The 72,089-nt window shown below is 37.0% G+C and overlaps 4 protein-coding genes across 5 annotated transcripts in view; 1 reads left to right on the top strand and 3 right to left on the bottom strand.

Moving 5' to 3' along the window:
- LOC142173667 (putative mitochondrial protein AtMg00240) overlaps positions 1-394 on the bottom strand; it is a 1,029-nt gene extending 635 nt beyond the window's left edge. Inside the window, exon 1 of the mRNA XM_075239282.1 lies at positions 53-394. Coding sequence (XP_075095383.1) covers positions 53-394 — 342 coding nt within the window. The remainder of the gene's footprint in view (positions 1-52) is intronic.
- Positions 395-17,009: 16,615 nt separating this feature from the next.
- Positions 17,010-35,934, bottom strand: LOC107807875 (DNA gyrase subunit A, chloroplastic/mitochondrial-like). 2 transcript variants are annotated; one of them, XM_016632327.2, is made up of 27 exons: positions 35,307-35,934; positions 34,285-34,354; positions 34,099-34,164; positions 33,688-33,789; positions 33,059-33,103; positions 32,871-32,969; positions 32,665-32,751; positions 32,000-32,070; positions 30,436-30,544; positions 30,279-30,341; positions 26,857-26,922; positions 26,624-26,712; positions 25,485-25,533; positions 25,108-25,194; positions 23,913-24,006; positions 23,664-23,734; positions 23,482-23,571; positions 22,736-22,861; positions 22,482-22,639; positions 22,104-22,185; positions 21,864-22,028; positions 21,683-21,784; positions 20,930-21,066; positions 19,952-20,072; positions 19,756-19,807; positions 19,555-19,654; positions 17,010-17,466 (listed from the first exon to the last, which is right to left on the bottom strand). In XM_016632327.2, the coding sequence occupies exons 1-27, from the start codon at positions 35,738-35,740 to the stop codon at positions 17,355-17,357; spliced, it is 2,847 nt and encodes a 948-aa protein (XP_016487813.1). In that variant the 5' UTR covers positions 35,741-35,934; the 3' UTR covers positions 17,010-17,354. The 2 variants fall into 2 exon arrangements, 1 of the variants encoding a protein (XP_016487813.1); XR_012702897.1 differs by lacking the exons at positions 17,010-17,466; positions 19,555-19,654; positions 19,756-19,807 and having other exon boundaries at positions 20,831-21,066.
- Positions 35,935-36,922: 988 nt separating this feature from the next.
- LOC107807877 (uncharacterized) lies at positions 36,923-45,507 on the top strand. Its single transcript, XM_016632330.2, has 8 exons — positions 36,923-37,403; positions 38,429-38,605; positions 38,693-38,791; positions 39,944-40,054; positions 40,638-40,769; positions 41,037-41,174; positions 43,469-43,678; positions 44,866-45,507. Exons 1-8 carry the CDS (start codon positions 37,017-37,019, stop codon positions 45,268-45,270), a joined length of 1,659 nt encoding a protein of 552 aa, XP_016487816.1. The 5' UTR covers positions 36,923-37,016; the 3' UTR covers positions 45,271-45,507.
- Positions 45,508-46,163: 656 nt separating this feature from the next.
- LOC107807876 (proline--tRNA ligase, chloroplastic/mitochondrial) lies at positions 46,164-53,267 on the bottom strand. The gene is made up of 11 exons (XM_016632328.2): positions 52,850-53,267; positions 51,405-51,461; positions 50,490-50,600; positions 49,304-49,390; positions 49,098-49,211; positions 48,803-49,009; positions 48,550-48,687; positions 48,045-48,206; positions 47,486-47,685; positions 46,738-46,821; positions 46,164-46,640 (listed from the first exon to the last, which is right to left on the bottom strand). Exons 1-11 carry the CDS (start codon positions 53,180-53,182, stop codon positions 46,499-46,501), a joined length of 1,635 nt encoding a protein of 544 aa, XP_016487814.1. The 5' UTR covers positions 53,183-53,267; the 3' UTR covers positions 46,164-46,498.
- Between the last annotated feature and the right edge of the window lie 18,822 nt (positions 53,268-72,089).

The following is a 72,089-nucleotide window of genomic DNA, read 5'->3' as shown; positions in this document are numbered from 1 at the left end:
CCAAAATCAGAAAGGAGCCGGCAAACCCAAGTTATCTTAGTAGTAGCCTTACTCGTGGACCTATATTCAGCTTCAGCAGAGGACAAGGACACCACAAATTGTTTCTTTGATTTCCAACCCACAAGACTGCCTCCCCCCGCAATATGCAAAACCCACCAACAGATTTCCTACTATCTAGGCAAGCACCCCAATCACTATCATAGTAAACACTAAGAGAGAGATCAGAAGAGTTGTTATAGAAGATACCAAAATCAGGAGTACTCTTAAGGTACCTGAGTAACCGCAATGCAGCTTGCATGTGAGGAATGCAAGGCTTCTGCATAAACTGGCTCAAATGCTGTACTGCAAAATAAATGTCAGGCCTGGTAGGGGTTAAGAAATTTAGGTTGCCCATTAGGCACCTCTAAGTCTCAGGATTAGGCAAGGGATCACCACTGCCTGCCTTCAATTTCTCATGCATTTCAAGAGGAGACACCACAGAAGAGTAGGCAGAAGAGTGGAACTCTGAAAGCAGGTCATGGACAAATCTTTTCTGATGAAGTAACACAACACTCTCAGAATACAAGACTTCAATACCCAAGAAATAATTAAGTTGGCCTAGGTCTTTAATCTTGAATTGATCAAGAAAAGCTTTTACAACAATAATTTCACACAAATCAGTCCCAGTGATGATAATATCATCAACATACACTACTAAAATCACCAAAGCATCACCAGAACCTCTAGTAAACATGGAGTAATCATTTAAAGAATGCACATACCCTCTAGAGGACAGAGGTTGAGACAACTTGGCATACCATTGCCTTGAAGCTTGCCTTATACCATATAAAAAATTCTTTAGTTTGCAAACCAGAGAAGTAGAGGAACAAAGAGATGGAACAACTTGTGTAGGAGAAGAAACCGAAAGACCATGTGAAATTTTCAAAAACACTTCCTCATCTAAATCCCCATGTAAGAAATCATTATTAACATCTAGCTGAAATAAAGGCCAATTTTGTTTCACAGCTACAACAACTAATGTTTTCACATTAGACATTTTAACAACAAGTGAAAATGTTTCATGAAAATCTATACCCTCAACTTGTGTGTCACCCCTAACCACAAGTCTAGCTTTATATCTTTCTATACTCCCATTAGCTTTGTACGTAATTTTGTATACTCATTTGCAATAAGTTCCATTTGCCTCCAATTTCTCAAACTCTTTTCTCATAGCTTCCTGCCACTCAGGGACAACTGTTGCCTGAGAATAAGTATTGGGCTCAAAAGACATAAGGTTCACTAAAAGTAGACATAACAGGTGAATTTGCAGACCTGGACCAATAGGATGGGAGTGTGCAGACATAATTCTGCAGGTAAGTAGGAGGATTATGAGGTCTAGAGGATCTCCTTAAAGAAGGAAAGTCAGATTCAGGGTTAGAGGAAGAAGGAAAATCAAGAGAAGGAGAGGAACTAGGAGAAGAAAGGGAAACGTTCCCAGGCACTGTAGGAGCAAGAGAGGTGTCAGGAAAAGAATTATGTACTTCAGGATGTACATGAGAGAATTAGTCATGAGATGAAATGGAAGTTTGCTTAGCAGTGTGGTCAAAACAGGCAGAAAATGAAAAATTGGTCATAGTAGGAGAAATAGAATCAGACTTAATAAAGGGGAATAGATGTTCATGAAATACAACATCTCTGGAGACAAAATATGTTTTATTATGTAAGTTATACAACTTATAGGCTTTCTTTATAAAGGGATAAATTAAGAACACACAAGGAATAACTCTAGGTTGCAGCTTACCTCTATGAGGCTTTGGAATAGTAGAGTAGCACAAGTAACCAAAGGCTCTAAGATTGGAGTAAGTTGGGAATTTGTTATGTAAAATTTCATAGGGGCTTTTATCCTTTAAGACACTAGAAGGGAATCTATTGATCAAATATGTTGCAGTTAGTATACAATCTCCCCAGAATCTAAGAGGGAAGCCAGATTGGAAAAGAAGAGCTCTTGCAGTTTCCAGAAGGTGTCTGTGTTTCTTTTCCACAACCACATTATGTTGTGGAGTATGAGGACATGTTTTCTGATGCAAAATTCCTTTTTTAGAAAAGAATTTGGACCCATAATGTTGGATCCTAATTCTAGGGCATTGTTACTCCTTACAAATTGAAATTTTAATTGAAATTGGGTGTCAGTCATTGCAATGAAGGCTTTTAGTAGGTCAAAGGCATTAATTTTGGCTCCCATCAGATGGGTCCAAGTGGCTCTTGAAAAGTCATCAACAATGGTTATAAAATATCTGGAGCCAGTATATGTAAGTGAATGATATGGTCCCCAGGTATCAATATGTATTAATTGAAAAGGTTTTGTGGTTTGTATACTACTATCAGAAAAAAGTAATCTAGTCTGTCTGGCTAATGGTCATATTGGACAAGAAAAAGATTGCTTAGAAGATAACTGTGACCCAAGTTTAGAAATATGTTTCATTCTAGAAAAAGGAATATGCCCAAATCTATAATGCCAAACCACATCTATTTTATTGATGTCATTCAAATTTACATCAGTAGTTACATTTCTTTTATTGATGGCATTGTATTTTTCCTGGTGGAAACAAATAGGTCCTTATTTCTTAATGCCTAACATTTTAATTTCAGGAAGCCTATCAAAAACATTTGGAGGAATGGTATCAAAGTCAACCCGATTCCGAGGATGGTAGCTTTGTAACAACCCGGTCGGTTGTTTTGATAGTTAGAGCCCCAAACTCCTATTAACTGCTTTTTTCATATCTATTTCTGCTATTGTGACTTACCGGAATGATTGGTTTTGAGTTTCAGAGTATTTTGGGACACTTAGTCCCTAAATGAGAGCTTAAGTCTTAGAATTTGGACCGTAGTCGGAACTGTGTGAAGACGGATCCAGAATAGAATTACGTCGACTCTGTTAGCTCCGTTGAGTTATTTTAAGCTTAGGAGCGCGCCCGGAATATGTTTTGGAGGTCTGTAGTAGATTTAGGCTTGAATTGGCGAAAGTTAGATTTTCAGCGATTTCAGCCGATAGTGGAAATTTTTGCTATCGAGCTCGGAATGGATTTCCGAAAGTGGATGTAGGTTCATATTGTCATTTGTGACCTATGTGTAAAATTTGAGGTAATTCAGACTAGATTTGACGTGGTTCGACGTCGTTTGTAGAATTTAGAAAATTCTAAGTTCTTAGGCTTGAATCCGTGCTTAATTCATGATTTTTAGTATTGTTTAATGTGGTTTGAAGACTCGACTAAGTTCGTATGGTATTATAGGATTGGTTGGTAGGTTTGGTTGAGGTCCCGGGGGCCTCGGGTGTGTTTCGGATACTTAACGGAATGAAATTGGACTTAGGAAAAATCTAGTGCTTTTGCTGGTTCTGCTGTAATCGCACCTGCGCAAGGCTGCCCGCAGGTGCGAGCAAATTGGCGCAGAAGCGGGAAAATGGAGGATTGCCAGGGGTCGCAGGTGCGAGGTGATTTCCGTATCTGCGATGCCCGCAGATGCATTAGGGCTCTTCGTAGGTGCGCAAGGTCCGCAGAAGCGGAAGGGAATTCCGCAGGCGCGCACGCGCAGATGCGACCCTTTCATCGCAGGTGCGGAGGCAGAGGGGGGAAAGTGATTTGCGCAGATGCGCACATTTTTGCCGCACAAGCACACCCGCTGGTGCGAGCCCAGGCTCCGCAAGTGCGGAAATACCTGGGCAGTGGTTAAAACCAAAGGGCTTCGTGATTTTTGTCATTTTTGGACTTTACAAATCGGTTTAGGCGATGTTTGAGAGCATTTTCGAGAGATTTCTTGAGGTAAGTCCATTGTGCTTATTTTTTATCAATAATCTTTCTTCCCCATGTATTTTTTCATATAGTTAGTGTGTATTTAAGGTGAAAATTAGGAATTGGAGGCTAGGAATTTGGAAGTTTGACCTTTTTAATGAGTATTAATCTATTTTTATTCTTAATTGAGTTATTCCAATATGTGTAGCTATCATGTTTAGTCTAATACAACATGTCTACGTGTCTTAATTATTTATGTGAATTATGTGCAGCATGCTAAGTGAATTTTCTGCTTCTTCCCTGATTGGTACTTAGTCTAAATTGTAAGAATTTCGTGATGTAGTTGTATTTCTATCATTCACGCTGCATATTTACTTTGGAACTACGGAACGGTATTCCGGGAGATCCTCTTGTCTTGCATATTTACTTTGGGACTACGGAATGGTATTCCGGGAGATCCCCCTGCACATTTACTTTGGGACTACGGAACGGTATTCCGGGAGATCCCCCTGCTCATTTACGTTTGGGACTACGAGACGGTATCTCGAGAGATCCCCTGCTGTATTTCTGTGTACTAAGTTGTTACCTTCTATGATTCCATTGTTGTTAAATTTTAGTCTTTATTTTATTGAGGTATTATACTCTATATTATTTTATTATATATTTATCAGTAGGGCCCTGACCTGACCTCGTCACTACTCGACCGAGGTTAGGCTTGGCACTTACTGGGTACCGATTGTGGTGCTCATGCTACTCTCTGCACATATTTTTCGTATGCAGATCCAGGTGTACCTTATCAGCCGCACTATCAGTGACCCGGGATAGCTTTGGAGATTTTAAGGTATATCTGCCGCGTCCGCAGACCTCGGAGTCCCCTTCTACTCTTTCTCATATCCATTATCTTCTGTATTTTTCCTTGTTAGATTCTGAGGTATATAGGCACTAGATTTTTCCTTTTGTAGTTTGTGATTCACGATGTTCCGGGCTTTAGGATTTGTTGTGTATTTTTGAATAATTGGTTAAATTCATATTTTTATTTTATTATTCCGCAAAATGTTAGGCTTACCTAGTTGTAGAGACTAGGTGCCGTCACGACATCACACGGAGGAAATATTGGGTCGTGACAAGCTCAACCCAAGTGTCACTCAATGATGTAGCTTCAATATGGACGCAGGTGGTTGGTGGTGCAAAGAAAGGTAGAACCTACGGTCTTGGATCACAATATTCCGTAGGTCATCCTATGACATTGTTGTCTGGTGATACGAGTTATTCGCAGGATCATGAAGAGGTAGAAGCATTACGAAAAGAAGTTGAAGAGTTGAAGGAGGAACTGAAAGAAGATCGTGCAAATTTTAACAAATTGTAGAGTCTAGTTGAGAAACTTATGAGCATGCGTCAAGTTGAACCTTTGAATGACGAACATGGCGGGGATAATGAGTTTTAGTTTATCGTGGTTGTGATGTTTGAGACATTATTATTTGTTATGGTTGGATGTTTAGACATGGTAAATGTTTAGACTTGACTATGATTTAAGATTTGATTGAATGGTGCTTGGATGTTTAACTTGTGTTTAGGTGTTTTAGTTACAAATGTTTACGTTTTCTTTAATTGTTTGCATTTTATGTATTTGATTAGTTGAAATGGTGGATTAATTGGTAGGAATGGTGGATTGATTCTTTAGTTGCTGTAATTTTGAATTGACAAAGGTGTTGTTGTTTTAAAACAGTCGAAATTTGTCAAAATATTCGCAATTTTCCGACTGAATTCCGACTAAGGTCGTTGCAAAATGCTTTAAAATTTTCCAGAATTATAACATTTTGCGACCGCAGTGGTGGGAAAACTAACTAAATAAGAATGTTAAAATAGTTTTGCGACCGCAGTAGTGGAAAATATAAATAAATAAATAATATTAAATAAGAATTGTGACTGCATCAGTGGGAAAGCTTACTTTTTGATATTTACGACCACTATGGTGGGAAAGATTATATAAAATTATAATTATTTTTAAGTTTTGCAACCAACGTAGTGAGAACTGTAATATATAATTAAAATTTAATTTAAATACTTTGCGACCGCGTCAGTCGGACAGTTGACAACATTTGTTAGTCGTTTTCTATTTTCTCTTTCTGACCGATGTAGTCGCAAATTATGGACAGATTTGGTCGCAAACTATTTCAGACCAGCTATTTTGCGACCGCATTATTTAGGTCTGAATGTGGTCGGAAATTAGCATTTTCTGACCGCATTCCGACCGTATTCACAGTCAGAAAATAGCTATTTTCTAGTAGTGATAATATCATTTTTATCATATTTTATTTTTTCACCTAGTGCCATTAATTTAAGTTCTAAGAAAATTACAATTTAAGTAATTTTAAAGTATAAAAATAAAGTACTATAGTTCTTTTCTAAATTTGTTATTAAATCTACCACTATTTTTATGATTGTATTTTAATATTACATCCATTAAATTCTTATTAAATTTTACTATCTCTTTTATTTTCTATTCTGCATATAGATTTTTTATTCTTGATTTGTAATCATTGACAAAATGTTTTTGACATTGTAATTTAAAATTTACGTAAGAATCTTTTTGTCATAACATCTCTCTCTATATATATATATACACACACACAAACACACATTAATCGCTATTAATATAGTTACGGTCATATATATATATATATATATATATATATATATATATATATATATATATATATATATATATATATATATATATATATATATATATATATATATATATATATATATATATATATATATATATATATATATATATATATATATATATATATATATATATATATATATATATATATATATATATATACACACTACACACACTATAATAATTTGCTTGCAGTATTTAAGCAGTTTCATAACATTAAGTGCACTTTGCTTGCCCTCATATCGATGCACATTCTGTCTTTTGATGAACATGATGATTGCGTTCTTGGATTATTTATAGAACTGGAATGGAGTAGTTGTGTTACTTCCCTTGATATTCCTGGATTGTTTATAGAACTGGAACGGAGTTGTTGTGTTACTTCCCTTGATATTATATATTTTTAAAGGCTAATTGGAATTTGAAAACCATTGAGCTTTTTAACTTTTGAATAAGTGAAAATTAGTTGAACTTGAATGGATAATTGAAAATAGAGGGGTTATCTACATATTAGAGGGAAAGTGAAGATCTAATTATTGGCAAAAGGTTTTGATTACTAGCTAAATATAAGCGACAATATAATAATTAATGGCATGATTAACTATATGACAAAGTATGTCAGGAGGTTTGACTGAGGATCCATTAATGAAATCCAATTTATTCCTAACAGACAAAGCTACAAGAATAGTTCGTTTTCAACTCCCATACTCAGTGGCATCAAAAGGTACAGAAACTAGTGAAAACCCCAATACGTCAGACGAATGCACATAGAAAGGGGTAACAGGGGTGGGTATAGTCGTCCTCAAGAAACACAAAATGAGAGGTTGTAGGACGAGCAGTAGGCAACACAGATAGGGAACTATCGTCACTTGGCATTTTTATACACAATCAACAAAAAAAATTACACATGCAGTCTAAAGAATAAAAGATAACTAGGGTTACCAATTTCCATCGCAACCGGAAGGAACAACAGCCTTCTATAGAAGAGTAAAAGACGAAGTCGCGTACAAACCCTAGCTGAAGCGTACTGGTGCAGAAATCCCCAAACCCTAGGTTGATGAAGACTTCTCTGAAATAATGAATCATTTCGGTCGATCAACAACACGAACGAAATCCACTAGAAAACACGCTAATTCCGACGCCATCACCGGAGAAATTCATCGAAAAATGGTAAAGAAAATAGAGTACAGCGGAACAACAAAACTCCAGTGAAAATACTCGAGAGTAACATCGGTCGAGAGGTAATCACCCGATCTAACCAGATTTGGGCTCTGATACCATGATAAAATGGACCTTGGGTCTAACTCAACCCAAAAGCTAACTTATGAGGTGAGGATTGCCCGAGACCATATAAGGAGACTAAGGACCCCAAATCTCACCGATGTGGGATAACTCAACACCCCCTTCACGCCCAGGCCTGCAAACTGGAGCATGGACAAGATAAATGGGGGCCCAACATTGGTAACAATAATTGGGATGAGCCTGCCTCTGATACCATGATAATGTTTGGATTCAAAGCAGAATGATGAAATTCTATCTAGGTTTAGAGAGATTCGTAGAGAGAGAAAAGGAAGCTTCTAGCTTATGTTAGAAAAATGTGTCCTGATATTTTGTCTCAATATATTTCTTAACTGACCAACGAAGTGGGCCAGTCTACTATATAACAAAATTAACTGGGCTAGTTAAAGGAGTCCATAAATACAAACGAGAGCTTCTGGGCCCAATATAAAAGAAGAAGAAAAGAAAAAGAAAGGAGCCAAATCTAAGTAACATCATCATTATATGTCTTAACACTCCCACAACTCAACTTTCTTCTTCATCTCTTTTTCATCAAACTCTTTCCCAAGAACTTGTTGTTGGGATTTCAAGATCACATTGGCGTAGCGTTTCTTCAACATCGTAGCCCGCAATTCTTTGTTAGTTTTTTTCAACTCCTTAACATCAATTATATCGTAAGTGGTATCCGAGATCTTCCTCTTCTTGCAGCAAGCAAGTTTCTCCCTGACTTGGTCAAATACTTTTGAACCCTAGAGAGAACGTATAACTATTGACGCAGAAGAAGTAAAAGCCCTAAGCTCTACATTGGACGAAAGAAATTATAGGTAATGATGAATACATAACGACACTAACTAGGGGCATTATATATACATAGGCAAATTAACCTTTTCCTGTGTTATATGGGAAAATGTTTTTCATTATGTAAGTTTCCCATGCTAACACAATTAGTTACTTTTGGGGCAAATGTTAAAACTTATAATGCAAAATTTATTTCCTCATGCCTGAATAATATCATTTTTACCATATTTTATTTTTTCACCTAGTGCCATTAATTTAAGTTCTAAGTAAATTACAATTTAAGTAATTTTAAAGTATAAAAATAAAGTACTATAGTTCTTTTCTAAATTTGTTATTAAATCTACCACTATTTTTATGATTGTATTTTAATATTACATCCATTAAATTCTTATTAAATTTTACTATCTCTTTTATTTTCTATTCTGCATATAGATTTTTTATTCTTGATTTGTAATCATTGACAAAATGTTTTTGACATTGTAATTTAAAATTTACGTAAGAATCTTTTTGTCATAACATCTCTCTATATATATACACACACAAAAACACATTAATCGCTATTAATATAGTTACGGTCATACAACTATTCTATTAAATATATTAAAATCACGCGGAAAATGTGCAATACTCAGAGCTAATATATTTTAGGAAATCTACTTTAATATATATATATATATATATATATATATATATATATATATATATATATATATACACACACACTATAATAATTTGCTTGCAGTATTTAAGCAGTTTCATAACATTAAGTGCACTTTGCTTGCCCTCATATCGATGCACATTCTGTCTTTTGATGAACATGATGATTGCGTTCTTGGATTATTTATAGAACTGGAATGGAGTAGTTGTGTTACTTCCCTTGATATTAAATTTTTTTAAAGGCTAATTGGAATTTGAAAACCATTGAGCTTTTTATCTTTTGAATAAGTGAAAATTAGTTGAACTTGGATGGATAATTGAATTGAATAGAGGGGATATCTACATATTAGAGGGGAAGTGAAGATCTAATTATTGGCAAAAGGTTTTGATTACTAGCTAAATATAAGCGACAATATGACAAGTAATGGCATGATAATTAACTATATGACAAAGTAAATTAAGTGAAGCATCTGAATATTGGATGTCTTGAAAAAGGTGTGTTGAACATGCCTTAATCTTGAAACCATAACGTAAGGTCTCTCATTTGTTTCGGAAAACAAGGTAAAAAGTAGTTTGGCCTCAATTTTTCTCAAGTTTGGAGTTGTGCTTGCTTGACAGTTGACAGTATCTGCAATAGTTTATTTTCAGAAATTTGAATTTCTTTTTTTCAATTAAAGGAACACAATTTCTTCAGCGTGTACTATTGAAAGAAAGTTGTCAAAACTAAAAATATAGTCTTCTTTGTAGCACCAATGATCATCAAGAATTCTCCCTGATATATTGCCAAATACTTTTGGCTGAGAATTACAAAGAATTGCCATATCCAAAACCCTAGAGAGATTGACGATGGATGCGCAAGAAGTAGTAAACCCTAAACTTTGGAAGGCGATGAGTATGTAAAAAACTAACTGGAGAGAATAATGAAGAATTTATACTACATAAAGTTTATAATCTCATCTTACATGGGAAAATGGAAGTTTCATAAACTAGCAAAGTTACTTTCGGACCAAGTATTGAAACTCACCAAAATGTAATTTGTTTCCTCGTAGTTGAAATTCATTTTCCGATATTTTATTTGTTTCACCTAGCTGTAGTTAAGTTATTTGTTATTCTAAATTGTAATTAGGTAAATTCAAAGTATAAACAAAGCAGACCATAAATGTACTAATTTTATGATTTTATTTTAATATTTCGTGCATTAAACAATAGTTAAATTTTACTATCTATTTTATATATACTCTATCGTGCTCAAAAAAAAACAATTATTCTTGATTTTTAGCCCACTCTTTTAATTGCTCTGGGTAAGTTTTTTGTTGCTGCCATATTTTATTTGAAAACATAGTAGTTTTAAAATATAATAAACTAGCAATAATTTATATTTTGCAGAACCCTTAATTGTCTCAACAAGTTTTGTTCACGCCTTAATTGTCTCAACAGGTTTTGTTAGTGGCCTAAGATTTAGCTAAGTATTTTTCAACTTTCCGCCAAAAAAAAGCGGCAAACTGGTTTTTGTTATAAAATAAAGACTGTAAAGTAAAGACAAGTATAGAGAGAAACTGATATATTATTCAAACTTCAAACTTCTGTACATAATGAACTGAATTCTCCTCTATTTATAGAAGAAAGGAAGCTGCTGTGTAAGCTGCTACTGCAAGCTGCTGTGTAAGCTGCTTGTAAGCTGCTGTGTAAGCTGCTTGTAAGCTGCTGCTCTAAACTGTTGTGCCAGATATAGATAATCTTCTATCATGGGTAATATTTATCCATAACGGAGTACTGAAAGGATAAGTTTCTTCAGCAGGCTTATTTCCAATAGAGTACTAAATATATAAATGTATTTATGGCGGAGTCTCATATGGATAAACTTCTTCAGGAAGCTTATTTATAACGGAGTACTAAATGGACATCCATAATATAATATATTCATAATACTCCCCCTTGGATGTTCATTAAAAGATAATGTGCCTCGTTAAAACCTTACTAGGAAAAATCCCGTGGGAAAAAAATCCTAGTGAAGGAAAAAGAGTACACATATTTAGTAATACGCATTACTAGCTGCCTCATTAAAAACCTTATAAGGAAAACCCTGTGGGAAAAAACCTTAATAAGGAAAGAAAAAAAAAAGAGTACATCGCGTATTTTACTCCCCCTGATGAAAACCTTGTTTTAAATATTTAAGTCTCCGCATTCCAGTCACGTATACCATCATCTCAAAAGTTGAAGTTGGTAAAGATTTGGTGAATAAATCTGCCGGATTGTCACTTGAACGGATTTGTTGCACATCAATGTCACCATTTTTCTGAAGATCGTGTATGTAGAATAATTTTGGTAAAATGTGCTTCGTTCTATCTCCTTTTATAAATTCTCCCTTCAGTTGGGCTATGCATGCAGCATTGTCTTCGTATAAAATTGTGGGTCTTTTCTCACATTCCAAACCACATTTTTCTCGAATAAAATGAATTATTGATCTCAACCATACGCATTCCATACTTGCTTCATGAATAGCTATTATTTCAGCATGATTTGAAGAAGTAGCAACAATAGATTGTTTTGTGGAGCGCCATGATATGATAGTACCTCCACATGTAAACACGTACCTTGTTTGAGATCTAGCTTTATGGGGATCAGATAAATAACCTGCATCTACATAACCAACAAGATCTGCACTATCTTTGTTAGCATAAAACAAACCCATATCAAGAGTTCCCTTTAAATATCGCAATATATGCTGAATCCCATTCCAATGTCTCCGTGTAGGAGAAGAGCTATATCTTGCTAGTAAATTAACAGAAAATGCTATGCCAGGCCTTGTAGCATTAGCAAGATACATAAGTGCTCCAATTGCACTGAGATAGGGTGTTTCAGGACCCAGAAGTTCCTCATCCTCTTCTGGAGGTCGGAACGGGTCCTTATTCACTTCAAGTGATCGAACAACTATTGGTGTACTCAATGGGTGCGCTTTGTCCATGTAAAAGCGTTTTAAGACCCTTCTGTATGGGCAGATTGATGCATAAAGATCCCATTTGCTAAATATTCAATTTGCAGTCCAAGACAAAGTTTTGTCTTTCCAAGATCTTTCATCTCAAATTCTTTTTTAAGATATTCAATTGGCTTTTGGAGCTCTTCTGGAGTTCCAACAAGATTTATGTCATCAACATAAATAGCAAGTATAACAAATTCTAATGCCATTTTCTTTATAAAAATACATGGACAAATGACATCATTTATGTAACCCTCTTTCAATAAATATTCACTGAGACGATTATACCACATGCGCCCAGATTGTTTTAAACCGTACAAAGATCTTTGTAATCTGATTGAGTACATTTTCCGAGATTTTGAATATGCTTCAGGCATTTTAAATCCTTCAGGGATTTTCATGTAAAATTCCATTATCAAGTGACCCGTACAGATAAGCTATAACCACATCCATCATATGTATTTCTTGCCTTTCACGTAAGGCTAAACTGATGAGATATCAAAATGTTATGGCATCCATAACGGGTGAATATGTTTTTTCATAATCGACTCCAGGTCGTTGTGAGAATCCTTGTGCGACAAGGCGAGCCTTGTATCTTTCAACTTCATTTTGCTCATTCCTTTTTCGCACAAAAATCCATTTATGACCGACTGGTTTTATACTAGCAGGTGTTTAGACTACTGGTCCAAAGACCTCTCTTTTAGCAAGTGCGTTCAATTCTGATTGAATTGCCCCTTGCCATTTTGGCCAATCAGATCTTTGTTGACATTCTTCGACAGATCGGGGTTCAAAATCCTCACTATCTTGCATAATGTTAAGTGCAACATTATATGCAAAAATATTATCCACCACTATTTCAGATCGATTTAAATTAATCCCATCACCAGTAGAACTTATTAAAAGTTCTTCGCTCACTTGAGTCTCGGGTTTATTGATTTCTTCAGGAATCTCATAACTAATCAGATCTTGGGTCTCTTCAGGAGATCCCTTCATAATATCATTTTGATCATTTGTCGATTTTCTTTTTCTAGGATTTCGATCCTTAGAACCCATAGGCCTACCACGCTTCAGGCGTGCTTTAGGTTCACTAGCTCTCATGCTAATAGATGGTCCTGCTGGGACATCAATTCGAATAGGCACATTCTCTGCAGGGATATGTGACTTAGTTATCCTTTTCAAATCAGTAAATGCGTCTGGCATTTGATTTGCTATATTCTGTAAATGGATGATCTTCTGGACCTCCTGATTACATATAGGGGTACGTGGATCAAAGTGAGATAATGATAAAACTTTTCACATAATTTCTCTTTTGATTTCCTTTTTCTCTCCCCCTAATTGTGGAAAATTTGTTTCATCAAATCGACAATCTGCAAATCGAGCAGTAAATAAATCTCCCATCAATGGTTCAAGATAGTGAATAATAGAGGGTGATTCAAACCCAATATATATTCCTAACCTTCTTTGGAGGCCCATCTTACTGCGTTGCGGTGGTGCTACTGGCACATATACAGCACATCCAAAAATTTGTAGATGGGCAATATTTAGTTCATGACCAAAAACTAATTGTGACGGAGAATATTTATTATAATGTGTTGGTCTGAGACGGATAAGTGATGCTGCGTGCAAGATAGCATGGCCCCAAACAGTAGTGGGCAATTTTGTTTTCATAAGTAGTGGTCTTGCTATCAATTACAGTCGTTTAATAAATGACTCTGCAAGGCCATTTTGAGTATGAACATAAGTTACCGGATGTTCAACTTTTATCCCAACTGATAGACAATAATCATCAAAAGCTTGAGATGAGAATTCTCCAGCATTATCAAGGCGAATAGCCTTTATAGGATAATCTGGGAATTGTGCCCTTAATCGAATTATTTGGGCTATTAACTTTGCAAATGCCAGGTTGCGAGATGATAATAGGCACACATGAGACTATCTTGAAGATGCATCTATTAGGACCATAAAATATCTAAACAACCCACTTGGTGGGTGAATAGGTCCACATATATCCCCATGTATACGTTCTAAGAAGGTAGGGGACTCAATGTCAACCTTCATTGGTGATGGTCTAGTGATCATTTTGCCTTGATAACAAGCATCACATGAAAATTCATTATTTGTAAGAATCTTCAGGTTCTTTAATGGATGCCCACTCGAATTTTCAGTAATTCGTCTCATCACTATTGATCCAGGATGGCCGAAACGGCCATGCCAAAGCACAAAAGTATTTGAATCAGTAAACTTCTGGTTTACGATAGAGTGTGCTTCAACTGTACTAATCTTTGAATAATATAAGCCAGAAGATAAAGTTGGTAACTTTTCGACAATGCATTTCTAGCCAAAAATATTCTTTGTAATACAAAGATATTTCACATTCATTTCATCTATTGTCTCAATATGATACCCATTTCGGCGGATATCTATAAAACTCAACAAGTTTCTTCGGGACTTGGAGGAGTACAATGCATTGTCGATAATAAGTTTTGTTCCCTTAGACAGAAATACAATAGCTCTTCCTCAGCCTTCTATCAAACTTATATTACCAGAAATTGTAGAAATATTTACTTTTTTCTTATGCAAATAAGAAAAGTATTTCTGATCTTTGAATATGGCATGAGTTGTACCACTATCAACTACACAAATATCTTCATGATTGGTCTTTGATCCAAACATAATTTGAGGATTATCCATATTCTTCAAAATGACATAAACAAACTAAATATGATAGTAAACATTATAACTTTTATTTATGTACAACAATTACATAACTATACTATCTACTACAAATAACAAAAATTAAAATATTTACATCTCTACAGATTCACTATCGATCACATGACTTGTTTCTCCTTCTAGGAGTGCAAAGTAATCAGCTACATCCAAATGCATGAAGTCTAAATTATCTTCAGAAATAAAATTTGCTTCAACATTTTTCTCTGTCTTCTTCAGGGAAGCTTGATATAGCTCAACCAGGTGCTTTGGAGTACGGCATGTACGTGACCAGTGCTCTTTTTCTCCACATCTATAGCATGCATTTTCTGGCTTTGCTGCTTGCATCGCTTCATGCTTTTGTTCCTTCCTTTTCCACTGCTGGTGGTGAGGAGGATTCTTTGGTGCATTATTATTACCACGATTAGAGTTTCCTCCCAGACTACGGCCATGACCACGACTGGGGCCACGTCCTCTTCCACGTTTAGCTTGGTAGAAGTTCGTCTCATTCACTTCAGGGAATGGACAAGAACCAGTAGGTCGGCTTTCATGGTTTTTCATTAATAGCCCATTATGTTGCTCGGCTACAAGAAGATGTGAGATAAGTTCAGAATACTTTTTGAATCCCATCTCTCGATATTGCTGCTGCAGGAGCATATTCGAGGCATGAAAAGTGGTGAAAGTTTTCTCCAACATATCATGATCAGTAATATTATCACCACATAGTTTCAATTGGGAAATAATTCTGAACATAGCAGAATTATACTCACTGATAGATTTAAAATCTTGTAACCTTAGATGAGTCCAATCATAACGTGCCTGTGGAAGAACGACCATCTTCAGGTGGTCATATCTATCTTTCAAATTACTCCATAGTATGACTGGATCTTTAACAGTAAGATATTCCATTTTCAGGCCCTCATCAAGGTGATGGCACAGGAATATCATTGCTTTGGCACGGTCTTGGTTTGATGCCTGATTTTTATCTTTGATAGTGTCTGCCAGACCCATCGCATCAAGATGAATTTCGGCATCAAGCACCCAAGACATGTAGCTTTTGCCCGATATATCCAGGGCTACAAACTCAAGTTTAGAAAGATTTGACATTATTTAGAAAAAGAAAGTTCGTACCTCTGATACTTTCAAAGTATTTTCTCGAGATGGCAGAGTCTCGTGCTGATAACGTGTTATAAAATAAAGACTGTAAAGTAAAGACAAGTATAGAAAGAAACTGATATATTATTCAAACTTCAAATTTCTGTACATAATGAACTGAATTCTCCTCTATTTATAAAAAAAAGGAAGCTGCTGTGTAAGCTGCTACTGCAAGCTGCTGTGTAAGCTGCTTGTAAACTGCTGCTGCAAGCTGCTGTGTAAGCTGCTACTGCAAGCTGTTGTGTAAGTTATTGTGCCAGATATAGATAATCTTCTATCACGGGTAATATTTATCCATAACGGAGTACTGAAAGGATAAGCTTCTTCAGGAGGCTTATTTCCAATAGAGTACTAAATAGATAAATGTATTTATGGCGGAGTCTCATATGGATAAACTTCTTCAGGAAGCTTATTTACAACGGAGTACTAAATGAACATCCATAATATAATATATTCATAACAATTTTGCAGTTGTAAAGTTCTTGGCATATTACCTATTGGCTGATTCTGCAGTGTTGTATGCCACTCTAGCAATTTAGGAATTAATCAGTGTCTTGAATTTCAGTTTCAGTTTTTCAGTTCAGTTTAATGGCTATATGTACACTTGCAACTTTAGAGTTAATTGGAATTTGGAAACAAAGATCGAGCTTTTAATGTTTATTTAAGGCAAAACTAGTTGGATAGATAATTAAATATGTAAATTGATTAGAGGGGATATCTACATATTAGAGCGGAAGTGAATATTTAATACCCCAATCAAAGACCAAACAGTGTTTTGGACATGCCTGGCACTTGAAACTATGACTTTTAGTTTTGGCGTATCGCAAAGTCAATCAAACGCTTCGAAAAACACCGAAATTTGTCGTCAAGACTTAAAACATAAATTCTAAGCCTGCAGTATTACTAAATGGCCGTAATATGTTTAAGGGAAAATTTCTGAAATGTCCATCTGTTGATAACTAAGAACATGACGCACTCTATATGCAAAATTGTCTTCTGTATACTCAACAAAATTTCAGAATCTTACAATCGTTTCAGTAACCATTTCATGATGATCTAAACTACCTAAATGTTTAGCTCTCCGTATCTGCGATGTTATATCTTTGCAGTGAGTAGACTAGAACAAGTGGCACATAAGATTAGATCCTCCCTATCGGGTAAAAAAATGATAGATCTCCCAGCAACTGTCAAAGAGGGATATTTAAGCAAGTATAGAATTTGTATTTACAAGATTCATCGTCAGCTGTACAAAATGCTATCCATCCTACAGCTACTGATGCTGGAAATAACCTGCGCTCTATTTTGGCAAAATTGCAAGGACGGGACACTATGCTGCTACTGCTGTTGCATCTTCAATTTCAGGATCTGCATCCGCTGCTGATATCAATGAGGCCGACTGGATCTTTCCAGCATGCTCAAGACGCATCAAAATTACTCCTCTGGAGAGTGGGAAAAGTAAGAATATATTAAAGACCAAGTAACAGCTGAGCTATTGATCAGAATCCAAATGTACTTCAGTGTATGTGTCTTTTTCCGTAATATAGTCATTTTATTTCTGTTGAAAAAAGCTGTTCGACAGAATACAGTCGCGCCGGAAATTACGTGCAACTCAGAGCTGTTTAAGGAGATATACTTTAATTCCACTTATGAAAAACGTATAATGCTTCCCTAGTCCCTCTATGCGGCATCTTGTTTCTCTTCCACTAGATATAAGGGCAAAACAGAAAAACCACAGTACCACAGAGCTAATTTCGAGTTGCTTGTGACTAAAGCAGTTTAGCTGATGAAATACCCAAATCTCCAGTTATCTATATATATATATATATATATATATATATCATTATTTCTTAGACAAAAGTATTGTTTACTATGTGAGTACATGAATCAAGCTCTATTAAAAGATATGTCTTTTGAGTTGATTCCTTGGTTGGATTTCTTCCCTCCCCGTTGTACAAAGTATCCCGCGTTTATGCAAGGTCCGGGGAAGAGCCGCACCCCATGGTGTGTGAGGTAGACATCCTACCCTAATGCAAACATCAGTGGCTGCTTCCATGGCTCGAACCTTGTGACCTATAGGTCACACGGAGACAATTTTACCATTGCTCCAAGGCTCTACTTCAGGATTTCTTCCCTCCTCATCTCTTCATATTTCTCATGTCTTTCTTCTACTTATCTCCTTTTCCTTTTTGATAAGGTTTCCATCTTCCTATTCCCGCTGCAGCAATTGTTACTACTATTATCAGTGAACTGTAAAGCTGAGAAATTTGCTGTTCTTTTTCCCTTTCGTAGATAGAATTCCTGAGGATCTTCTGATTCTTTTTCTCTCGTTTTCCTTCTTTCCTGAGGATTTTTACTTAACTCAACTGCTCACTGATATGCAACGACCAAGTCTTTACTATTTTCTGGGCAACATCTTGCAAATTTCTTTAGCTTCTAATCAACCAAAAGGTTCGACTTGACAACTTTTTTTTTTTTGTTGAGAAAAGAGTTCTCCACTGCCATTGACACCATCAAATGCTCCATCACAAGTTCTCCACTGCCATTGACACCATCAAATGCTCCATCACAATCTTCATCTAAAAGTCATAAACCTAAGCCCGTTAAACCCGGTAGTTACCAATAGTCTAAAACTTTACTCACCATTCATGTTCCTGATATTTCACTGACGGATATGCTCCAAAACCTTATTCATTATTTATGTCCTTGGTATTTTAGTGATAAGTATGCATTTTTGTAATTTTTCTCATCCTATTGCAAACGTATATATTCATAATGCATCAAAGCCCAGTTGGTAAATGGTAACCGGAACCGATTTCCACAGGATCTTGGGACGGTAAACCACAAAACCCCTAATTCTCAATCACTGCTTTGTGGATGAATACGAACAGGTTTATTTGTCAAAACGAAAAATGACCACAGCTCAATATATCTTTTTGTTTGTCTTCTCATTTTTCAAATTTTCAACTTCTTTCGAGCCCAAAATGGTGAAAGGGTGAGATTCAGTGGGCCGTTCCCTCCTGAAGTTCTTTAAGATATTATTAGCTATTCTCCCTTTTCCCCTAAAGTAGCCTCCTTTAGCATTTTCTAGTTGCCTGATTTACTTCAGTTTCTCTACCCCCCCCCCCCCCCCCGCGCGGTTACCTAGTCATTTGAGTAGCTTCTTAGTTTCCATCATTAGTGCTCCCTATGCGCAAACCTTTTTTAACCTTTTTCTCATGAACTTTTCTGGAGTCTTTTGTTGGCTGAGGTTAAATCAGCCAACAAAGGTAATCACTTACCCAAGCTTCTAACCTACTTAATTTTCAGCTTTGCCAGAGCTCGAGAAGGTGTCAAACTGTAATCAAACTATATCCCTATGTAAGAACAACAAGACTCCTGGCAATAACGACAAATAGATCTTTTATCCAATAGGTTCCAATAAAAAAGGTAATCACCATTCCAAGAATGCAGAAATTGGTATTAATTGAAAACCGAACCTATTTCACTACAGACCAAAGAAGAAAAAATGTTACAAGGCAATGAAATACCTCGCATATCGGGACTGTATAGAGATGTCCCGAACTTTTATGCGATTCACAGTTCCACTCTGGCTCACAAGAACAACTTGCTCATCACTCTCACCATCTTCTGCTTAAAGCATTTCAATTATGAATTGTTACCAGAATATTCGAAGTCCATGCCAGTAGTTAAAACATAACCATGCAGAAGAAAAAGTATTATGGTACTACCTAAAGAGAATCCAACTACGAATACTGCTGCCAGGCGATCTTCAGATGAAAACTGAATAAATGCATCAGAAGTATTAGTTGATGAAAGCTGGATAAAGATAATAAGAGCTAATATGCCTCTTCTTTGAAAGGAGGATGGACAGCGATGAGGATTTTAATATTTGTTTATACTTTGGCTTATAGAATGATGGTGTACCTTGTAACCAATTAAACCAACTCTATTCAAAGGTGATGTGCGGAATCTGCTAACTGGAACTCGCTTCCCATAACCACTTTCCGACACAAACAGCAGCCACGGGCCATTAATGCTTCTACTTCTGGAACACGGAATATCAGAGATAAGGAGATAGAGTTACAAACAAATCAAAAAAGTAACAGAAAAATAAGGCATGCTTTAAAAAATCATTTAAGCAAGACATATTGGTATAAGAATAATCATTTTTGGGGAGCCGATGGTGTTCAAATAAGCCGCCTTAGGGGGCAAAATCATTAACAATAAGGGTCTCTCAAGCTAGCGTAAAGTTTACAAAGTGCTGCAATTTAAGTTAGAGACATACGAAAAGCATAGGAAAGTACCCGTCGGTGCTTTAAGCGCAAGGCACAAGTAAAGCGTGAGCTTTAGAAAACAAAGGCACTAATGATGAAAAGCAAATAAATATACGTATAATGCAAAAAAATACTTATAAACACACAACAATTACTGGGGAAAATAATTTTAAAAACTATATTTAAGTGAATTTTATGATGTAAAAACCAGGTCAATCAAGCTAAATACAACTTCAAATATCTGATTCAAATGTGAAGGTGTAGTTTTAATTTCTAGTGACTAGTTTTTAAACCAAAATTTCTAATTATTTACACGTAATCAGAAAAAGATCATTTCTATTATTAACAATTAATATATCATTTAAAACCTAGATGTATTGTCTACTGCCGTTTATTTACAGTGGATATATCATTTGCCAACTAGATTTATTGTCTAGTGCCTCCCTCTTAAAGACAAGTCCATGGGTGATGAAGCAAATGCTTTGGTACCTACAGTTAAGTGCCAACTAAGCAACGCAAAGCACCCTACCTTGTTTTCATCTAACTTCAGCGCTTAACTGGGCCTCAAGAAGGACTTAAGCAACAATCAAACCAACAAAGATACACAGAGTGATGGATGAGAGATTACTGTCGTTGATTAACTTCCAAGGTCTTGTCCAGTTCCTTCTGCAAAGCATCTGGTATAATGTCCATGCTAGCCACTTTATCCTCGTCTTTTAGTCTCATGGCAACAGAGCCTCTAGTATTTCTTCCAAGTGCTCTTATCTGAGCAGAAATTTAACAGTAAAAGAAGGAAAATAAATTATCAGAAGAATAAGAATAATTCCAGCAACATAAGAAGGTGAAAAAAAACCCGGCACCAACGGTTTCCCCAATTCATTATGGAAATAAGTCCATAACACAATAAGAGTTAGAAAGTGTACACATTTTAGCACTTACCTAAATAGCAAAACATATATTTGTTCATCCAAATCCAAAAGCGAGAAAAACGAAAAAAGGAATGGGGAACCAGGGCTCTGAAGACAACTGCAAAACAAATTCTGAATATGCAATCCCTCATTTATCAGAGATTTATCTTCTATCTTCCATGTGAAAGCAAACTTTATAAAATCTTTGAAACCCGTAAAGACAGCACAGAAAAAGCAAGCTGCTAAGCGGTGGAATCCCCCCCCCCCCCCAAGATTAAATAATACCCAGATTGCTGATTAGCATTGAGGTGCAAAAAATACTTGATTCAGATCATGTAGTCAAATCTTGTGTCAAGAACAAACTTGTTTCTGCATGTAGCCAAGCTCCCATTCTTTTTGCATTTCGGCAGAAAGAACCACTAATTGAAACTGAAAATAAGGTACCCATGCAAGTAGAGAATAAGAGAATTTACATTTGCACAAGGCGTCAAAATAACCATTCCATTTTGTGAAGCCATCGCAACAAAATCATTATTTGAGCAACATTTCACCCATTTTAATTCATCACCTGGAACCTGTCAAATGGAAGCATCATGTCTAAGCTAGCTTTGGAACCAATAAAACAAATTCAAGGGAAAGAAAGGGCTGACTAACCAATTGAATTGCAATTATTCCTGTACACCTGATAGACGCAAAGTAGTTCAACGATACTTTTTTTATATATCCATTCACAGTAAGCATCACAAGATACTGATCTCCCGCAAATTCGCTCACAGGAATAATAGAAGTTATTCTCTCGCCATCAGACAAGGACAATATCTGGATCACGGGAAAGAATGAGTAACTAGAAATGAAGGCAACAGGTCAAGCTTTCTGTAGATGGTAATATAGTACCTGGACCAGAGGAGTGCCCGCAGCAGTTCGGCTGCATTCAGGGATCTTGTAAGCTGGAGCAGAGTACACAGTACCTTTATCGCTGCCAATTAGAATAAAAACAAACATTGAAATAATAGCATCTGCATGCTCAATGGCAGTCACCCCCTTGCACATAACTGAATAAAATATATTGAGGACCTACAAAGATGTAAATAATGAGATAATATAACGGGATTGTCAGGATGCAATCAGCTCAAACCAAGTTCCCTCTTCCATAAATATAAAATGGGAAAGCAAAATATTTCAGGAAAAACACTCTATATTAGTGTCTCATCATATGGCAGTATGATGAAATAATCTGAGCCAACGTAGAAATAAAAGTGATCACAAGTTTACCTAAAATAAAGAACTTTGTCGTGCGCCCGGCAAACAAGGAAATCAGACATGGCATCATTTACTCTCAGTTTACCAACTGATTTACCAATTGTCCCACGATTTTGAAGATTAAATGAGTCAGGTTTCATCCGTTTAACATAACCCTTCTCACTAATTGCCTGGAAAAAAGGAGCAACGAAAATTTAAAGGAAAAAGGAAACACGAACTTTTGAAAAGGAAACGTAAAATTTTGAAACCTAGACAGCGCATATTACCAGTAGCATTTCTTCATTCGGAATTATGTCTATATCTTCAAGCTCACCGCTGTCTGTATCCTCTAACATTGAACGCCTCGGAGTGAAAAACTTGTTCTTGATTTCAATTGCTTCTTCTTCAATCAACTGGTTGTTCATGTTTCAGAAATCAGAAAAGCAAGTAGGCTAATGTCAACTGACTAGGTAATAGATGTATCACTACATTATATCAGAATGTCATTGTTAAGGAGGTGAACAATCAGAACAAGGTAACAGATGTATCAAGTGATTATATCAGAATGTCATTGTCAAGAAGGTAAACAATCAGATTATCAGCGTACTGCCTACAAAAGCCCCCCCCCCCCCAAAAGGCGCCGGTAAAGGAGAATGGGAAAAGAAGAACCAGGAAAAGAACTCACTAGACAGCAGTAACAGGTTGCTTCTACGGTGTATTACCTAAGTTGGGTATCTCCATTAGATTAGTTTTAAAAAAAAATTATTGATTAGCGAAATTAACACAAAGTTGACTTGTGGACAAATAAAGGTACAATAATAACCAACAAATTGACAAACATATGGCAATCGAATCCTTCAAAGAAGGAAAAATAGCAATATGATGCAACAACAACAACAACCCAATGAAAATCCCACAAGTGGGGTCTGGGTAGGGTATGATGATATATACCAAATTGCTACAAGAATATTAATTCATATCTAAGCTCGATAAGATGAAGAAAAAATAGGGAAAACAGTTCTTATGAGGCTACCTGGAGTATTTGCTTCTTACTAGACAAAAGTTCCTCTAGCTTGGAAATTTGTGCTCTCAAAGATTTTCCCTCCTCGACAAATTTATTTCTCTGCATTACCCATACAGAAAAGCACAATGTCAGAGACAGTTCAAGAAGCTAAAGAACCCACCAAACTTTAAAATGAGCCCCCCATGTCACACCTCAAGTGCAGTAAGCCTTCTCAGGCTTATGTCCAGTATAGCTTCAGCTTGTTTTTCAGACAATTCAAATTCTGCAGGTGAAGTTGATAAGAAATGGAATTGGCAATGTTTCCCGACTAGTTATATTATCAGTATAAAATACAGTTTGAAAAATAGAAGAGAAAGGCTAATGCAGTTTCCAACACAAATATGAGCAGGCAATAGTGAAAAATCAAGCAACATTTAGGTATAAGTGAGTAATTGTGCTACCTTTTCTCAAATTAGCAGCTGCCAGCGCATTACTTGATGCTTTTCTGATTGTATTGATGACCTCATCCAAGTTATCAAGCCCAATTATGATACCCTAAAGTCAAAAAAGTGGAGGAAGAGAGAGAGAGAGGAGGGGATATCAGTAGCTTTATTCATAAATTCAACATATTTCACTTGAGCTACACATACCTATTTATATGTGTCAAACACAAATTCATACGTCATTTGTCGGATTTAGGACAATATCTAACCTAACTCTTTCAATCTTCTAATATTCTGATCCTAGCATTAAAGATATACATTTTACTTCTAACACGCTCTCCAAAAGTCAAGGTGGGAAACCAACTTGATCTTGTTCATAATCAGAAAAATGAAGGGAAAAAAATAGTCATCAGAATGGTTGCTAAAAACCTGTCGGAAAATTGCCGTAAGTGTTCTTATTACAGACAAATGCTTAATGAGAATCTCGATAAAAAAATTTCAATAGCCAAAATCTCGCTGGAAAATTTGTTGCCGAAACAGAGGTCAGGAAGAGGCAGTATCGCCAAAACCGTCACGGGAAAAGATGTGTGCTGCCAGAACAGTATTCAGAAATAGGAGTATGTCTTTGAACGGTCAAGAGAAAAGGAAACAGCCACAGAGAAGGAAATTACGGGCTAAAACCGGCGGCCAGGTAAGTAGCGTGTCTCTTTTAAGATTGTAAAGGATTTGATACCATGTATAGAAATTAGAAAGGAAAATTAACATACAGATAAAATGGTAAATACAAGTCCTGCCTATTTATAGGTGTCAAACACAATACTCACCATTTTATTTGCTTAATTTGAGACAATATCTAAGTTAAGAACTTGCCCCAAGGCTCTGGTCTAATGGGCAGAGCGCAACTTGTGATGTGTGGGTTAGGCAGGTGCACGTCATGCGTTCGAACCCAACCGCAGACAAAAAGCCTGGTATTTAAGTGGAGAAGGGTAGAGGGACGGGCCCATTAGCCACCGAATTTCGAACCGTGGCCACTGGTCCTCGGGGATTTCGTGGTTATCCAAAAAAATCTAACTTAAGAACTTAAGTTTTCTAATATTCTAATTCTGACATTCTAAGACTACTGATAAGAAATATCATTCTACGACTAACAATTTTTTTCCTTATTTTGAGAATAATAAAGGTATTCTATGACAAAAAAATTCTTCTGACACACCTCAACAATGTGGTCTCTTTCTTGTGCTTGTGATAGTTTAAATTTCGCACGCCTTTCAACAACAGAGCATCTGAAATCCAAAAATGCCTGCAAGATACAAAAAGGTATAACAATTCTGTGCCTGATGAATGCATGTCAAAGATAAACCTTAATGGAAAAGTATCACGGGACACCAAATAAATAACACTAAGATAACAGAAGACACGATTTACGTGAAATATATCAATTTTAGAAGTAAAAAAAAAGGAAACTAAAAGAGAAAATTAGAAGGTGATTACAGAAAAAACAAAACTTGCATTAATGCTTAAACGTAGCATTTAATGGAAATTGAAAAAATATACATACAGAGTATTCATCATATAGAAACAATTTGTCACCTGGAGTAGTTCCTTTAACCCCATCAGCTTTGGTTGACCATTAAGAATACTGAAAAAAATATTGAATGATGACTAGTTAGCTAGAGGCATGATAACAAGTGTGGACATGGCATGTGAGCAATGTAAAATACATTACACCAAGCAACACATGGAGAGTACTAAATTAGACATAAAAGAGCTTTCTAAGCCTCCTGAGCAGAAAAAATAGCACCTGGAAATGTATCCAAGGCCCATTGTATTGGAAAATTATAAAGCCAATGCACCAGCAGTACACATCTTACAATTTAATAATGTCAATTTTGGAAAACTTGATTGCAACCTACTTCATTTCTTGTGCCAAAGTGCTACTAATATTCTATAAGCTTAATTATATAAATGGCATCATCAATTCTATTGCCTATAGAGGACAAATAAATACAAGTACAGTGAATACTTGACTAGTCAAATACCATGACCAATCCACATGGTCTCAAGTTGCAACATTAAATGATTACATAATGATCCCAAATTCCTACAGATTTACCGAATCATAACTTTTGAGTTGTAAGAACGGTCATATAGTTAAACAGAGGAAAAAATAGAACTCCCAAACTCCAAAATCTAGTTCCATTTTTCTCATGGAGAAAAGTTTTCAACAATGCAAGTATGTCAAGGGAAAAAAGATTATAAACTTCTTATTGAAGAATAACATGTTTTGAAGGCCATTATTATTCTTGATAAAGTGATAACAGCTGGAGAATGAAGATGCATCTTGCAATACATCGCAGTCAATCAGCAGTCAAAACCCTTGGGGGAACAAACTAAAAAATGTCTCGTCCCCTGTTCAATCATTTACGATAACAGAAGTCACGCATGGAAAAGAAATTTCAAACAGAAAGAGCATAATATTCTAGAGCGAAAACAGAAATCAAGAGATACAAAGCTATTATTATATTTCTTCAAGAACCAAACTTTCAACGACTCTGATATAGATATCAGAGAACTGTGGGACAGTCTATGCACAAAATAGGTCTCTAGCATACAACTGATTGCTGCAGGGGTTGACCTTGTGATGTGGTAACAGAGTGATCGAGAATAAGGAGTTTCCTTCTTTTGCAAACAAAGTCTATAGCTCCCAAAAGTGGTTGATAATCACTTACCCAACCATGTTGCAACTAAAACTGGATTGCAGAGCAGTAAGACGGTAAAGATTGTTCAATACGATGGCTGGATCTGACCCTCGCTTAAGCTGGAAAACATTTGGCAAAGCTAAATGATCAATCAGTGCCAAACTTTGATGGGTTTAGAAGAACACATGCAACCATATCAAAGAGCCATGGGATACGATAACATTGACAAATTGGGGAACAGGGAATATCAATTATTTCACTACCTCAATGACTATACGCATTCCAGATCGATCACTCTCATCACGGATATCACTTACTCCTTCCAAAATCTGGCAAGAAAGGGAATCAAAACATCAGGTGCTGTGGTTCAACTCTTGACCTAATCAAGATATTGAAGACAATAAAATTCAGAGATCAAACTTCAGAAAATAGGAAAAGCATCACAGAATCAGTATATATCAAGTGGAGATGGTGTGGATTTTGATATACATCAAGTGTAGATGGCATGTGCATTCCGCAAAAAGAAAAAGAAAATGTGCTTCCATGAGAAATCTGCGTTCTGCACTCCTCAAAAGGTTATAGATTCTGCTCTCCATTAAAAGCCACATCAGAGAGTGAGGGCACTTCTCCAAACATAGAATCCTATACCAAAGGAGCTCCTTTACTCCAGAAAATTTGAAAGCAACACCAGCTACTACAAAGCTTATTTATGTTCTGTAGACTGTCCACTGTGAAAATGGACCCATTGTGCTAACCATATGAAAATGCAACCATTAGGTGCTTTAGCATCCAAGAGAGCCCTCAATGGAATTTCTCTTCCATCATTTCTGCAGAAGACTGATAAAACATCTAAACTTGAACTTTCAGTTGGCTGTTCGGTCCTTTCCATCTTCAAATATCCCTTCACCCAGTCAATAGTTGTAGCATACAGCATAGGAAGTCCCTGCCGAAACTTCCAATTAACTAATCCTAATTGCCCCTTAAATCCCAGAATTCTTAACGCATTATTTGCACATTCCCGAAGCACCTCATTAAAAGAACAACTTCATATATAAAAATGTACTAGGAAGCTAAGTTGCTCAGACTCGGGTGCGGGTGTCCGATACGGGTGCGGAACTAGAGGTCGGATCCTTCATAATCTAAATTTAAAGATTCGGGGCTAAGGATCCAGGTACGGATACAGGTGCGGGGATTCGGCAAAAAAATAATCCAAATATCTAAAAATAGACATTATGTGAAAAATTTACAAGGTATTTTGAGAAGGAAAAAATACGGATCAAGAGGAGAATATGAGAAGGAGATAAAAGGAAAATAACATACATAGCATTTTTTATATACAAGGTATTCTATTTTCTTCAATTTCACCATAACTTTTGTTTTGATTTCAAAAATCATTGTATTTGTCCCGAATTTATCCGTCAATTTTGGTCAAAGCACCCAAAATCAGTTGATCAGATCCGGTACGGATCCCACACCCACGTTGTGTCGACACGGGTGCGGCACCGAAAGCGAAGATTCACATATAAATGTACTAGGCAGTGGAAAACGTGGGATGGAAGGAGACTATATAAGCACAATAAGTGGCATCTAGGTGACCACGTAACCCCCTTCGTAGTATCATTGTAGGCAGGGCAGCAAGCATCGTCTCAGCAGGCCTAAATTGTGGGTGAGGATTAGTTGTTTGAGCCTTCGTTTACTAGGAGAAGTTCATGTATCCATTTTTTAATCCCAAAATTCTCTACTTAGGGTGGAATATGTACACAAATAACACAATCAAGGCCATTTGCAGAATAGCCGAATAGACACCTATACTTGTTCGGTTTTGACATCACGGCTCCTCTACTCCACGAAATTTCAACCAGACACCTGAACTCGATTAAAACATGAGTTTTAAATACCTCCAACCCTTAACCAAGTACATGTGGCAAATAAATGGCTGAGCTGGAGAAAATGAGTGTAATTCACGCATACAAGGAGCGTGAATATGAACATTTTGAACAAGAAATGATTAAAATAAGAAGAAGAAAAAAATGAAAAAGATAAAAATAAAAAAATTAAAAGTAAAAAATAAAAAACAAAAGAGGCATATCTCTTTCTCATTCTTCCACACAAATAACACAATCAATGCCATTTTGTTTAAATTAAAGGCAGAATAGCCCAATAGACACTTGTACTTGTTCGGTTTTGACATCTCGGCTCCTCTACTCCACGAAGTTTCAACCAAACACCTGAACTTGATCAAAACATGAGTTTTAAATACCTCTAACCTTTAACCAAGTACATGAGGCAGCTAAATGGCCGAGTTGGACAAAATGAGTGTAATTCACGTGTACAAGGAGCGTGAATATGAACATTTTGAACAAGAAATGATTAAAATCAGAAAAGTAAAAAAAGATAAGAAAAGTAAAAAATAAAAAAGCAAAAGAGACATGTCTCTTTCTCGTTCTTCCCCGCACCCACCCCCATTTTCGTTTTCTCTTTCTCCCCATTCCCCCCCCCCCCCCCAAAAAAAAAAACCAAACATATCCCTAAAAATCCCTGACAGAAAGTAGCCATTTCTACAAGTAAAGGCTTTTATTGTTCTGTTTTGATTTAATTTTGGATTTTCCTTTTTCCAATTTTTGATTAGAAGACCAGAATTCAGCAATTAGGTAGATGAAATTGGAACGGTATACAAGGTTACGCGGGTCAAGAAATTTGATCCGTTGAATATCCAGCGAAAAATCGAGAGGAAACTGAGATCGAACTGAAGCATAAATGCAAAGAGGCAATACATTACACGCTGAATTAAAATATTTACTTAGTTCCCGCATTTTGCACCATGTGCATCTCAGTCAAACGCGGCAAAGATCTTATTTGTTTCTCTTTGTGAACTGAATCGAAATTAGATTTGCGTATTCTAAGCTTGTGGTGGTTTTGGAGTGGATCGCCGGTGATGGTGGCAGCGAGGATAACGATGGTAGTTGAAAATTGTGACTTAAAGGAGATAAGGTGGGTTTGGTTATGTGTTTGCATATGAAGGAGGAAGGGGTGGTGATGTGCAGTGGTGGTAGGTAGAAGAGTGAGAGATGGACTAGAGGAAGAGAAGGGGGGGACCGTTTGGGATTTCTTTTTTATTTTTTTGGAGAAAAGGGGGATAGATTTGTTAATATTTTGTAAAACTAAATTACAATGTGACATTAATTTATACGAGGTGGATCGGATAAATCCTCCATGTCAGGAGAGTGAGCTACACGTAGTGTCGGAGTACACAATCAACTCCTGTTTTGACCAAGTTCAGATATCTGATTGAAACTTCGTGGAGTAGGGAGGGCCGAGATGTCAAAACAGAACAAGTACAGGTGTCTACAGGCTATTCTGCCTAAATTAAATAACCAAGTATATCCACACGGAGCTAAAGGGTATCAACACAATAACGGTGCATGAAAGGGAAAAACAATAATAATAATAATAATCCTGAAAGAACGGATCAGAAGTAGCCTGGTATTTAAGTGGGAGCAGGGAATGAAATATGTCACTCAGCAGAGCAACGCATTGAGTATTTTTAATAAGAGAAAGTTATAACGGCGGGCACACGCTCTCCAAAATTTCAAACATGACGACCAATAGGGATTGGACCAGCTAACTCACAAGGAACTTATCAATTATCAAACAAAAGATTACACCTTACTCGTCAGAAAGGTACCTTATTTTCCACAAGATTAGCAATTTTCTCGACAAGGGAGGCTTTATTTGTTTGATAAGGAATCTGTTTCAATTATAAAAGCAAATATTAACACAGATTAAAATTCGAAGAATAATCCACTCTAAATCAAAAATACTGAAAAGGCAGAGATAGGAACCTCCTGGATGATTATTGCAGCACGTTTCGTCTTGGAGTCGAGTAATTCAATATCAGTCTTCCCCCTAATTACTACTCGTCCTCTTCCAGTCCTATATGCCTCCAGAATTCTGTAAAAACGATGAAACCTATCAGAAAAAAGTATTGACAAACAAAGAGGCATTGTAAAGAAAAACAAAAATAAAAGTTATCACAGAGAGGATGCATTTTTAGGAGGGGGTGAGAGAAAAACTAATTTGCTCAGTAGATATTAGTATCCAGTTGTTTCAAATTTTCTCTTTCCATGTGAGTTGATATCCAGAAATTTCCAAAAGAAAACAAATTTCCAGCCACAAAATTGAGAAAAGGGAAAAGAATCAAGCTGCCAGTGCCACTAAACATACATGATTTGTGTGCATTCTGAAATGGAGGAAGAAAGATATACTCGACACAGGAGCTGCAAGTGTCACATACCTGCTCCAGACTCACTGAACTTACTCGTGCAGGGCAGGGCATAAGAGGTAAAGGTTGGTACCAATTGAAACCTCTGGACAGGATAATTCTAGTCTCTAAGCAAAAATACAGGACATTAGGGTGCTTAGCTCTAGGTACATTAGTCAACAGTGTTCAATCTTGCATAAATCAAAGATCATATATTTGAGAGGGGTCTTAACCTTCCAAATGGAAGAGGATAAGAGAAACTCTCTAGGAAGATAGACTCCCAAAAAAAAAAGAAAAACACAATTTCATGGAAATGCACCTCAAGCTTTTCGGATCAAAGAGGGGAGCAATCAGGTAAAATTCTATCACGAGCTCAAACAATGATAGATATCTCAAGAAGTAGCTCACTACCAAAACATGGAAAAGCAGCGGGAGCACCATGCACAAATCAAGTCATATAAACTAAGAATTTTTAACAATGGACTGACATATAAATAACCTTTTCTATAAGTACAATTTAGGCTCCTTTCCTTCCACTGCGTAGCTGCGCAATTACCACACTAATGGCTTCCCAGACAAGAAAAGGTGTATCGCCCTAATTGGCCTATTTGAGGATAAAACTTGTTTTAACGCTTTTAAAGGCATAGGGAAGGATTAAAGCAACTTTCTAGCAGAATAATGCTTTTAACACTAAATCACACCTTAGCCAATCATAAATTGTTAAAGAAAAAATAAAAGCTAGGTGGTAAAACTGACTCCATTTTTGGCAGTGCATGCCACAAATTTATCATCTTAAATTATATGGCATACCAAAGACCAGAGATTGGATACATCTAAGACCCATTTATACATTACATACATGCATCCATGTGTTATCTGTCCTATCCAACAAAAAATCAGTCACACGACAGACACCACATTCAGAAGGCAAGAGTTACAGAATTTTCTAGAAAACTGCCTCAGGAAAGAAATTTAAGAAGTAAGCTCATCCCCAAGTACAACAACAAATACTTCTTTCCTGTTTGGGCACAATTATGTACACTGAGTGAGCCACTGCGTCTAAGACTCGATGTTATGATCTCTTCAATCTTTACGGGTGAGTGGGAAGTGGGAAAGAGGAAGAAACAGGAGCTAAGAATACCTACCCAATGTTGCCCATAATTATTCCACCAGTTGGGAAGTCAGGTCCAGGCATGTACTCCAACAGTTCTTGCAGCTAGATAGGAAACAAGAGCAGTCATCACAACCTTTTTACAATTAAGCATATGAAACTCTGGTTCATAAACAATGGCCTAAAACTGGGAGATGATTCCAATTTTAGCAGACAACCAAACCTCCAAATAGGTGTGGGCGTATGGCACACGAAATAGAGAACTTAGAAACTATGAGTAAGAAAGGTTTACATGTTAATATAACTACAAGTGAATACTAGAAAAACAGACAACGAATATGTGCACAATCCTCCTTATCTACAGGAAAATAAAATTCACACATGAAGTACGTGGGAGAACAAGAAATCCAAATGTATAAAATCAGAATCTTTACCGCAAGCCCGTAGAGAGGTTGCATTTTAGCATTTGACACCAAGATCATTGCCAAAGAAACAATAAATTGTGATAGTTATAACATAAAAACCAAACATGGAAATTAATAGTATAAAATTGGTATAAGAGCAGGAAACAAACATTTGGAACATTTATATTCTCTCTTCTTTTCTTTAATGCAAATAAAAGCAATCAATGATTTCACATAAAAAGGTAAGGAGGCAAGAGATATATCCATAAGCATGTCTTAAGAGACAAATGTCTACCGTGGCTTCTGGATTATGAATCAGTGCAGATAGTGCATCAACGAGCTCCCCAAGATTATGGGGGGGAATATTGGTAGCCATGCCAACCTGAAAACAGCAGAATATAAATAAAACTCATCATATTTAGAAATATTTCTGATATTATTTGCCCTAATATGGGGCATAAAAAGCTACTAAATAGCTAGTAACAAAGTCAAATGGGTCACCGCAATCCCGGAAGCACCGTTTAACAACAAGTTCGGAACACGAGCAGGAAGCAACGATGGTTCTTTCTGAGAGTTGTCGAAATTTGGGACAAAATCTACCTGCAACACATCAAACATAATGTAAAGAACCTAAGAGAGAACTTCCATCCAACTTATTACAAATTTTAATTTAAAGGAGGGAAACTGACTGTATTCTGCTCCAGATCTGCTAATAGCATGGCCTCAGTGAGTGCCTGAGAGGAATAATGATGAGCTTAATATGTTGCTTAAATAATGTTAAATAAATTATACAGAAAGCAATAAACCTAGCCGTATAGGACACACTTCATGTACTATTCTTTACCCACAAGGAAGTTATATCAACAACTTAAGCATAATCGAAAAGGTTAGCAATAATGTGATCAAGACTAGGATTTATTTCAGATAAAGATTCTTTTGATGAAAAAAATAAGCAGGTCAGGAACAACAGTTTCACTATGACATAAGGACAACTGCAACTTCCTTGCATAAAACAGAACAGAGATCAGATACCAATGTCATGACAAAACTTGCATGTGAACTTCTTGCTCATTTAACTGAATTTATCAAAATTTATGACAATTCTGAATGGTGATAAAACCTACATATCTGATTAGATTCAAGAAAGGATAGGAGATCCTAGTTGTTATTGTCTCCACTATCAACACAAACTATATTAATCACATTCATACTGGTAGCCTTAGGATTTGAACCTGAGCACTTGTTAAGAAGCAACAGTTTCCAAATGGACAATGCACTCAAAGATTCAGAAAACACAGAAAGGCTGGGTTTAACCTACTTCCAGTCGACATTCAGTATACCGCATAGCCGCAGGAGGATCTGCATCAATTGAACCAAAGTTTCCATGCCCTCGAATAAGTGGAGACCGCAAGGAAAAATCCTGGAAAATATTATATCATGAAAAGGTTACAGAAGAACTAAATAGTACCCAGTAGCCAAGCACACTGCAAAATGTAGCGCGGAAGGAATTCAGACCAATTTAACTACTCAACAATCAGAAAAGGATCTGGCCCTAGAGTTTGATAACAAGTTCTATTACAAACTCATGATCTAGATACTTGGAGCTCGTAAAGCTTTTCAGTTCTGCTACAACTCATACTTGAAAGCAGTTAGAAAAGTGCCATACTGAATCAATTTAAAACAACTGACATAGACACCCCTTTTGTAAGTGTTAATCCTCTGATATTACCTGGGCCATTCGGACCAAGGAATCATAGACTGCAGTGTCTCCATGGGGATGAAACTTGCCAAGCACCTAAAAAAAGAGGGGAAACAAAATAAGATACTTGCAATAAATATGGCACAAGAATACTTGCAGCAGATAATCATTATTTTATCACGTAGGCATAGGAGAAAAACAAAGATGGGCTACAACCTCTCCAACAACTCTTGCACACTTCTTATACGGTTTCTTGGAAGAAAGCCCTAACTCATGCATCGCGTATCTGTAGCCAAAATACCAATAACTTTTATAAATCCAACACAGATTCAAACGATAAGTAGAGCAGATAGTACAAAAACAACTAATACAAGGCAAAGAAATCTCTACCAAAATGTTAACCTCTGGTGCACATTTTCAAATAAAAAATTAGTTCTACAACACTCGGTCGTGATAAACATGAATCAGATGGCATACTTGGCCTGCCTTTGGCTATTCAGTCTTTCTTTTCCCTTGGGGGGGGCTAGTAGCAAAATGGGATCAGATGTAAAGGAAAAATCTACTACAACTATTTAGAATTAAGCAAGCAACACGCAGTCGTGACTTGCAATCTAATTACATTAAGATTTATGGTCTGAGAAATTAACCAACTGCCTAAGTCTTAGTGGGTAGAGATAACCAGTACATGGATTGGTGGAAAATAATAGATATCCGGTGGAATATCAAGTGAAGAAGTTTTCTACACATAAAACATTTTAACCATCATTGGCATTTTCTTAATTTATGCTGCAATATTCTATGAGTAAGACATTTCTATTTATTATGTGTTTTGCAATGCCAATCAGAGTTTTTTGGACAGAAGGTCCAATTAATTTGATTATGTAGATTATAAAGACTAAACTTTTCTCCCAAATATACTATTGCTCCCCTATCCTACTAAAACGATTGCCGCTTTTAAATAGCAACAAAATAGTGTTATAAAGTATTTTTCCTTATTTTGATATAGAAAAAAATGCTTTAAGAGTACCTTTAGTATAGCTTCTAGATATTTACTGAATTCTGTTCCGTAAATAAAGTAACATATGCTTGATATAGCCGCAATAATCACAACAAAGAATAAGCAATAGTGACTAGCAAAATCAGAGTTATTTTTTCCATGCCTCCAATAGAGCTTTAACACCAATATCCCTTGGGTTACTTCCCATTTAACCACGCATTTCTCAAGTAAGAAAACTCACAGTATTCGCCTGTGCACCGGCTTCAACCCGTCCCTGACGTCGGGTAAAGCGCGACCGAGCAGCACTGACATGGCATAAGACATGTATGCCTCGGTAGCCTCCTTGTGGAGCTCGGTAGGTACAACTCTCTCACCTCCGTTTCCGCCCTCATTTTCGCCTCTATCTCTTAGAATAACACTTCCATTGCCTTCATACCCAGCCTCCTCCTCCTTCCGCCGGGCACTCACCGGTCGGAGTTGCTTCCTTGGCGGCGGAGTGACCGAGGAAAGGAACCGGAGCTCCGACGAGGTTTTTCGGAGCCCCGAGAAGCGGGATGGTGTTGCAGTGAAAGTGAAGTGGTGGTGGTAGCAGCGCAGTAGACGGATTCCGGTGGAAAAAGCCATGGGATTGGATTGTGTTAGTGGGGTTTGAGGGTTAAGAGTGTGTAGTTTCATGCCATAGAAGCTGAAGAAGCTCAGCTATGTTGGGGAAAGCGGAGTTATCGGAAACTTTGTCGGATTGAAGTGCTAAAACCCTAGTGATTTCGGAGGAAGGGTTTAATTGCGCGCCAAGAATTTGCTTTAGTGGCACGTGAGAGGGCGTATCTCCTAGCTCCAGAGCCTATCTGTATGGCTCTTTGCCCAATATTGGGTTTCACCCCAAATTCAGTTAGTATATGTCCGTTTTGGACCTTCATTAATTCGAATTTGTGCCTAAAAGCTCAATTTTGAGCTTTCTGCCAAAATGAGTTTCTACTAAGGACTCGAATTGAAACTTTAACTTAATGGGGAGTATCAACGTTGATGGTTCCTCAAATTCAATATATGGACTTTAGCAAAGATCATTTGTGAGACCGCTAATTGACTTTTAGCTAGCGTTTCAAAATTAATGTTTAGCCCTTTTTTAATGCATGGATCAAATCTGAAAAAAATACTTTTAGCTAAAAAACAAAAAAAGACCTTTGGTTGACAAAAATTAGGAGCATTTGAAGTAAGTATGATCTACAATATAATTACGACTTGAACTTTAATTGACCAAGTTCAGAAAAAAAAATGTAAACAGTTGTAGCAAAATACTTTTTTTAATATTTATTTTATAAAATTTATAATCACTATAACAATCTGCAAAAACACAAAATATGCATATTTCAATTACACTCCGTTTACAACAACAATGATAACAAACCTAATGTACTTTAAGTAAACCTTATCCTACCATATGAAAATAGAGAATTTATTTTCTATACCCTCGCCAAGAACAGTGAACAAAATTAACAAACAATAGGAATAACAAGGTAATAGGATAATATAAGCGAATAACACAATATATACTAATAACGAACCAGGAATAAGCAAATATAACAATAGGACTAATTTTACTGACAAGCATAAAACAGACTCGCCACTAACGTATTAATCTTCAACCCTAATACTCGTGTTTCACGTCTTAGCCTCCTGGACTTCCTCGTAGCCGTCATGGTCACCCTCTCAATTAGGCTCCGTTTAGTATTTGTAAATGCTAGTTTGACTCCGGCGTCAATCCCAATTAGTCCAGTCCTAAAGTATGTGCTCACACCATGTGAAAAAAAAAAAATGCTTTGACCAATTTAGTACCGCTAATAAATGAACTGTCATTTATTCTTGGTTTCTTTTTATTGTAATTTCCGTTTTCTCAGCAAAACATTTTCTTCCTTTTGCGAAAAGCTTCACAAAAATCTCGTGACTGTTGTAAATGGCAACTTCAGCCTTCAAATCCACTTCCCGTAGAGGAACCACCAACTCCACTTCCAATTCTTCAACTTCCAAAGCTCCTCCTCTTATCCGAAAACGATCATTGAGTGTAAGCGCCGTTTCCAGAACTTCGTCAAAACTCGACATTGATTCAGAATTTTCCAATAAATGCGACAATCCTCTCTTCTGGACCGAGAACGACAAAGATAAATTGAAGGAAAAGGAGAATTTTTGCGATACAAGGAAAAGTTCAGTTAGGGATGTTGCGGAAGAGAGGGGACGGACGGTTACGAGAGGATCCTCCGGTGTTAAAAATGGGATTGGGCGAAGTGTTTCTAGAGTTCGAGGTCGGTCTGTATCCAGAGGACACTATGGATCTGCTTATGAGGTTTGTTATCTAATGTTTTGTTCGTCAATTTTGGAAGTGTTCGCTTTTGCAATTTGGAATAAATTTACAAATTAGTTGTCTATTTGATCAATTTTGACCTGTTTTTGGAGTTTTATTTCTCATTTAGCCTTTAGGATTTGGTAAACAGAAGTAAACTAGGATAAAAATGCTGGCAAATAATTAAGGTTTTGGTTATAAAAAATATTTAAGCAACAATTTGATGTAAAATATCGTAGTTTTGACTTCAAAATACAGTTAATTGTGATTTAGAGTATTAGATTGTGCAAATTTCGATTTTTTCCTTTATCATTTTTTATTTTATTCTATTAATATGGAATAGTAGTTAGATTTTGGAGTTTCGTAGGTGAATCTGAGATGTTATGCCTAAGCTGAGCCTGGAAGTATAGTTCTTGTCAACACTAAACATGTGGTTGTATGTCATAATTTTAAATCGTCTTTGGATGGCCTACTGCTGATTCAAATAGGCCAAGAAAGTAGATAGTAGATACAGGCAGTTTCTCAATTTGAACAGATAGTCTTCCACTTTGGCATGTGCTCTAGTATGATTGATGTAATGCCATGGTCTTCAAAAGCGATATCATCATTTTCGGTAAATGTGGCAAACTGGCAGTGACTTGGTGAACCATTATTACGATCAGATGTGATTGGGTAGTCTATATGGGTACTATTCATTCTATTTTACAACGTAGATGGATATTACTCATTTTATTTGAGTTGTCAATCCCAAGGAAAAACTTAGCGTGCCAACTGCTTTGTATTTTAAGTTAATAAAAGAATTTATGCTGTTTGCTCTGAAAAGGGTATAGTATATGATGAGTTATACGTGTTACAGAACCCAAAAATGTTTTTTGGAAGTTGCCTACTATATATGTGCAATCTGTGCTGTATTTGAAGTTTTGAACTTGCTTTTACATTTGCTTATTGTTTTGGTGTGTCAGAATTGTATTCAAATTGGGGACCCTTTTCACGTGCTAGATTCTTACTTAAATTTAACATGATCTTAGAGCGAAAAGGAGCTGCAATCAAACACCATACAAAGACCTTTGTCGAAAAAGGCAGCTAACAGTTCAAAAAATTCCAATATAGCTAGAAATGATACTGATAGAAGCGGCCTGGCCAAGAGCTCACCAGGAGCAATGAGGCATGGTCAAGTCACTGAGTATTCTGAAGATGATTCTGCTGTGAGTATAATTTGCATGGTTGCACAATAACCGATTTCAATTATTTTAGGCTGCAGGTGTGATATCATAAATCATTTTCTTTTCCAGTGTAGTGTGCATATTTCAAATTGGGAAGATGGAGTTTCAGCATGTTCTTTGTCAGAAGCCGAAGAGAAGACCATAAAAGCTTTTTGTGAGCAAGTGAAGGTGAGTTCTTGTTTGGAGCATATCGTACTCCTGTTTATCGAACTATTAATAATCACCTCTCTTCCTCACACTGTTTAGAAAGTATGTTTTTGGCGCGCGTCAAATAGAAATTAGTGTCGCATTTCCTGCAAGAAAGTATATTCTTTGTTCTTCGACAATAGGATCTCTTGTATATTTGTCTTGCCAAAATTTCCATCCTTTTGTTCTGTCAGTAGAATTGGTCCTCCTGTTAATTGTTCTCTTTATACCAATCCAAACAGCTTTAAAGTTGTCAGAAGAGCTATTTTTACCTGCTTTTGGCATTTCAATTCCAAACTTTAAAAAAATGGATATAAGATGTGAGTGAATAACTTGCACTATCCACCAGGCTGCATCTCTCTCCAAACCTTCTTTCTTTTTCCCGTGTCTATGTTTGGTAAGTGGTGGGTCTACTCTTGATAGAGAAAAGCAAATTGGGAAGACAGGTCTATAGTTTATGGTAGAGTTGGGAGCCCTGCTGGTGTAGCCGTGTAGGGGAAAGGGGTTGTGGAGATGGATGGAATTCATTAGTTTACCTAGGAGAATGTGGGATTTTGTGGATTCACTGAATTTGGGGGGGGGGGGGGGGTGGCTGCAGGTGGGTTTGAAGGCTCCTGGTTCCATTAGTTGGAAGAGAGGCAGCTGGAAGTGGATGGTTTGCTCTTCTGTTCGTTTTACTTGGATTATTGGTTAAAAATAAACAAGTTTTTCCTTAGCTAATGAAATTAGAAACCTCTTCATGTAGCATTCCGTAACTGCTTATGCTGTATATGATTACAAACCTGTGTGATCGTGGGAAACAAAAAGCATGAAAACTGTGTAAATTTTGTGATTCTAGTTCATTTTCTCAAGAATATTAAAAAAATTCATTCCTTCTCACTTGTAGTGGGGTAGCTATAATATATCTACCAAATGAAAAATAAAATCGTCCTCTACTAAAATATGATGATGTTTGACTTAGTTCCATGGAAACAAAAGTTTTAATGTGATATAATTGGGGACTAGGATGGGAACTTCAAAAACTAGGGTATAAAATTGTCGGAGGCTGAATAGTTAAGGAGCAAAAAGTGTGATTCTCTCCATTTCTGTAGATACTCCATGTAACATGGTTTTGGCATCTTTATTATGTTTCAGTCAGATCAAAGTGACCAGTGGGGTGCTGATACTGCTACTAGTGGAATATATGAAACTGTTCGCTCTGAAGTTAGGCGTGCTATTTCTGATATTCAGACAGACCTTGAAGATGTAAGTTCTAATGGTATCATGGATATAAGAGTAACTACCTCTAGTAAATCCCATGGTATCTGATGGTATACAAACTACCTTGAGATTAACTTTTCTTTTTTATAAGTACCGTCTTACAAGTTGATTTTGCAAGGATGTGAGTGTTATTTTTGTGAAGATTCTCAATCATTACTTTGATTATGCATGTTGCTTCTTTTTAATCCATTTTGGTCATTAATATGAGTATGCATGTGACCTTTTAATCATTTTAATCATTAATATGAATATGCATGTGGCATGTTTTAATTCAGTTTGGTCATTGATACAAATATGCACATGGTTTTTGATAAGTAGAGATAAGGGAAATCAAAAGACTTATCAAAATCTTGTGAAAGGTGAAATTTTTTGTCTGCGGAGGAGTGTCTTACTTTCATTGTCCATGTTGGTCGTGGAAAAAATTTAATTAATGATATCTTTAACTTTTCTTTTTCTGGGATAAAGATGAATGTGTTTTCAACTTAAGCGTGTGCTGTTATTAACTTATTATGCATGCTTGTACTTAAAAGCTGGCTCTTACATTTTTTCTTATTTGGTGTTTATTTAGGCTATCCGAAGGAATAATGTTAATGCTAATGCAGCTGCTAATGTTCCTGATATCCCACCTAACTTGGTCAACCCTGAGGCTGTTGAATTGGTTTTAGACATCAGAAGGGAATATGCCAGAAAACTTGATAAGGTGATTCTTTTTATTGAAGATTGATAGGGGGATAATTCTTTTGGCCATTCTTATATGGTGTTTCTGTATCTGCTGTTTAAAGTGAAAGAGCACCGAATTTCTGTTGGTTGGCTCAGATTTTGCTACATTTCTGGTTGGCAATAGGTCTAAAACTAGGGAGTATTCTGATCTCACAGTTCCTGATGCCAGTGTTACGACTGTACTCATACTTTTCTCTTTCAATCTCCTCATTATCTAGTGAACTTCACTGTTACATGCATTTTGCAGTCTGAAGAACGGGCTAGAAAACTTCGATCAGATCTGGCTGTTGAAGAGCATCGAGGACAGGAGATAAGTAGGATTCTCAAGGAGATACTGTCTGATCCAAAACCCTCACCTCCTCAGAGATCTCGTGCAGGAAGAAAAGTAGGTTTTCTTTGTTTTTTGCCTTCTCCATGTCTAACTTAAAACAGAAAAGAGGAAAAAGAAAAGGTGCTAAATGCAAAATTTAAGCTATGTCCATGTCTTATAATGATATTATAGTATTCTTGTTGATGTAGTATATAAAGTTGGTATACTTCTTTAGCTGCAATGGTCTTCCAGGGCATTTTCAAGTTTTATGTATGACGAGCGCAAAACACAACACGAAATTGATGCTCGCTAGCCAAAGATAATTGGCTAGTATAATATAATTATCGTCTCCACTGGGATTGGATTTAAATAATATTCAAGTAATTTCGGTCTTAAACACTATTCAGGATGAATAACACTTTGATTTGGGATGATTATGAACAAAAATTAACTATTGAAATTAAAGCAAGTAAAATTTAATCACAGAGAGTAGAGTAATGGGTTATTATCAGTGCGAGAAATAAGGGTCATGACATGATAGGTGCAAGATTGTTATCCTGGATTTAACACTGTTAAATTTCACTCTTAATGTTTTATTGATTCTCTCGAATTCGACAGGTTATTATCCTATTATTCTAATTCAGGTTTCTCTCTCGATTAAACATAAATCATTCAAATAAGCTAATATGAAGTACAGTGAAACTTGAAGGAATCTATTAGTAAGAATGATCTAAGAGAAACTTCTCGCGAATATTTCTCAATCTTAATTCAAACGGCAGATCACAAAGCTCTTTCGATTACTTTAAAGAAGTACCAAATTAAATTAAGGCATGCGTTGCAACAATATTCAATATTATGCTCCTCCTCCGATTAAACATGATAATAAATAAAATCACAACTAGAGTTAAAGCTTCTCCAACAAATTCAAGCAATCAACCAATAATCAAATCCATAGATAACAACCAAGTCACCAAATCATGTCAAACCCTAGGGTAAACTACTCCATAATCATGGAGGAAGTCATCATATAGAGTTAAAGAATAAGAAAACATCAATCCAACGTTACAATCCAAACTCTCGTATTAAATTGGTGGAAAAGTGATGAATTCTTGTGTCTTGAAGCCTCCAATGCTCTCTCAATCCTCCGTAGGTCAAAAGTCCTCTCAAAATCGTATTTTTGATGTATTTATACCGTGTATAAGCGGGGCCGGACAGAACTACCCTTTCCAAGCCGAAGTGGGAAATTACTCTAAGGAAAATACACAGGCGCGACGCGCCCCGTGTCGCCCTATGCGCCGCGCTAATGGGAAAGTTTAGAGAGTTGATTTTTTTCACTCTGCAGGAAAATTACACTAGCACTCCGCGCGGCGCGGTAGTATATTTTTTCCAGAGTAATTATTTTTTTTTCTCAATTTTTAACATCTAGACTTGGTCCTCGAACCCCGAACACGATCCCGGCTTAATTCTTTGGGCTTCTACTCAGACTTCAAAGCTCCAATTCATCCATTTAGCTCTAAACTTGCTTCTCAGCTCGAAATCACATCCTACATATTATAACACACGTAATAAGTACAAATTACTAACAATTAGGCTCAAATACAATCTAAGTGTAGTAATTAGAGTGCGAAAATAGTTAAAAACGTGAGTTCCTAGCCTACCATCAGAGAGCATATTGAAGTATTAATAGCAACGGCTGTGTGTTTGCAGTAGTATATGCAGAAATAGGTGCATAAGAGTTCTCTTTGTCATACTCTGGCTTGAGAGTAAGGGAGCTGCTGGCCATTCCTCTTTTCTTCTTTCTTACCTCTAGACAGTGACCACTTCTCACAAGAGTGAGAATATCCTGGTTCATCCCTACATTTTTTGGCTTGTGGATCCAGAATTTTGGGAGCCAATTCAAATCTTGTGGTTGCATAGATTAACTCTGTATCTTTCCTTATTTTCTCTTTCCACCCCCCTCCTTTTTTCCAGATGAAGTAAAGCATATGGAGTTTTATTAGGATGGCTGGAGTGGAGAAGTGCTACAGGATTGCTATGCAATAAGAAAATACTTGCCAAAGTGAAATGCAAGTTGTATAGATTAGAAGTTTTCACATCCATCAGAAGATATTACACAAACAAGACAATGAGATAAAGCTGCGTTGATCATGTCCTTTTGTTACTTTCTTTCATCCTTCTTGCCATTCAACTTCAGCAACTACTTAACTTGAATTTTGGAGAGGCTCCACCTATATCTGCACTGAACTTGAATTTTGAACTCACACACTGTTATCTAAACAATTTAGAAGCCGTTATGAGCCTTCTGTGCCATAATGTTTTGACATCTTACTAGTATGCTTACAATCTTTGTCCTTGTATTTCCACTGCAGAGAAGTAATGAGAGGAAAAAAATGTCAAAACGTCTTACTGAAGAAGCACTGTCATATTTTGATGAATGTGTGTCCATATCAACTTTTGATAGCTCTGACTTCTCAGCACCGGAAGACCTATCTCGCAGCTTAGGTGGAGCTACTACTACAACTGGTGTAACCGCTCCCATCCTACTAGGGAGTCCAAGCACTATGTCAACGTCTTTCCCGGTAAGTTACTGCAACTACAAACAGGTTCCTTTTTTGATCTGATCGATGATTTTAACTTCAATGCTTCAGCATCAACTCCTCTGATCTTTAAATAATTGAAACACTGGTTTTATCATTGTCATTGAAGGGTGATGTCTGTGTGATGGATTATTCTTCATATGCTCCTGAGGTGATTAGTATATCATTGCTCCCCAGGGTATTCAAGACATGTGTACTTTACTGCTCATTTTGACTACTAAAGTTATCTTAATAACTTATATCCTGCTTTAAAAAGCTACCCAAGTAGTGTAAACTGCAAGTGACTGCAATTGAAAGACTCGATATTTACATAGTATACTTGCCATATTAACCAGCGTAAAGGGGTGGACCCTTTTTCCACCAAGCTGCACCCATATGCCATTGGTCCTTGCCTCCTTGGACCATTCTCGGCTATGTTGTGCAGACTCTCCAAAATACTGCCGCACCCGTGTTGGATTATCCAAAAATACACTGCTTTTGGAGAATACGACATGCACCCGTCGATATTTTTGGAGAGTTCGAGCAACATAGATTCTCGGTTATCAAAAAAGAATGTTTTAGACCCCTCATAAATCCAAATCCAGAAGATTTTTTCTCATTATAAATTTTAAAATAATGTAAACGTAAAATTGTAGCCCCCTAATGTGACTCAGATCGTATAAAAACTGGAAAATCGCCCTTCCCCTTGTGTAAATGGAGATACACTTACCTTTAACTATCCCTTTTTGTTCATTTTTAGTTAATCCCTTTTATTTTTAATTCGTGTGGGTTGCAGATATGGTGAGCCTGTGAGATGTTTAATATGCCACCTCCATAAGCTTTGTTTGTGAAGCACTGAAGCATGATCTTTGATGCATAATTTTTATACATAAAACACAACTAGCATCCTCTGGCAGCAGCCTAGACCAGCAAATTATGTATGGAATTGGAATATCTAAGCTCTATTTCTTTTGCTTACTCATCAACTTAAGCGAGCAGAAACAGCAACCTTGAATGTCATGAAAACTTGCATGGTCATGAACCTATATTAAAATATCCTCTCCTTTTCTCCTTCTCCTACCCTTATTCATTGGCGCACCTATTAGGAAAATAACATCTTAAATTACAGTGAAGAATCATGATGGTGGATTACAATTTAGTCATACGTAAAGTTGATTTTCTTCTAACAGATAATAGCTGACCACACTCAGCACCCAGAGAGTCATGAGGGTTCAAGTTTAACAGCTAACAGCTGCAATGATGATCCTCTACTAGATCAAGTCGAGCAAAGAGGCAGTGATCCAGCTAGGGGACAACGATTTCAGTTCTCTTTTGGTCACAAGTCACCAGAAAACTATCCGAATCATGATGACTTACGGAGTTACATTAAGCATTTTGAGAAAGATGCAAATAAAAATGTGTTGAAGTCGGATGGTACCAGAGCCTTTTATGATGCAAACGAATATAAATTGCAAGGTCATACAGAAAGCTTACTATCTGGCAGGGTAATCTTTAGAAACAAGATAGATTCTGGCAGTCTACACTTGTGTGATGGAGGTTTTCCAATTACATGTTTTCCATTTGGTTTTTCTTGAAATCTGTGTTTTTTTTTGGCTATTTGCAAATAAGTATTGAGGTTTTATTGTTACTTCTTTTGTCAAAAATATATTCAGCTTGTTCAAGGGTTAAGAGTTATTGTAAAAAATCAGAGAGAAAGAAGAAAGGCGAAGGTCTAATGATTGAAAGGTAGACCTTTTAACAGTATAAACTTAGACACGCTAACAATTTCATATTCAAGTTGTAAATGCAAGATGTATAGCCTGTTTGGTCAAGCTTATCAACATGCCAAAAGTGATTTTTTTTTTTCTTTCAAAAAAGTGATTTTTTCCTCAATTTGAAGTGTTTGGCCAAGCTTTTTTTCGGAAAAAAAATGTTTTGGCTAGAAGCAGAAAAAAGTAGCTTCTTTCCGGAAGCAAAAGCAATTTTGACTTTTCTTCCTACCAAAAATACCCTTTGCAAAGTATTATATATACCAAAATAACTTTACTTAGTTTAAACTATTAAGTAATATAAAATGACTTTTTGGGATGAACTTTCATATTTATTGGATGATTTTTTGATATATTTAAATTATCTTGAAAGAATAAAGTACTTTTTAATTTTATTTTTATATTTTACTTAAATAAAATAAAAAACTTAATTATTATCTTTAATAATAAAATTTTATAATTATTTATTTATCTATTTATATAATATTAACTATTAAGCAAATTTCTTCATGTCCTTATTGGTAATTTGACACATAAAAATACTTTTTGAAAAGCTCAAAACACAAATTATTGTTCAAAAATATTTCAAATTGATTAACCAAACATAAATTATTTTTCTCCGAAAGTACTTTTTTGAAAAACACTTCTCAAAATAATCTGATTTTTACAGCTTAGCCAAACATGCTAGGACAAATGAAGAGCAAATTCACCCAATCGGGTTGAGAAAATCGAGTTTTACATTTAATATGCACACAAGATGCAATTAAAATTTATCCCTATCGTTGGTAAACTCCTCTCACTCAAAACAACAAAAAAAATTGAATATGATTTAGTTGACAGCGACATTTATATGTGGTGTGTGCTTTGCTCGCATAATGAGTGTTAAGTCCCGTCCCTGACAACATGACCTCCGTAAAAGGGCACAGACGTTTTCCTTTCCTGCATTTTTACTAATCTTAATGGTGCCATTTAAATATGAAGGCCAGACTAACCCTTATCACTTTGACAGTGTAATCAAATCTCAAACTAAAAAGCCGATAACCGACAGAAGTTGCTAATAAGATTTGGCAAATATTGCAACTTCATCTGCTGAATTGCCAGTCATCAAGCACTTCTTTGGTCCCTCAGGCTGCTCAAAAGGGAAACATCTAATGGTTGCTCCTGTTTCTTCTTTCACCTTCAATTCTTCCTCGTCACTGTTTTGTTAAGTATTGCATTAACACATCAGTCCCAGATCACCGACAAGAACTGACACCAGATGCAAAACAAATGAAAATATAAGAAGAGGCTTACCTAGCTGACCAAGGCCCCCTCGCCCACTTTCCTTGAGCTATTGCCTCCTTAAGCTCATTATATGAATACACGTCCACGATGTTACTGGAATGATACAAGGCAACAGCAAATCAGACAGAAACTCAATATCCAACAGAAAGACACACATGAAATGCAGACACCAAGGCAAATGGTGATGGGTAAATCTTTGATACAAACTCTACACATTATAATCCGCAAACCTGTGATCATTGAAAAACTTTGATAGCCAGCAAAAATATTGTGAAGGTTAAATTTCACTTCAACAACTGGTAAGCTCAAAAGCTTGTTAAGGTTTGCATAACTTGCATTTATAATTGGTGCAGAATGCTGAATGTATACTGTGTGTAAAAAAAGCATTAGATTCTATTAACAAGTTACAAACTTAGGATTATCGCTGACTTTTTACAAAGTGTCCAAATTTGAACTTCTATTTTAAGCTTAGTCACAAGTGCATTGTTCTTCGATGTTTCTAAAGGCAAAATAGATGTTCATCTTACATTATGCAACTAGGTCCTAGGGAGGAATTTTAGTTTGTCCTTGTCGCATACTTTTAGAACACGTGTGTGCTTCATTGGAGTCAGTTTTTTTGTTTTCGCCCATGATATTTCTAGTAATTTAGGTCAAACTACAGTTATCATCAAATGAAAACCGAATGGATAAAAAAGTGTGCAGCAGAAAATGCAGTTCATTGTACTGCCAGCAAAATAACAAAATGGTTAGAACTTACCTATCACGAAAAGTTGTTGCCCTTTCCAAAAGGGTTGATTGAACCTCATTCAACTTGTCTATGACGTAAGCCACCAGGGATGAAGGCTCCATGGATATTCCAAAAACCTTCCCTTGCTTTCCAGGAACATCTCTCCTAGAGATGACCACGGTTCCACTTGAAACATCTCGGGGGCCAATTTCAATCCTCAAAGGAACTCCCTACATAGGAGCAAGGTGTATTATAGAGTATTATCAAACAAACACTTAACATTTGGCCTCAGTCTTGGTGGCAGATAAAGCCTATAACCATGCGTACCAACTTTAAGCACTGATTATATCATCCTACTCCAAGAAAACGGTCAGATTAGAAAAAGAACAACCCAAAGAAGAGAAATTTCAAAACTAAGGCCGACAACACAGCAAGCATTTTTAAAACTGCCGATGACTAAAACACCTGGCTTTCTACTTGATGAAACACTAAAACGTATGTTCTCACAGGTTTCAATTGGTAGTCATTTCTTCTGAACTTTAGGTCCTTATCTTGTAACTTCTGAATTTCCATAGAGGTCAATACACACCTTCATTTCATAGAAGTTGAATTTCCATCCAGGCGTTCTCTGATCCGTGTCATCAATCTTCACTTTTATCCCTGCAGCTTGTAACGTTTCTTTCACAGATGATGAAGCAGTCAGAACTCCCATCTTCTCATTGTCCTTCTTCCATATTGGGACAATAACAACCTGGGAGTATCCAACAAGCAAAATATTCAATCATCGTGACCCACTGGTCGAAATTAAATATCTTCAGAATGCCATTGTATGTGTTAGTACACAAGATGAAGGAAGAGATGAACAGCTAGCAAGCTAAAATAGAACAACAGAGCAGGGTATACAGCAGATCAACTCAATTTCCGTCCACCGAACTATTCGTAATTTGCTATTCTTGTGATACTACTTGAGCATGGTGATTCACAATCAGAACTTTTCAAAGCTGTCACCCAAACCAGGAAATCACACAACTAAGACAATTACTCAAAACTTGCTAGATATGAAAATTAACCAGTCAAAAAGAAGTTTTAAGAACCTGCACAGGTGCCAGCCTTGGGGGCAGCAGTAAGCCGGCATCATCCCCATGTGTCATGATGATACCTCCCACAAAGCGAGTGCTAATTGCCCATGATGTCTGCCAGACATGTTGCCGTTGCCCATTTTCATCTGTGAACTGTTTAAACATTAAAACTGTTATACTAAGATAACCAGTTAAACAAAGAGGATGAAAGACGCTCCGACTGAAGGTAATTATCAACATATTCATATTGTTTACATTTTAAATTTACCTGTGTATTAAATGCACGCGAAAAATTCTGACCAAGGTTGTGGCTTGTGCCAGCCTGCAAAGCCTTCCTATCTCCCATCATTGCTTCAATTGTATAGGTCCTTGAAGCACCAGCAAACGTCTCCACCCTAGATTTCCTACCTGCAATAACAGGTATTGCAGCTTGCTCATAAGCAAATTTTATATACACATCGATCATCTGCATTGCCTGAAGTTCAGCAAGTGGCAACGTGTTATAAAAAAATTAGTAATGGCACTAACTAGAGAATATAGGGGCATATAGAAAGGATAAAGACCTCTTTTTCTGCTTCCTCTGCAATGGCATGGGCAGTGTGGCCCTCCTGCCAAAGAAATTCAAGCGTCCTAATAAATGGTTTGGTTCGCATCTCCCATCTTGTGACATTTGCCCACTGAAACACATTAGATGGTACAAAATGAGAATCAAAATAGTCTCATTTCTTAGAGGTAACACAGTAAAATGAAGGATGCGATTGAAAGAAACCTGATTGATCATGAGAGGAAGGTCACGGTAACTGTGGATCCATTGAGTAAACATATGATTAACAATTGTTTCACTAGTAGGTCGAACCTGCCAAAACCTCAAGAAGGTAAAAGATCAAACCCATATTCAGATCATACTGTTGAAATATAACCAGTATTAAAGATGACATATCTTAAATAACTAAAATTTTAAGTTAAAACCTCTGAGCAGCTTTGGGATATTAACTAACTAAATACTCTTTCAAAAGATTGACAGTTAAGCCATGCTGGCTTCTAAAGTCACAATGTGAGCAATCAACTCATTCTTTTTGTCACAGACGCAATTATGGTGGATGATAATTTCAATTCTCAGAAGAACATGGTAACTGAGGATGATAAGTCGTTATAGTGGGCCCCTTCCCGTTACTATTACCCAATGACAACCAAAATTTGCTTAAATGACATGAGTCTCCCCTGTGCTTTTTTCCTGTACGTCAACTACTTTTGCCTTAACCTGGATATGTCCTGCATAATAGTATTCAAATGTTTAAGCTAGTAGATTAGTCTTTGGAAAGTCCTTCTTTAGTTGAATTCTATAGGCAAAAAGGATTAAGACAAGCTTGACCCAGGTGGCGCGGGCACACAAGCACAGACACATTACAAAGTAATTTGACCAAGCTAGTTTATTAACCAAGATAATTCTTTTGATGACTGTTATCATCTAAAAAAAAAAAGATAATTCTTTTGATGAAAATCAAGCATACATTCAGAATTAGGGGCATAAGCTCATGCCATTCATAAGAATTTTCCCAAGTGTATCCAATTGAAATGAGAAGGTTAGCAATGGTTCAGGATTGCGGGGATTTAGTTTCCTTCTTCTTGGTTTTGGATGGCCCATATCAGCTAATTTTCATAAAAGTGGGCGTATTTGCAAGTTTTTTTTTTCCACTAGGTAATTGGAGGTACTAGCAATTTACCAGTATATTTTTTCCTTTCCCACACCACCTACAATCCCTTTTATTGTGGTAGAACATGGATTAAATGATCCACTAAGAGTACACCTGCCATTTTACTAGTACGCTGTATAAGACATGTCATAAAGAGCAGAAAAGTAAGTAAATATCATAAAAGGGCAGTGATATTTTTTTGACAAAGATAAAAGGGCAGTGATATCTTTTTGACAAAGATAAAAGGGCAGTGATATTTACCACAAGCTTTTCTTCAAGTTCCTTTCCTCCTCCAACAGTAACAAGAGCTAATTCTGGACTAAAACCCTCAACATGACTAGCTTCTTTCTCAATGAAGGAATAGGGTATAAACTGAAATAACAATATGTATGAGTGACACATGGTGAAACTAAAACAACACGCAGAGTTATTCAATAGATAGAAAAGTAATATAAGCAAATTTGAACTACCAGAATACTCTCTCAAAAAGAAAAGAAAAAAAGTTGACTAAGTCATTCTAATGAAATATCACTTCTAAACTTTTTATGCAATATTTGAACGACATAAACAAATTATTCATTGTGCAATAATTGTGCGAAAAGGATAACCCTGGCACATAGCCACATGTAAGAGCAAAATTTGATAATATGCAAAGGGGAATATCCAGGTGGTTCTCATAGATAATTTGATATGTCATACTATCATCTCTTTTTCCTAACTCTAATACCACCATTTGTAACCAGACAGTGCAGAAGGACCTTCACTGACATATAATGACATTATCACACGAAAATGAAAAACACTCTACTTTACAAATCAACATGTATCAAACCATCAAATCAATTCCAGTCTTCCCACTCTGTATACATAAATTTATCATCACATGCTAATCACAAAATGAATCCACCTTGAAAACGTGCGCAAATATTTTTCTCGAAGCAGATGAATTTGAACAGGAAAAGCCTATATTCCTACAAAGATAAAAGCAAAGTTCCATTTTTTACAATAAGATGAAAATAACTCATACATCAATTAACAGCCAACTCCTAACCTACCATGTACCAAAAACTTCATATTTCAAGTCACACTAACAGTTACTAAGCAATGAAATTCTAATTCACAAGGAAAACAAATGTCAAAAGAAGAAGACTCCACAGGTTGAAAGAGTAACTCCACCTGAGGGAAATACATATTACTGTGTCCAGTTTCTTTAAACTTCACATTCAAGTAATCCTGCACCAATCAACAATTAATAAACCCAATCAAAACAAAACTCACATATCACAGTCAATCCCCAAAAAAGTAAAGTTCCAAACGAATAATGGTGCTTCCATATAAGATAGAACCATCTAATTTTCAATTCATGTCGGATATTAGCTCCTTATTTCTTAAAATTACAACTTTACATACTCAAAAATTAGAAAAGTACTAAAAACTGCAATTTTCAATAATAAAGTCTTAATAAAATATTCTAGAAACTGAAAACAGGGAATTAAAGCAAATGCAAGAATGCACCTACCTTGTTGACAATAAAAGAAAAAAAATTGCTCGGCCTACCCCAAAATTGTTAAAATATAAACATATTGAGAAAATTTCTTTTTTCTTACAAATGAATGATGTTCAAATTCATCTCGGGCATTATTTAATTAGGGGTCGTTTGGTATGAAGTATAAGGTGGGATAATATGTAGGATTAAATTTATATCTTGTTTGGTTGGAGGTATAAATTTATCTAATGATGTTCAAATTCATCTCGGGCATTATTTACTTAGGGGTCGTTTGGTATGAGGTATAAGGTGGGATAATATGTAGGATTAAATTTATACCTTGTTTGGTTGGCGATATAAATTTATCATGAATGATGTTCAAATTCATCTCGGGCATTATTTACTTAGGGGTCGTTTGGTATGAGGTATAAGGTGGGATAATATATATGATTAAATTTATACCTTGTTTGGTTGGAGGTATAAATTTATCTAATGATGTTCAAATTCATCTCGGGCATTATTTACTTAGGGGTCGTTTGGTATGAGGTATAAGGTGGGATAATATGTAAGATAAAATTTATAACTTGTTTGGTTGGAGGTATAAATTTATCCTGGTATGAGGTATAAGGTGGGATAATATGTAGTATAAAATTTATACCTTGTTTGGTTGGAGGTATAAATTTTTATGTTGGGATAAATTTATACCGCCAACCAAACAAGGTATAAATTTAATCCCATACTTAATGCAGGATATCCCATCTTGTCCCACCCTATCCCATCAAATGTGGGATTATTTTATCCCATCTCTCATGTGGTATAAATTAGTACTTGGATTATAATCCCGAGATAATTTAGTCCGCGTACCAAAAGATCCCTTATATTTTAAAATAACTACTATACCTCATTCCGAAATAAGTTGTGTCAGCTATATGAATTCTTAGTGTCCATGTTTCTCCATTTAAGCTCAACTCATGTCATCATCATACGTAATTAATTTCTTATAAAAACTTTACATACCCAAAAAACTTACAAGTACTATAAACCACAAATCAAAAACTACAAATATTTATTAAAAAATGGTCGTTAGGACAAAGAAAAAGAATTAACTAACATTGGAATATTAATTAGAAAGTACCTGTATAGCTTCCCAAATAGCGTAACCATAGGGACGAATAACCATGGTACCACGAACTGGACCATAGTCAGCAAGCTCCGCATTTGCAATTACATCTAAATACCAAGCGTTGAAGTCCTGAGAACGCGGAGTTATCACTCTCTCTTTCTCTTTATCTACAACTTTGGCCGCCTTTCCATCTCCAAGTTCTGTAGCTACCGCTTTCTCGGCGGTGCTCTGCGCCGAGAAAGGTCGACGGAGAGGAAATCGGAGGCGGTGTTTCAGTGCCAGCGGCGACCTGACGGAGGAGGAAGTGAAGATTGAAGTTAAAGCGGGTAGCCTTAGCGCCCCCATTGGTTCTCTCTTTTTTGAGTGGACTCTGGCTAAAGGATTAATAGGACTTTAGATGAGGAAATTTGCTTCTTTTTTCTTTTCTGGGGACTCGAAACTATCAAAATTATGTAGATAGGGATGAAGAAACTTTTGGTAAATTCTTTTTGGGAAATTGACGATTTCTTTTCCAAATAAGACCTCTTTGGGGTTATCTTAATCAAAACTTTTTTTTAAGAAATGACTCCGGTCCACAATAAGTGCTCAATTTATCTTTTTATTTAGGTCCAAAATAAGTAGGACTCGAAACTATCAAAATTATGTAGATAGGGATGAAGAAACTTTTGGTAAATTCTTTTTGGGAAATTGACGATTTCTTTTCCAAATAAGACCTCTTTGGGGTTATCTTAATCAAAACTTTTTTTTAAGAAATGACTCCGGTCCACAATAAGTGCTCAATTTATCTTTTTATTTAGGTCCAAAATAAGTAGGACTCGAAACTATCAAAATTATGTAGATAGGGATGAAGAAACTTTTGGTAAATTCTTTTTGGGAAATTGACGATTTCTTTTCCAAATAAGACCTCTTTGGGGTTATCTTAATCAAAACTTTTTTTTAAGAAATGACTCCGGTCCACAATAAGTGCTCAATTTATCTTTTTATTTAGGTCCAAAATAAGTAGGACTCGAAACTATCAAAATTATGTAGATAGGGATGAAGAAACTTTTGGTAAATTCTTTTTGGGAAATTGACGATTTCTTTTCCAAATAAGACCTCTTTGGGGTTATCTTAATCAAAACTTTTTTTTAAGAAATGACTCCGGTCCACAATAAGTGCTCAATTTATCTTTTTATTTAGGTCCAAAATAAGTAGGACTCGAAACTATCAAAATTATGTAGATAGGGATGAAGAAACTTTTGGTAAATTCTTTTTGGGAAATTGACAATTTCTTTTCTAAATAAGACCTCTTTGGGGTTATCCTTAATCAAAACTTTTTTTAAGAAATGATGTACTCACTCCGGTCCACAATAAGTGACCAATTTATCTTTTTATTTTGGTCCAAAATAAGTGTCTATTTATATAATCAAGAAAAAATTCAATTTATTTTTCCAAAATTATACTTGTGTACGTATCGCTAAAAACTCTTTTACTCCTCACATTAACTATGCTGCAATATTTAATTAATGGTAGTTTCGTCACACTAACTATTTTTATCTAGAATTTTATATTTTCTTAATGGGTGCGCCCAAGGCAAATTGGTCACTTATTGTGGAGCGGAGGGAGTAGTATGAATGATCTAGAAATTTTCACGAAGTTTGATATCCTGTTTGGCCAAGCTTTTAGGAAGCCAAACATTTTTTTAAAATAAACAACAACATACTCAATATATTTTTACGCGCGGGGTCTAAGGAGGGTAATATGTACGCAGCCCTTACTCTTACCTTGTGAAGGTATATAGGCTATTTCTGAAATACCTTCGGCTCAATAAAGCAAAATCATAACAGTTACGACAAAGAGCTACATAAAATGAAATAGTAACAGTCTAGAAAAAAATAGGATCGAATCAAAGGAAACATCAGGTAATCCAAAAATAGGGAACAACACGAGGATAACACTAGTACTACGGCTAAGGAAGGAAGTACATGTTTGAAAAGGAAAAATACTCGACTACTTACTAACCTACGACCCTAATTTTCGACATCCATATCGTCCTATCAAGGTCATGTCCTCAGTAAGCTGAAGATGCGTCATGTCCTGCTTGATCACCTCTGTCCAATATTTCTTAGGCCCATCACGCCCCCCCCCCCCATTGAATTCGTCATAGCCAACCTCTCACACCTCCTCGCTGAGACATCTGTGTTTCTCCTCTTCATGTGCCCAAACCATCTTAGTCTGGCTTCATGCATCTTGTCTACCACACAGGCCACTCCCACCTTATCTCAAATATCTTTATTCCTAATCCTATCCCTCATAGTATGACCACACATCCATCTCAGCATCATCATCTCTACAACTTGTAACTTCTGAACATGAAAGGTCTTGACTAGCCAACACTCCGCCCCATACAACATGGCCGATCTAACCACTATTCTGTAAAACTTACCTTTAAGTCTTGGTGGTATATTCTTGTCACACAAGACGCCGGATGCAAGCCTTCACTTCATCCACCCCGCTCCAATACGATATGTGACATCCTCTTCAATCTCCTCATTTTCTTGGATTATAAAACCAAGATACTTAAAACTTTATCTCTTGAATAGGCTTGTGTGTCAAGCCTCACTTCAATATCAGCCGCCCGAGTCACTTTACTAAACTTGCACTCTAAGTATTTTATTTTAGTCATGTTCAATTTGAAACCTTTAGACTCCAGGGCCTGCCTCCAGACCTTCAGTATAGTGTTAACCCCGCCTCGTGTCTTGTCTATCAGTATTATGTCATCTGTAAATAACATGCACCAAGGTAATTCCCCTTAAATATGTAGTGTCAACTCATCCATCACCAAGGCAGATAGGAACAGGCTAAGCATTGATCCCTAATACAACCCCCATCTACTAGAAAGTGCCCCGAGTCCCCCTCTCACCGTTCTCACCCGGATTTTGGCTCCATCATATAAGTCATTAATCGTCCTAGTGTATGCGACATGTACACCTCTAACTTTGATGCGGCACTTTGTCATATGCCTTTTCCAGGTCAATGAAAACCATATGTAAGTCATGCTTACTCTTTAGATATTTTTCCACTAATCTCCTAACAAGATAAAAAGTTTCTTCCATCGAATGCCCCGGCATGAATCTGAATTGGTTCTCAAAAATAGACACGCCCTTCCTTATCCTCATCTCCACCACCCTCTTCCAAACTTTCATAGTATGGCTTAGTAGTTTGATGCCCCTGTAATTATTGTAATTTTAAATATCACCTTTTTTTTTATAGTGAGATCATTGTATTCTACCTCTACTCATCGGGCATCCTTGCCATCCTAAAAATGATATTGTAAGGACCCGTAAAAATTTAAACCAAAAACTCGGGTTTTTGTGGTGCAAAGTTAGATTCCTACGTTATTATAGTAGAAATTCTAAGAGGAAAATGTATCGCAGAAGGACGCATTTCTGCGGCCCATTATGCGGCCGCATAATCACTCTGCGGACCGCATAATGGCCGCAGAGTGAAGCAGTACGTTGGCCAATTTGAGGTCAGCTTTGTGGTCGATTATACGACCGCATAACCACTATGCAGATCGTATGTCGATCGCATAACCCCTCTTGGGTTTTTTGCGGAGGGAGTTATGCGGTGCATTATGCGACCGCAGAACGAGTATGCGGACCACATACTGGTCGCATACCTGGGCCGTAAGCTCAGGCCCCTTAGAGCCATTTCTGCGGTCACTTTGCGGATCGCATAACCATTATGCGGTCGCAGACCTGTGTCGGGGCACCCATTTTCTTAATTTAAAACCCGACCCTCATTCCGCTAAAATACCTCTTTAGTCTATTTTGAAGCTCATTTCTGATATTTATAGTGCGTGAGAGAGAGAGTTCTAGAGGGAGGACCTAATTTTCATCAATTAATCTTCAACCATCACTCAAAGCTTGGAAATACTCAAGTAGAGCACCAAATTCTTCATCCAAAAAGGTAAGATTTCATCACCCCAGCTCTTAATTTCAAACATAGCTATAATGGGGTACTAGGGTAATACTGCATGGGTATGAAAGTGGTTCATCTTGCATGCATGTGATAAAGAGTATGGGAAAAATAAAAAGTGAACTAGAACTATGAACATTTTCCTAATTTTGGGTTCAATTTGTATATTACAAAAATAGATTGAGGTTGCTAAGGGTTCTAGATAATTATAAAGTCTAAAGAAGCGCAATTGAGGTATGTATGGCTAACTCTTTTTTTCTTAGAATCGAACTCTTGGTGTCCGAATAATTGGTGTAAGTTCCAACTTGATCATACTAGAATTGTTTGCCTTAGTGTATTGGATTGAAAGATTCATGTTTTCTAATTATTTTAGATAGTTACCATGTCATCATGCTATTTGAGAACGAAACCATGATTTTCCAAGCTCCTTCACTTGTGTGTGAAATGCCTTATGTGATGGTACTTATCAACATGAATGATGATGTTATTTGAAAGAATACAAAGGGAAAGACTTGAATTGTAAAATGTTCCCATGTGCCAAGAACTACTTAATAAATGAGGTTGTTTGTGCCATGTAACGAAAGATGGGAAAGAGTTGTGAATTGAGTGAACAATTGAAAGAGGTTATATCTCAAGTGAGATGGCTTAGCCGATCGGGCCAAGATCGAATGCCATGTTGTACACATGGTGGCATTTGTGTTGGAATCATTGATTTACATTGTGGATATGGATATTTTTCACTTGAGATGGCTTAGCCGGTCGGGGCGAGACCGGACTCCGTATAAAAATACGATGGCATTATGAGTTGTGGCTTTGGCACTAAAGATTATTAACCTAAAAAGATGGAAAAATTGAACTGGAAACTATGTGATCCTTACTTGGTGTTTCTTTGTATTTCTATGAAGTACTTATTGATTATTATAACTGCCTTCTCTTTGTTTCACTATTCATTCTACTAAGATTGGTGTTTGCCTTACATACTAGTACTATTCGACAGTACTAACGTCCCTTTTGCCGGGGGCGCTACATCTTTGAATGGATGTAGGTGGTTCCATCGTAGATAGTGCCGATCGCAGATAGGTGGTGCTCTCCTTCTCTCCTCTCAGCAGTCTTGGTGAGCCCCATTTCTCCCAGGGGTCATGTAGTCCTTCTTTTGTATAAGTTTTCATATTTTGAGGTATAGACGGAGCCTTGTTGTCGGCATTGTCATGTTGCTTTTTTGTACCCTTAGAGGCTCCGTAGACGTTTATGTAGGTCATGTATGTATGTTGGGGTGGTCGTTGGATCGAGTTGTATTTTGTAAACTTAACTATGGCATAATGTATATAATGAAAAATGAACTAGCAACGTTTATATATTTATATAACTGATCTCTCCCCTGTTTTACAAATGGTGATGCGTTCCCTTTTTGAATTACGAATTAGTCGGGTAGGAAAGGTTTAATAGGCTTGCTCGACCGAGTTCACTCGGTTGAGCGCCGGTCGCGCTCCCCGAGGCTGGGGCGTGACAAACTTGGTATCAGAGCTTAAGGTTTTAAAGTGTCCTAGGATGTTTTGGAGTCGTGTCAAGTAGAGCCCTTCTTATCGGTGTGTTGTTGACCACATCTATAATTAGGAGCTACTTGGACATTTAAGAATGATACCCTTCATTGTTGTTCTATATCGTTCGATAGAGCGGAACGTTAGGTTGTTTTCCCCTAACTCGTGCATTGTTCTAACTTTCAGTAATTTGCACCTAAGAAGAGAGCGAGAATTGGCCAAGAAGCCAATACCACCCTAGGAGTGGTTGTTAATCCCTTACTTGATAATGCGGGTGAGGATAACCCCCCTACTATCACACTGCCTGATTCATCTATTCCAGAATAGACTACCCCAGTTTCCACACCCGCGGAGGGTGCCACAATCCCTCCCGCCGATATACTTGTTCCACCTCCAGCCCCAGTTCCCGGTCTCGGTATTTCTGATGGAGATCTTAGAGGAGCTATTCAGAAGCTGACTCAGTTAGTAGCTTCCTAGGCTCAGAGGTCAAATGTTGCATCCACCTCATTTAGCTTGCAAGGATATTCTTTCGATTCCAGGGTAAACAGGTTCCTTCAGTTAGACCCTCCAGTGTTCACAGGTACTGATCCCGGGGCAGACCCTCAGGATTTCATTGATGAAATGCATAAGACTCTCCGAGTTATACGTGCTACTGAGACAGAGGGAGTAGAGTTCGCTTTCTATCGTCTGAAAGGGGTGGCATATTCCTGGTTTGAGATGTGGGAGGATTCCCGTGAGGAGGGGAGCCTTCCGGCGGGATGGAGTGAGTTCGTGAATGCCTTCATAGACCATTTCCTGCCTGCCGAGACTAAGGCAACCCGTGCTGTGGAGTTTGAGATGCTTAAACAGGGTAGTAGGAATGTGTGGGAATATCACATGGAGTTCGTGCGCCTGTCAAAGTATGCTGCTCATATGATGCCGACTATGGAGACTAGGGTACGTCGATTTGTGCAGGGCCTTAACCCTTTGGTTATTAATGAGGCTGACCCAACTGCTCTAAATTACGACATGAAATATGGAAAGATGGTGGCATTTGCCCAAGCTACAGAGGCTCGAAAGTTAAAGTTCAGGATGGAACGGGAAAGTAGTAGTAGGGCCCGATCAGCGGGCAACCTTGGGGATTCATTCGGAGGTGGGAGATCATCTTTTCGGGGAGGATCATTAGGTCCATCCCAGTCCTATGCTCAGTCTTTAGCTAGTGCCCCGCCATCAGGACACGGTCAGCAGTAAGGGAGTCGCTTTAGGCCCGGTCAGGGCAGCAGGGGGTCCCACCATTAGGGCCGATTAGGAGGGAGATTCCAGCAACAGCAGAGGGTCCCATGCCCTAAGTGTGGGAGGATACATTCGATAGTCTGCTACCTGGACATGCCGGTATGTTATGGATGCAGAATGAGAGGCCATATTCAGAGGGAGCATCGTGCATCCCGTCAGGGTGCAAGCAGGGGCACAACTCAGTCATCCAATCCTACAGTCGCTACATCTTCAGCACCCCCTCCAGCTCGAGGCTCTCCAGCACCCACAGGGTGTGGTGCACAGAGTTCGGGAGGACTCAACCGATTCTATGCTATGAGTGGTCGACAGAGTACGGAGGCTTCCCCAGATATCGTCACAGATATATTGACTGTTCAATCTCATGATGTGTATGCCCTTATTGATCCCGTATGTTCTTTGTCCTATGTTACTCCTTATGTTGCTACGAGCCTTGGGATAGAACCGGAATAGCTTCATGAGTCGTTCTATGTATCTACTCCGGTTGCGAGTCTATTATGGCCGCACGGGTTTATAGGGATTGTGTTGTCACGGTGCATGGTCGGGATACCATGGCCGATCTTATTGAACTAGGGATGATTGATTTTGATGTAATAATAGGAATGGATTGACTTTATTCATGTTTTGACAAACTCAATTGCCGAGCCAGAATTATGAGGCTTGAGTTTCCTAACGCGCCAACTGTTGAGTGGGAGGGGAATAATATTATGCCAAAAGGTAGGTTTATAACTCTGAATCGCCCTAGGATGTGGTTTAACTGTCAAATCCTAATAGGCGACCAACTATGTGTTCATGTCAAATATAATCGACCATTGAATGACTTAAGAAACTCTTTTCTTCTATCATTCAATTGTCCTAGCCAATGTCTTAGTTTGGTCGTTTATAATTTGATGACAACATGGAGTTTAAACTCATTACCAAGAGTTGACATATTCCATCTTGATCAATCACTAATTCTACAAGTATTTAATCGTACCCAATATCCTTTCAACTATCGCCCTAGGGCCATATGTGTCTAGTATCAAAGCACAATAAATAACTTGTCAATTACTATGACGATCTCAGGTCAAAGGAAACTCTTACATCACATTCTTCAAGAGAGTATCCTATTGACAGTTTATGGTACTTCTAACCATTAGGAATTATCCAATGAGTCTGTTCAATGTTCATATCTCTATATGCATCATTTATCAATGTGATTTAGTTAATGAGATCAACTAATCTTTATCTCATAAAGACGATCACATAAATATTGATCTAACCGGATTACTAATATCCAAATTAATAATTCTACGATCAAGAACAAATTTAGATTAAATTAAAGAAACTTTACTCTCATTATCATGATCTCCATCACGATGACAAGTTTCAAAATTTAATCAAGGACCTTATTAAATTAATCTATAAATTAATAATAATGATAAAAGAATATCAAATGCTATATATATTTATATGAAATAACGTTCACAAAAATATATTCAGATTATCAAATATGAGATTGGATTTAGGGCATATCTACTATATTTCTAACATTTAGGGTAGGATAGTTTTTTCTAGGCTGCAAACTAAACACTAGACTAATCATATACGATGGATTGTTTTGTATAAGACACTACAATCTCCCCTCCAACATTCAACTAACAGTATAACGTGCTAGCAATTACTAATTTAAAACTTTTGAAATCCGGGAAAAAAGTTTAAACGTTGGTTACGGGAACCAAACTAAAATAGATATCCCTTTTAAAATGTCCATTATAGTGATATCAAATCATTTAACTATCTATGACGACAATAAAATGTATATTAACTTAAACTAAAAATTTACTTTTTCTTCTCCAGTTTCATTTTCTCCTACAGTTTGAGCACTGGTCATACAAAAAAAAAGTCCAAATATAATCACTACACATTTTGTTTTACAAAAAAGGGTCTTTCAGTAACGATGGTACACCAAAAATCATAGAAAGATAACGAATTTATTTCTCTAACGGTACAATATATAATAACTTTAACTTTAAATAATTCCTAATGGGTCTACCGTCTACATAACTCCAGGTGATATTTCTCTACAATTTCATTGCTTAAAAATGCATTGTTTTGTGGGATCTTTACACAAATAGCCATCTAGATTTAATGTTCACTTTTTTAACTGATATATATATAGAGAGAGAGAGAGTTAGCGGCCATTTAAGTTAATTCTTAATTTTTTAGTCAGTCAAGTAATTTTGCCATTATATGTCTTGGCAGTGTTGCAACAAGTAAAGTCCGAAAACTATTCATGTCTTTTGTTGGGGAGATGCCAACAATCTCCCCGTCTACCAACACAATTATATAGTGATACGCAAGTGTTCCAATTAAGAATAAGGAGTGCAACCGAATGTGAAAACAAAAGGACAACAAGGATTATATGAGAGAAAAACCAATTGCTTCACTTGAGTCATTCCTTCTCTTTTTGGGGGGGACTTATGACTCTTAAATCGACTTGGGAAAGATCGTTTTAACCAAGTTTGAATCGATCATCAGAAGAAGAATCAGGCAAAAAATTTGAAATACATTATAGAAAAATTAAACTTCCATAGAAATGAAGCAAATGAAATGCTTTCACAAAATTGGCCGATAAATAAAGTGACGCCATTCCATTCTTTCTCCCCTCATTCCTTATTTTTCAATAAATAAGATGTTGCTATTAATTAGATTATGAATTACAAATGACTGGGAAAATTTTATATTGCTATTTTACCAAGCAATCCACAGTAATATAATGAAAGGAAAAGACAAATTTAAGGACAGAAAATAGAGTTAGAGGGTGTTTGGCTAAGCTTATAAGCTGGTCAAATTGGCTTATAAGCACTTTTTGGCTTATCTACGCGTTTGGTAAAATTAAAAGTGCTTATAAGTTAAGTGTTTATAAGCCAAAAATAAGCCATAAGTCATGAGTTGGTCTCCCCCAACTTATCAAATTTCAACTTATAAGCACTTTAGGTTTGACCAAAATATTTACTATTCTATCCCTAAAATACTTCTTTTTAAAACAAAACTCTTCGTATAGTTTTACTCTATCCCGGTTCTTCATAAAACCTAAACAGTTGTTGCCTCTCCAGCCGTGCCATTGCTTCCTTTACGTGCTTCTTTCGTTCTTCTCTGCAACTATCAGATAAATTGCAGGTAATTATTTTATGTTTTAAACACTCTATCAAGATATGTGTACAAATCCTCCTACGTGTTTCTATCAAGACAAGATGTGACTAAGATGAAAAGAATTGAAAGCTGAATGAATCCAATTTTTGGTTTTGGGGTCCAAATCATAAGCTACTTTTGTCCCTTTCATCCCATATGTTTTAAACTTTAGTGAGTATTTGTTATTTGTCAAATTTATATTTCTCGGACAGTATTTTTCTGCGTGTAATCAAAGTGACGGTACAAAACAGGCCAGCCTTTCGCTTTTACGCACGGATTTTCTTGTCTTGTATATTTTTTTTCTCATGACTTCTTGTTTAGAGTTGAGTATATTATTAATGTTATAAGGAGGTAGGCTACACGTATCCCCTTCTTCATGCATTGATGAAGACCAGCAAATACATTTTGGATGTAATACGAAAGATACCTAGTTATACATAAAATTTCTTGTTTGTGAAATTTATTCACGGTCACAACTCATGAGGAGAAAGAAGGAGTCGAGTATGAACATAAATTTATTGGAAGTTACAACCCTCTGAAGCTCAAATATAACAACACATGCTTTCTCTTGTTTTGTTAGTCACTAGAAGTTTAAGACAGTTGGTCTCATTATAATATTGAATATTATTTATACTTCAAAAGTATGTGACATACAAAAATAAGAAGGCGTTCTTTTGAACTTTGTTTATTTTGAGTTGTGCATAAATATTATTATATGTATACGTTTATAGCTAAATCTTGTAATCTCTTCAAATTGTTAACATTCAATTATGGGAGAATGACATAATGCTAAGTGGGACGAATATGCACATATTAAATTTATTAAATTGTGTGAGCAAGAAATTAGAAAAAGAAATAGGCCAAATACTTACTTGTCTAAAGATGGATGGAAGAATATGGTAAATGAGTTCAATAAGAAGACGGGACTAGAATATACTAGAAAACAAATAAAAAATTATTGGGATCACATGAAAGCAGAGTGGACTCTTTTTAAGCAGTTGATGAGAGGTGAGACAGGTTTAGGATGGGATCCCAAAAGAAAAATAATTATTGTAGATGATGATTGATGGGAACAAAAAATTAAGGTACATTCCTTGCCCTTTTCTATAATTATTTCATAACTCTATTAATTGTTAGTTTCATTTGTTTGCTTAGAGTAATTTTAAATTCTTTTTTACAGGAGAATTCTAAATACAAAAAATTTAAGAACAAAGACCTTTCGCTGATATGGTTTCGTTACGATGCTTTATTTACTGATATCATTGCCACCGGAGAGAGAGCACGTGCAGCAAATCAAGAACAAGAGTCGGAAGTTGGGTTAGATCAAGATGATGATGGAACAAAGGATATTTATGATAATGACATAGAACAATGGAATGATGAAAGAAGCGATGAAAGTCATGACTTGCAGAATATGGATTCAATTACGTTTCCTGAGCCATCGCTTAGAAAGCGAAAGTCAATAGATGGCAGTGGCAGTAGCAGTCAAGTGAAAAAGCGCAAGACAAAAAATAATTCATTGTCACTAAAAGAGAAGATGCATTCCCTTATTGAGTTCATATCTAATAACAACACATCTAAGTATTCAGAGCCCACCATTGAGAAGTGCATGGATATTTTAGAAAATATTCCTGGTATTCTTGAAGGGAGTGATATTTTTAATTGTGCTGTGAACTTGTTGACACAGAAAGAGATGCGACATGTATTTTTGAAGTTGTCTACCGATGAATCTAGGAAATCATGGTTGGAGTACAACTACCGACGATCCTTCGTGCCGAATAATCCATCTAATCCAATCTGAGAAGTTGTTGATGATGCCTTACCCATATTACATTAGCATTAGACGTTTTAACTTATCCTTTAAAGTATGTGCAGAAGGTTACATTTTCTTAATGTTTTGTTTCTTGTTTATACATAATGGTGGTTTAATTATTTCTTGTTTAGACATTACGTGTTTTATTTTAATAGATGACTATACTATCAACTTTGAAGTTAGCATTTGTCATTTTTAATTCGTAACGGTTTGTATGTCTGTTTCATTTCAGTTTAATGGAATGCTGGAACAATGACTTATTAAATGACGAAAATGAAGAAGAGGAAGCTCAAGAAAATAAGGAACGGATGGCACTATGTCGAATAACATGTAAGAGTATATTGATATATTATGAGAAATACATTTGTAGGGAACCATGTCGTACGTCTAAACGCACTGGGAATATATTTATCCAAGAGATATTACATGAAAATGAGACTCGGTGTTATGAAAATTTTAGATTGAGGAAGTCAGTGTTTCTTGATTTAAGCAAAGATCTAACTGATAAATATGGTCTTAAACCCACGCGTGGGATGTCTGTCTATGAAGAGTTAGGGATGTTCTTGCTGATTTGTGCACATGGTGCCGGAAATTGATTGGTACAAGAGATTTTTCAACATTCAGGAGAAACAATTCATAGGCATTTTCATAGTGTTCTAAAGGCCATTGGTAAGCTTGCAAGAGACATAATTCAACCACATCCAAGTTATAATGATGGTGTAGGAGATCACAAGCCATGTAATCAACGATATCTCCCTTTCTTTAAAGTAAGTGACATACTTAATAATTATATTATTATATTTTTACATTTTAACTCAAAAAATTACCTAGTGTAAACTTATATTTAGTTTATGCATGTATATATTTTTAGGATTGTATTGGAGCACTTGATGGCACACATGTGAAAGCAAGATTGCCTCAAGGTCAAGAGATACCATATATTGGGCGTAAAAGTTATCCAACTCAAAATATTCTTGCTGTTGTCGACTTTAATATGTGTTTTACATTTGCATGGGTTGGGTGGGAAGGAGCAGTTCATGATAATCGTATATTTGGTGAGGCACTTCGTAGACCCGAACTGAATTTTCCACATCCATCCGGGGACAAATATTATCTTGTTGATGCAGGATATTCACACATAAAGGGATATATGGCTCCATATAAAGGGGATAATGTGAGATACCATCTTGCAGAATTTCGTCGAGGTGCGACACGACAATTGCGAGCACCAAATGGACAAAAAGAAATGTTCAATTATTTGCATTCTTCTTGCAGAAACATTGTAGAGCGAACATTTGGGGTATGGAAAGCAAGGTGGTCTATTTTGCGAGATATGCCTTTTTATCATATTGACACTCAAAGAGATATCGTATTGGCTACAATGGCGATTCACAATTACATTAGAAAGAAATATAAGGTGGACAATGCATTCCAAGAAGCTGAGAATGAGAGATATGTGCCACGTGTTGATCCTGATATTGGAAGAACCACAAGAGTCAACGTTGCAGATGAAGAAAATGTAGAAAATCAAGGAGATAATAATATTTGGATGGCAATTCGTGATCTGATTGCTCAAGATATTTATGATAGTTGAATGTTTATTCTTATTTATTACAAACAATACATATTAAGTGCTTGTTTCTTCTCTACAAACACTGTGTGCATTATTTAAGGTTTTCTTCTTAACTTTTGATAATTTATACTCCACCCCTTCTATTTATGATTGTATACTTATCATAACATAAATTATATTTATAAAAAAGATATTATCTAATCATTTTTATAATTAAAATAACATGATAAATAGGTAGAATCTATGTAGAATCTAAAATTTTGAAGGAAATAACATTTTTAGTAGTGTAAATTGTTATAAGGTCATTTAAGTTATTTTAACATAAAAAGAGCTTATCAGCACTTTTTAATCAAACAGTTTCAGCTGCTTATTATTAGTTTAATCACTTTTATCCAAACACGTAACTGCTTATTTTTTAAATCAGTTTTAATACTTAGAAGTGCTTTTCAGCACCTAATGCTTATCAGCTACTCTAAATCAGCTAAGCCAAACGGGCTCTTATAGTAGGAATCAAATTTGTAAGTTACTAGGAAGAACTGACAAAATATAAGCTCAATTTAATGAAGTTAGATGGAAATGAATGCAATTTGTCCAAGTAAAAGCAATTAATCACTACAAAATCTTTTCTGATTTCCCTGTTTTATATTCCTTTTTACTCTTTTTTTGGGGTGCTTTGCATCCTTTACAAGGAAAAATCGCAGCAACAAAAGTATTCAAAAGTTATTTAGAACTGATTCCAATTTTAAAACGGTCAACAGAAATACTTAATTTATATTACACTATTATAAATAATAATTTTATTTTATCTGGCGTACTATTTTTCTCAATTTTCACAAAACATAGTGTATACGGTCGAAATAGATTTCGGCCTTCCTACGTTTGATCGAGTTCAAGTATTAAAAAGTCGGAATGAGATTTTGGGAGTGAACTCTGAAGTCGGTACTAACGAGCCTCGAGCCCGAAGGTCGTTCGAGGAGTCGGCTCGATAACCCTATCGAGCCCGTGACCGAATCGATCCGCAAGGCACTGCTTCGAGGTCGAAAATGCGCGACGCCCATCTCGAAGATCGAACTCGAGCCAAAGGGCCCGACCCAATAACGAGTTCGAGCCAGTATCGAGCTCACAGATAAGAGCCGTTGCAACCGCACCAACAGAGAGAATCTTGGTGAGAATCAAGGAAGAGACAAGTCATCATGAGCCTTCCACTGTATGCTTTATTTTATTATTTTTTGTAATGACTCTCTTCTATAAAAGGGGAATCCTTGTAAGCTATGGAGGCAGAGAAGAAAAAACACATTGTAACAGAAACAACCGCTTCTCGTATTGAAAGATATCCATTTATGCTTGTTTTACTTTATCTTATTCATTCTTGTTGCCTACTATATGTATTCTCATAGTCAAGAATACATATATCTCTATTTCTATACACGAATTATATTGCATATCCTTAGAACCACACACAAAATCTAACGTTATCCGAATTTTTCGGTAAACAGTTTGGCGCCCACCGTGGGGCTAAGGGTAATAGTGATCGTTTGACATAAATCTAAAGTACACGCCAGCTTGCAACTTCAAATCAGCAATGGCTTTACCTATCGATCACGAAGCCGACCTTCAAGATGAAATCAACAACTTGGCACCCAGGGCAGGAAGTCCACTTAACGATGGCACCGAGGCTCGAATCGAAGTACTCGAAATTCGAGCCGAAGTACCATTGGATGTCAATTCACAAATAGCTTTGGAGGCGAATCAGCGTTCCGAACCAGAAAGAAGCATTCAGGGCGGTGCTCGATCCGTAGCCCGAGATACCCAAAACGCGGGGAAAATCGGGGCCAGCTTACGTATGATCTTCGAGATGCTACAAGCCCAACAAGTAGCGATAGCTCAGTTACAGAGCCAAACTCGCGCACAAAGCAGGCCAGATTCCAGTCCACTTCGAGAAATCACCCCCAGAACGGAGCCCGCCATAGTGAAATCAAACGAGCAAGAATCGGGGACTACTTCCGGAATTACTAAATTGCTCGAGGGAACTCACGAAACGAGTTGAAGCCAACGACAAGAGAGTGGAAACATACAATGCCACGGTCGATCAAATCCCGGGGGCTCCACCAATAATAAAGGGGCTTGATTCGAAAAAATTCATACAAAGGCCTTTTCCCTCGAGTGCGGCACCAAAACCAATCCCCAAAAAATTCCGTATGCCCGAAATTCTCAAATATAACGGTACGACTAATCCTAACGACCATGTCACCTCTTACACATGTGCCATCAAAGGTAACGATTTGGAGGACGATGAGATCGAATCCGTGTTGTTGAAAAAGTTTGGGGAGACCCTCTCGAAGGGAGCGATGATCTGGTATCATAATTTACCACCAAATTCCATCGATTCTTTTGCCATGTTAGCAGATTCGTTCGTAAAGGCACATGCTGGTGCCATAAAGGTTGCAACAAGGAAATCAGACCTCTTCAAAGTAAAGCAAAGGGGGAACGAAATGCTGAGGGAATTCGTATCCCGATTTCAAATGGAACGCATGGAATTACCACCAGTCACAGACGATTGGGCCGTACAAGCTTTCACCCAAGGGTTGAACGAGCTAAGTTCGACAGCATCACATCGGCTGAAATAAAATTTGATCGAGTATCCAGCGGTAACTTGGGCTGATGTACACAACCGATACCAATCGAAAATTAGGGTCGATGATGATCAGTTGGGAGCTCCGTATGGACCCGAGCATCGGAACATGACAGATACTAAAACCCAAAAGGAGATCGACAGAGAACAAAGGTCGAATAGAGACCAATATCGACCATACGTCGCAGATTGGGTGAACAACGGTTCAGCACGCAATACAGTTCGGAACAATCAAAGGATTGATCGAGGGCAAAATTCTCGGGGACTTATGAGTAAGAGCGGCTTTGATAAATATGCCGATCCTATAGAAGCACCTCGATTATCATAATATAACTTCAGCGTTGGGGCATACGCTATCGTGTCGGCTCTCGGACGCATCAAAGATACTAAATGGCCTCGACCCATGCAGACCGATCCTACCCAAAGAAATCCCAATCAAATGTGCAAATATCATGGTACCCATGGCCACAGAATGGAAGATTGGAGGAAACTAAGAGAGGGAATAGCCCGCTTATTTAACAAAGGGCACCTTCGGGAATTTCTGAGTGATAGGGAGAAGATTCATTTTAAAAATAAGGATTTCAGCAAGCAAAACGAGCAAGAAGAACTGCAGCACGTCATTCACATGATCATCGGCGGCATCGATACCCCTCAGGGACCGGTGCTTAAACGCACTAAAACATCGATTGTGAGGGAAAAGCAATCTCGGACTCAAGATTACGCACCCATGGGGACTTTGTCTTTCGATGATGAAGATGCAGAAGGGGTCATCCAACCTCATAACAATGCATCGGCTAAGCTTGGACCCCAGGTTCAGACCGGTGAAGCAAAAGAGAAGACCCCAGTCCGAGGGAAAGCACGCATTCATAAAGAATGAGGTAACCAAGCTTTTAAAGTAGGGTCTATTCGGGAGGTAAAATATCCCGAATGGTTAGCCAACATAGTTGTAGTGCTTAAAAAAGGGAACAAACTTAGAATGTGTGTGGACTATAAGGATTTGAACAAAGCATGCCCCAAAGATTCCTTTCTGCTACCCAACATCGATCGCATGATCGATGCCACGGCCGGCCACGAGATCCTCATTTTTCTCGATGTCTATTCCGGGTATAATCAAATTCAGATGAACCCGGAGGACCAGAAAAAGACTTAATTTGTCACCAAATATGGAACATATTGTTATAATGTGATGCCCTTCGGGCTAAAAAAATGCAGGGGCTACTTACCAACGCCTAGTAAATAAAATGTTCGAAGAACAAAAGGAAAATCAATAAAAGTTTATATTGATGACATGCTAGTAAAATCCCTGCGCGCAGAGGACCATTTGACCCATTTGCAGGAAACGTTCGAAATTTCGAGGAAATACAACATGAAGCTCAACCCTGAAAAAATGTGCTTTCGGGGTCGGTTCGGGCAAGTTCCTCGGCTTCATGGTGTCAAATCGGGAAATCGAGATTTAACCCCAATAAAATCAAATCCATCGAAGACATTATCATTGTGGACAACGTGAAAGCCGTACAAAGGCTAACGGGTCAGATTGCAGCCTTAGACCGATTCATTTCGAGATCATCTGATCGAAGTCACAAATTTTTCTCTCTACTCAAAAAGAAGAACAATTTTGCTTGGACCCCGGAGTGCCAACAAGCATTAAAGGAACTAAAACGATATCTGTCAAGCCCACCACTACTTCACACTCCAAAAATAGATGAAAAACTTTGCTTGTACTTGGTAGTATCAGAAATCGCCGTAAGCGGTGTCTTAGTTCGAGAAGAGCAAGGTACGCAATTTTCCGTTTATTATATGAGTCGAACCTTAGGAGAAGCAGAGACTAGATATCCGCTCCTAGAAAAATTAGCGCTCGCACTGATAAGCGCCTCTAGAAAGTGAAGACCGTATTTTCAGTGTCATCCTATATGCGTATTGACCACTTACCCGCTTCGTAATATTTTGCACAAACCCGAACTATCAGGCCGACTGGCCAAATGGGCCGTCGAACTCAGTGGGTACGATATCGAATATAAACCCCGTATGGCCATCAAGTCTCAAATTTTAGCAGACTTCGTGGCTGATTTCACGCCAACCCTAGTACCAGAAGTCGAAAAAGAACTCATGTTGAAATCAGATACATCATCGGGAGTATGGATCCTTTTTACGGACGGGGCTTCGAACGTGAAAGGGTCCGGGCTAGGCATAGTTTTGAAACCACCCACGAGTAACACTATTAGGCAATATATTAAAACTATCAGGTTGACTAACAACGAGGGTGAGTATGAAGCCATGATTGCAGGTCTCGAGCTAGCCAGAAACTTGGGAGCATAAGTCATTGAAGCCAACTGTGACTCTTTGCTGGTGGTGGATCAAGTAAACCAAACCTTCGAAGTTCGAGAAGGTAGAATGCAAAAGTATTTGGACAAACTGTTTGTCACTTTGCACCATTTCAAACAATGGACTTTACGGCATATTCCACGAGAACAGAATAATGAGGCCGATGTGCTTGCGAATTTGGGATCGTCGGTCGAGGTGGATAACTTGGGCTCGGGCAATGTTGTTCAACTTTCGAGATCGGTAATCGAAGAAGGTCACGCCGAGATAAATTTTACAAGCTTAACCTGGGATTGGAGAAACAAGTATATTGAATACTTAAATAGCGGAAAGCTCCCATCGGACCCTAAAGATTCTAGGACCCTACAGACTAAAGCTGCTCGATTCACGTTGGCTTCGGATAGAACGTTGTACCAAAGGACATTCGATGGACCATTGGCAGTATGCTTGGGTCCGGGAGATACCGATTACATCATACGAGAAGTGCACGAGGGCACTTGCGGGAATCACTCTGGTGCCGACACATTAGTTCGAAAAATAATCAGAGCAGGGTAGTATTGGATCGACATGGGCAAAGATGCGAAGGAATTTGTTCGTAAATGTGACAAATGTCAAAGGTTTGCACCAATGATCCATCAACCCGGAGAGCAACTCCACTCAGTCCTATCCCCACGACCGTTCATGAAATGGGGAATGGATATCGTCGGCCCTCTGCCATCGATCCCAGGTAAAGCCAAATTTATTTTATTTATGACTGACTATTTTTCTAAATGGGTTGAAGCGCAGGCGTTCAAAAAAATAAGATAGAAAGAAGTTATAGACTTTATTTGGGATCATATCATATGTCGATTCGGGATACCCGCCGAAATAGTATGTGACAATGAAAAATAATTCGTTGGCAGCAAAGTAACAAGATTCCTCGAAGATCACAAAATAAGAAGGATACTATCGACGCCATACACCCCAGTGGGAAT

The sequence above is a fragment of the Nicotiana tabacum genome, chromosome 19 (genome assembly GCF_000715075.1).
Source record: "Nicotiana tabacum cultivar K326 chromosome 19, ASM71507v2, whole genome shotgun sequence".
Classification (NCBI taxonomy): Eukaryota; Viridiplantae; Streptophyta; class Magnoliopsida; order Solanales; family Solanaceae; genus Nicotiana; species Nicotiana tabacum.
The sequence above is the reverse complement of the archived record's forward strand: the minus strand, read 5'-3'. Positions and strand labels throughout refer to the sequence as shown.

Excerpts from the sequence above, each read along its gene's own strand:
- LOC107807875 (XM_016632327.2), bottom strand. The coding sequence starts at position 35,740 with ATGAAACTACACACTCTTAACCCTCAAACCCCACTAACACAATCCAAT. Across the intron at positions 30,342-30,435 it reads CTGCAATAATCATCCAGGAG|ATTCCTTATCAAACAAATAA; the intron begins GTTCCTATCTCT and ends TAATTGAAACAG. Across the intron at positions 23,572-23,663 it reads GAAGGCTTACTGCACTTGAG|AGAAATAAATTTGTCGAGGA; the intron begins GTGTGACATGGG and ends TGGGTAATGCAG.
- LOC107807877 (XM_016632330.2), top strand. The coding sequence starts at position 37,017 with ATGGCAACTTCAGCCTTCAAATCCACTTCCCGTAGAGGAACCACCAAC. Across the intron at positions 37,404-38,428 it reads ACTATGGATCTGCTTATGAG|AGCGAAAAGGAGCTGCAATC; the intron begins GTTTGTTATCTA and ends ACATGATCTTAG. Across the intron at positions 40,770-41,036 it reads ATGCCAGAAAACTTGATAAG|TCTGAAGAACGGGCTAGAAA; the intron begins GTGATTCTTTTT and ends TGCATTTTGCAG.
- LOC107807876 (XM_016632328.2), bottom strand. The coding sequence starts at position 53,182 with ATGGGGGCGCTAAGGCTACCCGCTTTAACTTCAATCTTCACTTCCTCC. Across the intron at positions 49,212-49,303 it reads TTCCTCTCATGATCAATCAG|TGGGCAAATGTCACAAGATG; the intron begins GTTTCTTTCAAT and ends AATGTGTTTCAG. Across the intron at positions 49,010-49,097 it reads CAGAGGAAGCAGAAAAAGAG|GCAATGCAGATGATCGATGT; the intron begins GTCTTTATCCTT and ends GCTGAACTTCAG.